Genomic DNA, 70,277 nt, shown 5'->3' on the forward strand with positions numbered 1-70,277 from the left:
GCGTCTAAACTTTGATTTCTGACTGTGCTCCTTTGACCCTGGTGTGTAAGCACCTGAGACAACCAGTTTTGGGGTACAGGCCCAAAGAGGGAGGGAACAGTTCTGTTATCTTCTATGGAGTTTGCGCCATGGTACTTCCCCACTGCCGGGTACTTGGGCTCCATTCCATGGCCAGTAAAGAGATTGAAGAACTTCCTTTACCCAAAGGAGCTGCTGTGTAACACTGTCCTAGGCTGGAAGGCAGTGGAGACTTAGACTAGTTTCCCTGTGAAATTCTTCAATACTAGTAAGACTGAAAACTTCTAGAATTTTCAAAGGGATTCAGAGAACATTTGGAGGAAGGAAGGGGGCCGAAGAGGGGGATGGGCATGGGAAGGAAAAGCCTACTGCAGACTGTGGGCTAAGACAGGACATGGTGGCAGGTCTCGACACAGCTCAGCCCACTGTAGAAAACAGGCATCAGACCAATCTAACAGTGTCTCAAAGGAATGCACGCCCAGAGGTGAAGCAAGGGAAAGTCAAGGTTCCCCCCAAATATTTTATTTAAATATTAAATTAAAAAAACATACATCAACTAATCATTTGGCATACGTTTCTCACACTAACATGAGAAATGAAACAATTCCATCAGAGTAAAAAAAAAAAGAAAACAACAACAACAACAAAAAACCCATTATATACATCTGAGATCACGTAGTGTCTTTAAATAGGCAATTCTGTTACAGTCCAGGACTGTGAAGGATCTACAAAACACACCACACACACCAAAAAACAAGAACTTAAAACCATGACGTGACTGTCCCCTGGAGAGGGGTCGGCAGCGACTCGAAGACACAAAAACTGCCAGAAAGTAAAGTGCTTGTCGCTTCTGACACAGCAGTGCCCAGGCCTTTGATCTGTGGTATCCAGAACGGAACTGTGGGAGACCAGGGCTGGCTGCCCAGGTTGCTGGGTGCTTCCCCAATCCACACATCTGGTGAGTTGGCAGGAGGGACACTTTTTGGCTTGTTCTATGGAGGGCACCAGTTCTGACCCAGAAGGATGGCCTTTCTTTCACCTGTCTTTGAGAGTAAGTGGTACAAGATGGGCCACAGGGCCGACAGGGAAGACCACGCTGTGACATCAGGTTGCGTGCAGCCTCTTCCTGGCCTCAGGTAACTCGGTCAATCTTTGGCTTTTAAAAAGTGCCTCCTTCCCTCTCCCTCAACGACCTCAGATTAATACTGCGGTGGTGAGATTGCCATAGCGGAAGTCACCTGGGAGGCAGAGGGACAGATGCCTGATGCAGGGTGAGGAAGAAGGGGTGACATCCCTGGCTCCTTCCAGAAGCTTTTGGGTGGCAGAACTGTGCCTGGGTCTTCCTGCCGAGGTAGACCAGCACTGGTCAGGCAGGGTCACCCCTTCCCTGACATCTCTACCCTGTGCTGGAGGTGGGCAGCCTGCAACCCCTTCAACACAAACGTGGTGCAGATGGGGACACTTCTTAATGTGACCAAGGGAGGTTTAAGCCAGGAACACAAAAGTGTATACAAAATAGAAAAAATAAGTAGTGTCTGTCTCCTATTTATATACATATACAGTATTTGCTTAAAAAAGAAACTTTACAAACACTGACCTATACTTCTCATCTTCCTGGAAAGCAAGCCAGACAGAGCCCAGGCCCGGGTGCCAGGGTTTTAACAGGAAAGGTCCCAGACCAAGGGCAGGCGGTCATAACCAAGATGCCCGCTGACTGCCTGGGCCCCTCTGGTCACAGCCCCTTGGTATTGCACAATTTCCCCGTCAGGTGTTCTTGTTGGACCCTGATAACGAAATGTGTAAAAACCTGGTAATTAGCAGCGGAGTCGAGATACACGGCAGGAAGGAACTTGTTGGCTTCCTTGCGGTGTGAGGGGTTCTGGGCCAAGTGACCGTGGGACAAAGTGCCCACCCGCGGGTCCTCACCCCTTCCAGTCCTTTGTGGTTTCCTCTACTAGGCCTAGCAAACTGACTCGAGCGGCTACAACACTCAAGCAAAAACACGACAAGGTCGTCCTCTGGCCGACAGGGAAATCCCGACAGTGCACTCGGTCTTCCCCTAGGCCGGTTCTGGCTGTTTGCAAACCCACACGGAGAGCAGCAAGTTCACAGTTTTGTTAAAGCGTGAGCATTTCAGAAGTGGAGAGCTGTGAACCCAAACCCAGAACAACGCCAACCAACACACAGACAGGTGCCACACCGGGCGCTGCTCCCTACAGGGACGTCCGCACTCATCGCCTGACGATGAGCTGGGAACAGGAGTGTAGGTCCCTGAGCAGTGTGGCCCCTCGCTTCTCCTTCACCCCAGCCGCACGGGCCTCTTCCCTCAACCCACTTCCCCTCCCATCCACCCGCCCATATGACACACCCTCAATTATTATTTCTTCAGAAAGTTTCAGTCCCTACTCATTGAGGTCACTCAGTGCAAGGAAAAAAAAAAATCCTAAAAAGCCCATACACCAAACATATTGCTTGTTTCACTTCTAGAAAGTTCTTGGCTTTGAGTCTGAAACCACCTTCACATACTCTGAAATTATTGCTTGGAAGAGTCAATGGGCCATGGGGGGCTGTGGCAACGCCACCCTCACTGTACCAAGACAAATGTCCCCCGCTGGCCAGAGGTCAGGTCCTCCATCTCACAGTCCCCCTGTGGCAGCCCAGAAGGGTCACAGCTCGGAGCCAGCCTGGTGAGGCACTGTGGGAGAGGCCCCGTGGGCAGAGCCACTGGGCCAGCACTGATGTGCAGGTGGGTATCCAGGAGCTGCGCAGCCGAGGCCACTGGGGACATGCCGGCCTGGAGGAGGGGTGCCGGCAGCAGCGGGATCCCGGACATGAGGAGGCCGTCACAGGGAGTGAGCATGCATGGGACAGGGGATGGCTGGGGGCCCGGCTGGCAGCCAGATGAGGTGACCGAGTGGTGCTGTAACTGGAGCAGCCTGAGGAACAGACAGATGGGAAGGAAAGAGGTTACTCTGTTGGCTCTGCCCAGAAACACTCAGGTTTCCACACTGCCCAGGTGGGTCCCACCCACCTCAGGGCTGCTCTTGGTAGACAATGTCTCACAGAGCTCTGTGTGTGACATGACACATGCCTGAACCATCCTGCCCTAAGTCTTAGCTGTTGTGGCAACTCAGAGATGCCAGCTCAACAGGGCAGTCTTGGTCACCAATGCCCTCCACCCACAAAGGGTTATTACTAAACCTGCCCGCTGCCCCTCCTGGCTCTATCCTTGACAAGGTGTCAGGCTGCAGAGACCTCATTAAGGAACCACATGATGGGGGACGTCTTGGCACACAGGAAGTGGGGGTGCTTGTTTCACGGGTCCCTAAGAGGGAAGAGCACAGCCATGGTACGGCAGGCCTACCTCTGCTGCTGCAGCACCTCTTCAAGCAGGCTCCTGCCTTCCCGACTGCTGGCCGTGCAGCCTTGCAGGCCTGAGCTTGGAGCTGGGGTGTGGAAGGTACTCATGCCTCCCCGGGGAGCTCGGATAGAGGACTGACACACCTGGCGTGCCAACCCTTTGATCTTGTTCAGCCCCAGGAATCCCTTGGTCCTCGCGTTTTTCCTCAGCTGCTGCCGAAAGGCCTTCAGCCCTGTAGAAACAAGAGCAGAGGTTAGCAGGTCTGCCTTAGATTATGGCCAATGGCCTTCAGCCTGCTGGAGTTTCCGTGCCCCGAGGAGGGCCCTGAGGAGGAGGGAAGGAAAGCCTAACTGGGCAGCAGCTCCCTATGGGGCGTGGCAGCTGCCAGCTCCTGAGCCAAACATCCACTCGTCCCCCCATGACCAGTCTGTTTTCCGGGGCAGAACTATAGTCCTCCCCAATGGGACAGGTGTGTCTGGATATGCTACAGAGAAGGGGACGTGCAATGCATTGGGCTCTGGGGGCTCCCTGGATTATCACAAACATAGGGGACTTCACAGGTAACCCTGACCCTGAGAGGCATGGAAAAACCAAAACAGCTATGGAGCTGCCTTTGTCAGGGTCTTTCCTTGACCCTGGTCTGTCAGACAGGAGTTGTTGCCCCTTGCTCTCAGGGTCAGGTCTGAGTCCACCCTGTAACCTAAGCTGCCCAGAGTTGGGGTGGTACGTTCAGCCTGCCTGAGGAGCACTAACGACACTGGCAAGGCTGGGGGTAAGACACAGCTTCCATCAAGGACAGAGATGGCCTGCAGGACAGTAGCAGAGGCATGAGGGCGGACACAGCGGGGACTTTACCTTGAGTAAGTGAGGTATCTGATGCTCTCCGTCCCTCCTGGAAGCTGACAGGAAGTAGGACAGCTGGGCCCAGACCAGCCTGAGCCTGAAGTACAGGGGTAGCTGAATGCGAGCCCAGGAAAGGCGAGGCCAATCTGACTGGAGAGCTGGTGCCCAGCAGCCCTGGGATGGCCAAGCCACTGCCGAGCCCCGCAGGACCTTCACTTGCAGAGAAGGGGAGGCAGCTATCAGAGCTGGTTCCTTCCGAGGGACTCGCTGTGGCAGAGGAGGACACGATTATGCCTGTGGGAAGATGAGATGGTTGAAAAGGAGACCGCACACCCTAAAGTCACAGCCTGAGGGACAGGGTACAGGGCCTGTTAGTGAGTGAGGCTGTGGTATGGTATTCTCCATCCTGACTCTCATCTAGGCCACCAGAGCCCAAAGGCCCTGGCTGTGGGCCCATAGGTGCCCGGGCAGATGGCAGACTAACAGTGACACTCAGACCCCAGGACAGGAAGAAGCCCAAGGCCAAACACCTGCCCTCTAGTGCCTGGGACAGCCAAGGGGTGTCCCACTCTGAGATAAGTGCAGGCATGCCCAAGTACGAACCATGGGTCGCTAAAACCTAATTGGAGGAGGGTGCCAGGAAAAGGACCCGCTTCAAGTGAGTGAGTTCAGCATGGTTTTGACCCTCACCCCGGATACTAGGATTTGAGGGGCACTTACAAGGAGGGTTGAGCGGGGAGAAATGGGTGGAGACTTCAGCCAGTGTATGCCTCCGGCCAGTGCTGCCAGGCAGGGGTTCCTGGACCTCTTGCTCCTCCTCTAGGCCGGGACCCGGCCTGGCCTCCTCGCAGATAGCTGTGTCCAGTAGGCTGCTGGGGGAGACGGGACGGTGCCGGAACCCTCCGCTGCAGTTGGTATCCACAGGGAAGAACAAGGGCTGCAAGGAGGGAGAGAAGCCGGTAACTTCTAGGGCTCTAAGAATGGGTATGGGGGCGGGGGCAGGAGAGCACAGCCACCAGGAAAGAGCAGACCAGTACTCACATACCTGAAGGGAGCTGTGGAGATCACAGTCCATCTCGGCCTGCAGGACAGACTGAGCCAAGGCCTGGGGCTGTGGGCACAGCAGAGAGGGCCGGAAAGGATCACACGGGAGAATTTCTTGAGGCACCTGAGAGGAGGGAGGGGTTTTAAGAAAGTGATTCCAGGGTCAACTCTCAGTGGCGGTGAGCTGGTTTTACAGATGCAATTGACAGAAGTCAGATGCTGGCTGATTGGGCCTGGGGCTCAGGATTCTGGGCTGTCATCTACGAGGCCACTGCACATGCTGGTGGCCAGGAAGAGGTGCTAGGAACAAGAGTCTGCTGGCCAGAACCCTGGCCCAGAGGGGAGTCGTCATAACCACCCCTCAATCCCCAAAGCCCCTCCTTTTCCTATAATCTGCAACTAGGGTTGCAATGAGGTCCAGGGGACTTCCCAGAGTCAGTGCATTGTCAAGCAAGGGATTCCGAGCTCTGACAACTCAAAGCAAAGGGACAAGGGCAGGGCTCTGAGAAGGAGGTCATCCTTACCTCCAGACTGCTGAGGTCCGAGCTTCGAAGCCGGGGCTGTCTGGTGGGTGCGGGGCTGGGCCGGGAGGAGGGCTGGGTGCTTCGGTGCTCCTTGAGGCGCTCGAGCAGGAGGTAGTAAATGGCGGCGAAGTGGTTGTAGCTGCTGTTCTGCAGAGACTGGGGAGCAAGGACAGAGGGGTCAGCGTGAGGCTCTGGCTGTACTGGCCAGTAGCTTCCCTGTGAGATCATTCCCAAGCCTATCCCTAGAGAAGGGGACAAGCTGATCCTGCCGCCATTCCAGGGTGGGAGGCGCGGGCAGGGCAATGTGCTCACCTCCACTGTCCTCTGCCGGTCAATGCCAAGGGCCTGCATGATGCCCAGCACCTGCTCATTGTAGTCACCCAGGTTGGAGGTGTAGCCCTGCATGGAGTAGGTGGGGTCATCCTGCTGTAGGAGGGTGGGGTCAGCCTGCATCCACCGGTGCTGGCGGATCTGGGCAATGGTGATGCGCTTGGCAGGATCAACGACCAGCATGCGTCGGATGAGCGTCTCACAGTCTGTGGAGGTGAAGGACTCATATTGAGGACAGGAGGCTGAGCCCGGGGGCTCATTCCCATTTCCACAGATGAGTTCATCACGACTGCAGAAATCCACCAGTCATTGTAGCCCCCTCCCCACCCCCACTCCCCGCTACAGAAGAGTTCTACTAAACTGGGGGCCAGACCCAGGGAAGACATTTTTAAATGTACCCTGTAGAAAACCATTTAGACTCTCCCTCCTATTGTGGCACACATGAGGTTAGAAATCTTTGTAAAACAGAAAGTCCTGCGTATGTGAGAGAGGCTGGCATCCTGAGGCCTGACAGTGGGGGGCCTGCAGAGATGAGGCAGGGTGCATGGGGAGCTTCCTGCACAGGCTGTAAGTAGGGCACTGGGAAAGCACCTGTGGGTTGAGTTTCTCTTGCAGCTTGATCACCTGGACCTGAGTCCTAACTTGACAGCAGACTTGCTAGACCACTGAGCGTATACTGCCAAGACCCACCCACCACCTCTTCCCTAAAGCCACCACCCAGCTTACCCAAGACTCCCTGGAAGACCAACTCTATGCCCACCCACCTTGAGACATGAAGAAGGGGATGCGGAACCGGCCCTCCAGCACCCGCTGTCTCAGCGTCGGCAGGTTGGGTCCATCAAAAGGGAGGGAGCCACAGACGAGGACATACAGCACCACACCGAGGCTCTGTGAACAACCAGACAGCCGTGTTGGTGCCCTGCTTGCCAGCTCCAGGGATGTGGTAGCAGGCAGCAGAGTCCAAAAAGGCTCCTACCCAGATGTCCAGCTGGGGGCCTTCATACTCCTTTCCCTCAAAGACTTCGGGTGCTGCATAGGGGGGGCTCCCACACCACGTGGACAGGGGCTCTCCCGGCTTGTAGAAATTCCCAAATCCAAAATCTGTGAGGCAGAAGAACAGGCACTACATCAGTCTGGGACCGGCAAGTGTGATGGCTGCAGGGTGCCCTGGAAGCAGAGACCCCACAGGGCCTCCCTCGCCACGCAGTCTTGCCTGCCAGCTTGATGTCCATGTTGCCGTCCAGCAGCAGGTTCTCCGTCTTGAGGTCCCGGTGGACTATGTGATGGTTATGGCAATACTCCACTGCTGACAGAATCTGCCAGAACTTCTTCCTAGCCTCGTTCTCGCTCAGGTGCCCATTCGAAGTCAGATAATCTGAGGAACAACAAAACCAAGTTACACCCCAAGATGCCAAGTCTGCCGCTACCTGGGGCAGGGCAAGGAAGCACTGAGCAGCACTGAGAAGCCGCGGAGATACAAGCATACGAGGGAAGGGAGCCTTCACCTAATGCTAAAATGAATGCAGCTCACCGAACATCTCTCCATTCTTTGCAAACTCTGTGACGATGTAAAGCATGTCCTTCGTCTCCATAACCTGAAACAACAACAACAAAAGGAAAACTTAAGCAGGGCAAAAGGGTCGCATGGAAGCCATGATGGATGCACCCGAACCCCAAGCAACCTTTGACTTCTCCAAGAAACCGCCTCCATCATTGAAGGAAAGAGGGAGGAATGATAAGCCCCTCTGCCCTGCCATCTCCTGGTACCTCTGTACAGGGCAAACATTTGCCTTGCTTGCCTCCTGGGAGCTGGGGAGGCCACTGGTGGCAGAAGCCCACGGGCACCCTTTCAGAAGCCCTATGGACAGCTGCTCATTCAAGCAAAAAAAAAAAAAAAAAAAAAAAGCAAACTGAGTGACCAATACAAATATCCCGCCCCCACTTGCTTTATTGACACGACATTAAGCTTAAGAACATGGCCTTGCCAGATAAGCTACAGGGGATCGCTCTTTGTACAGCACACTGCTCGGCATGTGTCAACAGTAACGGTCAATGTCAACATACACCTTCAGAGTTCATTCACTGACTTTATGCTACTGAAAAGAATTAAAATCATAACTAAGCAACAAGGTAAGACTCAAATTTTTGGCTCTGAAACGAATAAAAAACACCCATGCAAGTGGTATGGTTTCAATATTTCAGAGGAGCCAAGTATGGTGGATTACACCTGGAATCCCAGCACTCTGGAGGCAGAGCCAGGACTGCCCATAGCTCAAGGCCAGCCTGGGCTACACAGCAAGTTCCAGGCCAGTCCGTCTACAGAGAGAAACTGTCTCAATACAAATAAATAATTAATAAAAAAAAACATTTCAGGGAGGGGAAGAGAATGTACTTTGATAGGAAGAAGGATTTCTTTGGGTTTAAGACATACTGTTATTCCTTTTAAAGAAGCTTTTTGTCATAGATTTACCAAGAAAAGTATTATTAAAAACCACAGCAATTCAGCTAAAAAATTAACTGTCATCTCCCTCCACACAGCCCTGCCTGTCCCTTTTCTTAACGGAAGAAAAGGGGATGGAAAACAAACATCTTTTAAACTTTTAAAGCCCTAAATAAACCAAGTGCAGTGGCAGACATCAGTAATCCTGGCACTCAGAAGACTAAGGCAATCAAGAAAGAGAGCACTGGGTCAGCGAGGACTACATGATAAGACCCTATCTCAACAAATGAAACCAATCAAACTCTCCCCACCCCCACCAAAAGGAGAGAAGGAGAGGCCTGGGCCAGCTGAAGGAACACTAGACATCAGTATCAAGACCAGAGGACCTACTGGCTTCCCCAGCCCACCCAATCCTGAAAGCTGAGTCACTGAAGACAGGATCGAAAATATCCACTCTGGCATCCATCGCCTGGACAACATTTCCTCAGTGCTACGGCTTTGACCTGGTCGGCAAGTCGAAGGCAGGGAGGAGAGGAGGGTGCTGGGAGCAGCACAGGTTACCCTCTCCAGGCAGGAGGACGAGAGCGGTCTGCTCTGAAGGTCGGGGAGGCCCTCGTCCCAGCCCCCTCTCCCAACACTGGCTGCAGAGGAAACTTTACCTTCAAGCACAACTTAAAGACGGAGATTGAAATAAAGCGTGACCCCTGAGCGCACAGCCCTGGGCTCTGTGCGTAGAGACACCGAGGGAACTGTCACCACAGGCCAAACACAAGCTCCAATGACTTGTCTACCGCTGTGCTGAGAAGGACGGCCAGGGGTAATTGAAATTACAGCTCTGTCCTCTACTGCACGGCACACACAGCTTTTCCGACTACACACTCATGTCCCCTGTAGTCACCTCAGGCTCACGAGGATTCTGGGAGTCACTGACTGGACTTGCACAGCAGCACAAGCACATGCAACACTCACAAGGCCTGGCTCCTCTACACCTAGACCCTTTGCTCACGGCAGCAGAAGTGGCCGTTTGTTCACCAGGGAAGATGTGAGGGAAGATTATCAGGAAATAACCAAGAGACAAATAGGTGAGGCACAGTCCCAGCCGGCATTATCTGGCAAGCTCCCAGAGCTGAAGTGTCTCCCCGCCTTCTCTCCACACTGTGGGTAACAACGGGAGGCAAGGGCTTGCTGCCTGCCGTCACAAAGACACAGCACGGAAAAGCGGAGGGAACAGCTGCTTTTTTAACATTTAGTAATCATCTGCAAAGGCAGAACTTTCGAGTTTCACTCAAGTTTGTCCTTCTGCCCTAAGCCTGACGGTACATGAGGCTATTCTCACAGTGACAGGGCTTCATCAACAGACCTCCACACGTCCAAAGCTGGAACGAGTCACAATACTAGATAAAACTCCAACAGGGCAAATCAAGAGACTAAGCGTCAATAAAGCCGAACAGCCTAACTGAAGGTCAAGCTATTTACTTTGTACTCCCTGGTTCCCATACGGCTGGCAGCAGAAACCCTGGGCCACCTTCGGGGACCACAGGCTCAGGGTGTGGCACGGGAGAAGTAGTGGACATGACCACGGAGCAGCGAGGCTCAGACGGCTCACCTGGTAGAGCTTGATGATATGCGGGTGGTTGAGGAGCTTCATGAGCTGGACCTCCCGGTAGATCTTCTCCAGATTGCTAGAATCTAACCGTGTCTTGTCAATTATTTTTATTGCAACCTACAGAGTTTTAAAAAGAAAAGGGGGTATTTCTGTTTAGAAAGAAACCTTCAACTAACCTCATTTGCACTTTTTTTTGCAACATGAGTTTATCAAACATTTGATGTCTTCAAAAGGTCACAAGAAGTTGGGAGAAAAGTAGTCACTAGCATTATTCAAAAAGCCCTTGTATTTGCCATCTAGCTTTTACTGGAGCCACTCATTACTGGTTGATTTTCTTTATTCTTTTTTTTTTTTGCGGGGGTGGGGTGGGGGTTGTTGGTCATTATCTTTGCTGCTCCCTAGTAATTGTACAAATTATGCAGAAGCATAATACAAAGCTTTTTTTTTCCTTCACCAGACTAAACACTGTCATCGTTTACAATTGTGACAATCAACTCTGCAGGATTGAATCAGCACAGGGGTCCACCCCCTGGCTGGATCCACCCCCTGGTTTAGTCTCCCCCAACACGCGCACGCACCTGCGTTTTGGTGACTCGGTGCCGCGCCAGCTTAACCACCGCAAAATTGCCTTTGCCCAGGGTCCGTTCCACGTCGTAAAAGCCCACCCGGAGGGGCTTCTGTTGGCCCTGGCCAGTGCCCGAGGGGACCGCGCTGAACTCCGACATGATCACCATGGCTTCGGGCCGCACCTGCGGGTCAGTGAGAAGTGCGTTCAGCTCCGACTGACGCCGGTCAGACCCCGAAGCGCCCCCACCCCCAGCGCGCGCCTCCACGACGCGGCCACCGAAACTGTGTACGCCAGGCCACCACGCGTGCGTCCTCGACCCCGTGTTCCTCCAGTCCGCAGCCCCCGAGCCCGCGGCCCCACTAGTGAGTTCCCCGATCCTGGATCCTAGCTCGCACCCCACTCGCTCATTCCTTGACCCCCGTGTTCCCCAGCTAAAGTCCCCACGAACGGACCCCTCTACACCAAATCCCCCGAGTCCGAGCTCTGGGATCCCGGGTTCCCAGTCGCGCGCCCTCGATACCAGGTTCCCTCCACACGAACCCCCCACGCACGCGCCCCAAGACCCCCGGTCCTGGACGGGCGCGCGCGCCAGCAGTCCACCCGCGGTCGACCACGTAAGCCCCAGGATCCCCCGGGTCCCGGACTTGTATCGCGCGCCCGTCCACCCGCGCCCGCGCACGGCTCCCCAGGACAGGCTTCTAAACCTGGTGCTCGCGGACCCGCCTCCCGGCGCCGACCCGCAACAATGGGGAGCCCGCGGGGCTGGAGTCCAGCCCGCGACCCTAAGCGCGCACCTGCGAGCCAGGGGGTGCCCGAACCCGCGCTACCACTCACCTCTGCCGCCCTCTGTGCGCCCGACCCGGGACGCCGCCCGTTCGACTGCTCGCTCTGCTCCGGCGCCTGCCTTTCGCGCCGCCGCCGCCAACGCTGCTGCTGCCGCCGCCCGGGCCGCGCCGCATGTCAGCGCCCCGCCGCCGCCGGCCGCACGCGGCAACGCCCCGCCCCGCCCCGCCCCGCGTAGGCCCCGCCCCACCCCGCCCCCCGCGGCCGGCACAGCCCATTGACGTCGCTTTGACGCCAGAGCGACGCGCGGCCCAGTGCCGGTAGAGGGGGAGCGGAGATCGGGCGGTTGCCAAGAGACTGGAGGCTCTGACGCGCGCGCCGGTGAGGCCGTCGCCATGGCGACCGCGGGCGGTGACGTCAGGGTCCGGGCTCCGCAGCCTCCTGAGACTACCGGCGCCCCCTGCCGGGTGCGGGACACACTGCTGTGACCCCACCGGCCAGGAGGCCGAGCCTGCTTGGGGACCAGCTCGCGGGCGGGGAGTGGGGAGGGGGGCCCTCGTGATGGGTACGATGCCTTGGGGCCCCCTTCGGACGCAGCAGGGTGGAATAGACCGCGGGATTTTCGGCATGGGGCTCTGGAGCTGGTGGCCCTGGACTGATCACTCCCCTGTGCGCGGGCACGCGATGGTGCAGCCAGCAGCGACTGCCCCTTGACCCTCATCTCATTCTAGAGAGGGCCGGCCAGCTGCAGAAATGCTTTAGAAAACGTTAGGAAATTTAGAAATCCCAGTTACTTTTGTAACAGAAATAAAAAAAAAATCTCAAAAGTATTCAGCAAAAGTTGGAAAGTTAAAGCAAGAAAATGTGTCTCATGGTCCTGAAGCCTCCCGCTTCAAGGGCCCCCTCGAAGGCTAGCCCACCGCCTTGGTCCTGCAGTGTCCTGGGGACAGCAGAATAGGAGGGATACTTAAGACACAGGCAACGGAAGGACCCAGCCCCTGCCACCCGCCACCCCACTCAGGGCTGATAGGTGGGGCCTTTGGAGGTCTGGGCACTTTGCCCACTCCCTTAGCGGCTAATGCTGCTTGCCAGTTGGCCCACCCTGTTTGTCCCTAAGCTGCTTCCAGAAAGCAGATAGGACACAGGGCTGCTGGGACCTTGGGACTGACCCTGAGAGTGCCTGCCGGAAGCAGGGCCCATTAAAGAGGAGATGGAGTGTGGAAAGAGGGGAAATGGCAAGTGTGTGACTCCCTTTGTTTGTGTTCCTGCTGCGCTGTGTCCCTTCACACATCATCAGAAAGGTAGATGTGTTCTAAAACAGGGGACAGACGATTCTCCAAGGCTAGGAGGACGGCAGCTTAAGGCTAAAACTTCTGCGTCTCCCCTTCCAGATGGCTGTGTGTGTGTGTGTGTGTGTGTGTGTGTGTGTGTGTGTGTGTGTGAGAGAGAGAGAGAGAGAGAGAGAGAGAGAGAGAGAGAGAGAGAGAGAGAACTTCACAGATCAGCTCCTGAGCAGGAATTAATCAAAATTGTTTCAGAACTAGGATCTCAAGGGAGGCAGAGTTCATCGGCAGATGAGGGGGGTGTAGGCTGGCCCGAGAAAGGCAAAAGGGGGCGGGGCCATGTGCCACTGTTGCCACACCTCTCAACCGCACCAGGATTTCACCACTCCCTGCCTTGCCTGTCTGGGGCCAGTATATTTTGAAGGGCATTCAAGAACACTAGCCACCTCAGAGTTGCTTTCGTCTTCCAGAGTGCTTCCTTGGTTTGTCCCAGGTTCTCAAGTCAAGAATTTGGGGGAGTGGTTTTAGCCCCTCCCATTTGAGCTGCTTACCACTGCTTCCCGAGGGGTCCCAAATTCTTGCCCCTTCCTAGGAGAGCTACACGGAGGGTAAGAAACCGTGTAAGAAAACACCTTGTTCTTGCCTCAGGGGCCCTAATCCCTGCGCAGTTTGTCCACCCACTAGCCTCCGTCTAGCCAGAATCTTTCGAAAGGTCTGAGGTGTTTGCAAACACGTCGTCAGTGTTAGGTCCCAAAGCAACTCAGGACAAATGGCTAACTGAGGTGTCTATTAGCATATCAAAGCTGACGCGGGTCACTAAGCGTCAGCTTCACGGGTGTCTATTACAGTCCCGACTCCTCCCAGCCCTTCTCACCTGCTCCCTACCCTGAACCTCTCCAGCCCCTGAACTCCACTCTCTTGGTTCTTCCCTTGGCCCTCATTCTCTTGGTCCCTCCCACCCCCATCCCTCTTTCAGTTCTCTTAGTCTTCTTTTGTCTCCATCTCTCTTTTCTTTCTCTCTTGCTCTCCCCTCTCTATTTCCTCCCATTGCCTGCTCTATTCTGCTGGCCATCTTCATTCAGTCTGGACCCTTCCAGATGCCTCTGGCTGTTCTCTCCTGCATTGCTACAACACAAACCTTCTCTTCCACCACACCTAGGAGCGGTCAGGCCCTCATCTTCAATCAGCACCAAAGAAAAACTTGGGGTCCAGTCCAAGGGGCGGCTGCTGCCCCAGAGGCAAACCTGGATCCAGGCGTACTCCCCGACCCCCGTAACTCTGTCAGTGATCCCTGGGCAGAACTGCTTCCACTGCCATTTTCTGTCAGGTTCTGTGGTATGCTTTGGCACTTGAGGAGGAAGAGAACACCTGGCATGTGCTTCTCCAGATATGAGCAAATGACTCAGGGATTCCTCACCTAGAGCTGGGGAGGGAGCCCAGGGCTGTGCCTTGCTCTGCCAGTGAGGCACCTTCTTGAAATAGCACTGACTGGCAAATGGGAACTACTCTTTTTTTTTTTTTTTTCCATTTGGAAGTCTCACATCTGTCCTGGAGCTGTGATGGTCCCAGAGATTGGTTTTGTTGTTCGGACTATGAGACTGGAAGCCCTGTCTGCTGATCCGGGGTCCTTCAGTGTTCATGACTGCGCTGGCCGTGGCACGGTCCTACCCTAACATGAGCAGAGCCTGAAGTTCTACAGCACCTCTGAGACTAAATGGGAACAGGCTGGCTACTCTGAGCTGTGAAGACCTCCCTTGAAGAGAGGGGTGCTTTCCTATTTCGCCAAGAGTTGGACAAGTCACCCTTCTTTCTTGGGCCACCCCTCTTATTACCCAAGGGCTTCTTTGCCCCTCTGGCCGAGACCCTCTCTACTTCAGGGTTTTTGGTTTGGTTTGGTTTTGTGCTACTGCCAGATGGCTTCTGAAGCAGTCAAGAAAAGTGGGTTATCCCAGCCTGGTCACTTACGTTGGTTTGTTTGACCCTACCATACCTCCAAACTTTGACATGTTGTGCACTGAGGCAGGAGTCACAGCCCAGGTTTAGGATCAGCAGAGAGAAAGCCTAAGACCCAGTAACCCCCAGTGATGGGCCAGTAGCTCAGTGAACAGGTCCAAGCGATGCTGCCTGGCCTTGACTTTGGCAACACCTCACCTGCACAGAGGCTCCATGATTGCCCTGGATGCTATTGCTGTTGGAATATACCTGGGCAGAGACTCCGGCTTCTCCAGACAGTGCCCAGATCAGCAAGCAAGGGACGCTTAACAGGATCACCAAACAGCAAAGCAAGCTAGACCCCTCCGCTCCCAATGGTGAGAGGAGAAGGTTCCGGGGACACTGGAACAAGAGTGGAAGGTGTCTGGGCTTCTGGAGAGGTAACCCCCATACAAAGCAGTCAGAAGCATCCATGCACCTACCAATAGGAATGGGTTTATTCATGACCGACTGGCCTTAATTCCAGAGCCCTAGGCTTCCTGTTTGTAGTGAGAAATGTAATGAATTAATTTTTCAACTTGTGGATCTTTTAAAAAATTTTTTACTACATCTTTAGATTAGCACATAAAGTAAGATTTCACCGTAAGACTTTAAGACACTGTCTTGTTTGTTCTCTTCCCTTCTCTCTTCTCCGCCACTTCCTCCCCGGATCCTTTCAGTTCACTTGTCTACCCTCCTCCCCCAAGTCTCAGGTATTCTCCTTACCCTCCAGCCTTCCCAGAAGACCTCATTTCCCTGCTCTAGATTGAAGACCTGTGCCCCCTAGATACACACACAGAGAAATTAAAATCTAGATGCACACATGAGCGATGATGTGCTATTTGTCTTTCTGGGTATGGATACCTACGTTAATTTCCAGTTCTGTTCATTTTGCTGAAAGTGTCATGAATCCATTCTTTTTTACAGCTGAATGACATTCCTTTGTGTATACGGACCACATTTCCCTTCTCCATTCATCCATTGATGGACAGCCAGGTTGCTTCCTCTTCCTAGCTGTTGTGAACAGTGAACTGGAAACATGGACGTACAAAATGTCTGTGTTGTGTTGACTTGGAACGGTATGGCTGGGTCATACTGTAGGTCTGTCTTAGGATTGTTGTTGTTTGTTTGTTTGTTTGTTTGTTTGTTTTGAAAATCTCCTGGGTTGGTTGGTCTTTGCCAACTTGACATAGACTAAAGTCACTTGGGAAGAGGGGACCTTAACTAGGACCATCCCTCCATCAGATCGCCTATAGGCATTTTCTTGACAGATGATGGAGGTGGGAGGAGCCAGCCCACTGTGGGTGGTACAACCCCTGGGAAGGCAGACCCAGGAGGTAAAAGGAAGCCAGAGAAGCCTCCTTAGCCTTTGCCTTATGTTCTGCCCTGACTTCCCTTACAGTGAACTGTGAACTAAACTAAAACAAACCCCTTCCTCCCTAAGATGCTTTTGGTCAAAGTGTTTATAACAGCAATGGAAAACACTTTCATAATAAATTTCATAGTGGATACAGAGTTTTTTAGTCTTAAACAAAGGTTATTTTTTTATTTTTATCTTTGGGAACTCAGAGCCTTACACGTCTAGACAGGTGAGCTACCACTGAGCCACATCGCCAGCCCCATGCGAAATCACGGGTACATGTATCTCATGGTCTTGCTTGGTGGTCAAGCAAATCCATTCCAGACGTGAGGACTATGAGGCCTTTGGGTGTCTGTGCCCCTAACATCTGCTGCAGTTGTGTGAGAGAGTCGAAGATGGAGCACAAGATGAGATCAGTGTCCCTGGGGGTCAGCAAGGGTCAAAAGAGGAACATCAGAACCTAGTGTGTGTGGGTGTGGGTGTCTTGTTAAGAGCTGTAATAGTGACCTCTGCTTGGGATTGGTTACCTGCCAGGGCAAAGCATGTCTAGTGGGAATCTCCGCATCCCACAGGGGGAAGGGAACTGTGCCCATAGATTTCCGCTCTCTGCTGTTTGATACGAGGTACCTAGCAACTGGGGAGTGTCAGTCTGGTTTCTGTTGTTATAACCAAATGCCTGAGACTGGAAAGCATCATCGCTGCATGCTTCCTTGGTCGCTGAGGCTGGTTTACGCTGTATATGACTGATGTCTCTGAAGGCTGGGATGCCCAAGAGCAGGATGCTGGCTTCCCTCCAGGGCCTTCTTCCTGCATCATAATGTAACTTGATGCAGGCAGCAGGTGTGCCAACTCAGACCTCTGCAATCTTCCTCTTCCTATAAAGCCACTAAGGCGTCCAGGGAGCCCCTCCTTTGTGAGTTCATCTCAACCCAGTTACCTCTCAGAAACACCAGTGCCACAAACCATTGGCATATAAATTTGAAGAATAAATTGCCAACAGGTGAACTGGGGGGGGGGGGCCTACACATTCAGCCAGCATAGGGAACAAAATTCTGACTCTTCCTGCACGGCAGAGCCTGGGAGGCTCCACCCTCTACAGATATGGAGAGAGCAGCCTTGCCCCCCCCCCCCCCGAACATGGCCCGGAGCCAGCCTAGCACTTTTACTCTGGGCTCTCTGCAGGGTTGCCCAGGACACTGTGACTCCGGTGACAGATGTTCAGTGGCGACTCTCATCGCCTCAGGGGCCACCGGCTTTGCACACAGCAGTCTGCTGGTTTCGCTTCTTTTCCTTTTGTCATCTGGAAACTACATACAAGTTTCTATAATCTGTAAGAGCTGTGCCAGGTGCTGTGGCTATGAACGTGAGTGAGCATGCTCCAGACTGCCAGGAAATGGTGACAGACAGGAAGATACCCTGCCAAGATCAAGGTGAGAAGGGACAGGTTAACCCAAGTATGAATTCCCCCAGGGTGTCTAGTATCAGATGGTCCCCCCAAAGACTTGTGAGGCACCTGCTGCACACCAACACTGTTGGATGTTGGGAGCACTGAGGTCGGATGCCATAGACACCTTCTCTCTAGGCCATTGGTTCTAACACAGACAATTGGAGGGTTGGAGAGATAACCAGGGTTTGAGCACTGGCTGCTCTTTTTGAGGGTCTTGGCATCAACTCCCAGCACCTGACATGCAGGGCACACTCATCCATAACTCCAGTTCCAGGGAATCCAGCACCTCTTCTGACCTCTGCACACATGAGGTACCGACACACACACACACACAAAACACACATACGTAAACAATGTATTTTTAACTATTAAAAAAAAGGATGGGCAGTTGAGACAGGAAACAATATGCAAGTCACTTGCGGAGGACGATGATGCGGGACAGTGAAGCAGAGGCTGTGGTGGGAAGAGTGGACTTGGGTGAGCTCTGCCTGTGTGGGCATTGACATGGGCCTGAGGGTGCAGGCAGGAGGCAGCCATTTGCCTCTTCTCTGTGGATTCTGAGCTGGACGTAGTGAGGTCAGGGTGGAAAATCTGGTGGCGACCTTCAGTGTGGCCAAGTGTCTGTTTGCAATATGCTGCCTAAATGTTTGTGTGTGGCTTCTCCAGAGGTGCTTGAGGGTAGGTGTGGCACTTCGGGTTTACCCAGCCTAGGGGCATTGCTGCCAACGATGCTGGGGACAGAAAAACAAAGAAACTGGGAGTGCAAACTGGGAAGGTGGCAAAGAGGGAGGGGGCCCGGGGGGCTAGAGGTCCAGTGACTTAGAGGTAAAAGCAATTCCCTGCCTCTTCTCACAGCTCACCTTGGGGGAGGGGAGGACCCGCTGATCTAGAAGTAAGGCCCTTCCCCCAGAGGTTTGAGGAGGGATAGTCAGATACCTAAGGGCCAGGAGTCTGACTTCCCCCTTGGCTTCTGGATGGGTCTCTACCAATTTCAGCTGCTCAAGGTGGGGAACCGATGATGGCTTCCCTAAAGCTGCTAGTCTTTCCTGTGAAATTCCAGCAGTCCCTTCTCATGCCCAAGGGGTGTTCTAAGACCTTCTTTGTCCTGAAACCAAGCCAAGTGCAGAGTCGCAGATATGCTGTGTACACAGCTGTGGTTCCATTTCCCCCACAGGTGTGTGTTGGTTACTTTCCTTGTGGCTGTCACAAAAATCCCCGACAAAAGCAAGGAAGGAAGGGTTGATTATAGCTGTCAGCTTAAGGCTAGTTCAGCATGGTGGCATGGCAAGGGGGCTCTAGCCACAGTGGCAGAAGCAGGAGACAGCTGGTTACACTGTATCCAGTTGGAAGGAGAGAGAGAGAGAGAGAGAGAGAGAGAGAGAGAGAGAGAGAGAAATATTGTTACTTGGCTAGCTTCCTCCCTCTTCCCTTTGGATTCAGTCTTGGACCCCAGTCCATGGAATGGTACTGCCATATTCAGAGTGGGTCTTCCTTCCTCAGTTAAATCTCTCTGAACATGCCTTCAGCCAACTCCAGAAGTGTGTCTCCTAGGTGACTCCAGATCTCACCAAGCCAACAGCCAAGATTAACCTTCACGATATGCATACAGACATACAAGCTCTCCTGTAATAACAGTATACCATGTAATCACATTCTCTGCATATATATATTCTCTGCATATACATGCCTAGGATGAGGCCTATAAATTAGTCATAGTAAGTGATTAATATCAACACCTCATACTACAGGAGAGCAACATTAAAAACAAACTGAGCCATGTGATCTAGCTCCTCCCAAATATGACTGGGCTGTGCTTACCTTTCTTACAAGGGTGACAGACAATGAATGACCCTGGGCCTCTGGTCTGAGACGAAATGAAGTGAGTGACACAGATATTGTCACCATGTGGGATTTGGCATGGGGCCCCTGAACACACACAGTGGAATTCTGAGACAGTCCCTTTGAAACTCAGTAAGCTAAGTGGGTGGGTGTTGTATACGCTGAGGCTACACCGGACATGATTTGTGACATCTTGGGCGAGATGGAGCAAGGTGGCCTGAGGTTTCACCTTGGTGCTCAGGTATTGTGCAATGACTTATTTCTAGGATATTTCCATGTGGCATTTCCAGACCAAGGCTGACCACAGGTCACAGACATTGTGAAAGGGAAATGGGGTGGAGTGGGGAGGATGGGAAATGTGCAACAGAAAACCGGAAAATGCAGAAATACATAAAGGCAAAATCAGGCACAGGAGATGCTGCTGGTGTCCCATGTTCCCCTCATGCCATTAATGCCACCGTACCACCCCTTCCACGTGGGGCTCCTGCCTGCCTTTCCCAGTGGCCCATAGAGAAAGCACCTTGCCTTGCTAGTAAACACCATCAAAATTTTGGTTTCCACATGGCTCCTAAAACTGCACTGTGGGAAGGTGAAGTGCTCCCTGTGCAGGGGCTAGGCTGACCCCTTCCCCCTTATCATGCTGCAGAACAATATAGCGGCATAGACTCGTGCTCTGGGGGAACCCTGTCAGCTTCCATCGCTCCTCGACTACTCGGACACCTCCCCCTAGTCTTAGGAGGCTGCTTAAGAAGGTGGCTCTGAGAGTCGGGGAAAACATTGAAAATGGATGTGGGTTAGGACTCTCAGGAGAAGGGAGGCCCTGGAGGCCAAAGGCATGAGCACCACCGAAAGAAGTCCAGGGCTGGCTAGAGGCTGGGAGTCACTTATTGTCACCACAGCCAGGTTATGGAACATGTGGAGGCCTGTCCTTAGGTTGCCAAGGCGATACACAGGCTCCTGCATCTGAGGAAGGCTGTGAGGTTTGACAGGCATTTTTTTTTCTTGGCCAGCAGAAGGGCATTCATTTTCTTTGACCTGGTTTCCATGGCGTCAGGAATTGCTGCTGTTTGTTTAAAGGAGAGATGTATCAACTTGTGTCAGGAGATGGCGAGAACAGTGTTGGGTCAGCTGGTAAAAATGGCCTACTCTGTCGTCACAACACACACACTCTAAAGACCCTGCACGGGGACCTCATGACAGCCAGGAGCCATGCAAACATGTGTAACAGTGAGGGACAGAGCCAGGGGCCTCAGCATATACTGTCAGGCTGTCATTGCCTCCGTGGTCTAGAGAAGCCACAGAAATCACAGGAAAAGGATACGTATGGAGGAAACACACATTGCCTGTGGTGCAAGGCTCTGTGCTAGAGCTTAGATCAAGAAGCCTGGATTCACCCCCAAGTGCCACGGACCCTTTGTTGAAGTCCAAGCCCAAGTGCCCATCTGTGGACACGTGGAGAAGCAAGATACTCCACACAACAGAACACGATGCTGCTTATTAAGGAAGGGAATCCTGGCATACCTGCAACATGGCTGGAGAGAGAAGGCACCATGCTCGGTGTGACAAGTCGGTCCCAAGAGGACAGTGTGATTCCACTCACACACGGTCCCTAAAGCAGCTGTTTCATAAACACAGAGAGAGGAGTGGCGAGGGCTGCGGTGAGAAAGGGGAAGGGAGCCGGAGCAGTTGGGAGGGCGGGGAGCTCTGGAATGGATATAATGCAGCCGAACTGTGTACACAAACTGGGTAAAGGTGCCCAGATGTGGTGGTGCGATACCTTTAACCTGGTGCACAGGAGGCAGAGGTAGGAGGACCATGAGTTTGAGGCGCCAGTTACACAGCTAGACCCTGTCTCCAAGAACAAAAACGGCCAAGTGGAACAATGTACACTTTATGTGTTTCACCAAAATGTAAAAAGCTTCTAACGTCCAAGAGTTCAGAAGGAATGCAAACTACCCAAACCTCCCGGAAGTCCCTGTCCTGCCCTCAAACTCCAGAGGCCACAGGGGTGCAGAGGCCAGCCAGGTTCCCTGAGGTGAGGCCCCACCCTGCATTAAGTCTGCCCTGCAGGCTTCAGGTGGAGAGGCCAGGGCAGGGATGTGGGACGCGGTGTGGGCTGGGAATGCTCAGCAGCAGTGCTTGGGCTTGGAGGAGGTCGGCAGCTATGGACCAGCCATCTCCTACTCCGCTCTTGTTTATCATTACGTGTGCAACGCCAGCACATAAGACATAACACAGGAACATACGACACTCATGCTGTGCAGACTGACTCCAAAGCACCCTGCACTCCAGGCTTCTCTCGGGTATTCACAGGGTGAGAGTGGACAGAAGGAAAAATCTTTCCCGTGAATGTTGCATGTGCCACTTGGACTGTGACCAGAACTCCGCGGCTCACTCTGTGGTGTTTCTGAAGATGGAGAACCTCAGGGACTAATAAACCCCAACTCATAAACCAGAAATTCTGCTCATGAGATTGGGGTTCTGGAAACCTGGAGCACCCCAATATCAACTCCCTCCCCACTGCACACAGTAGGTGCAGGCTAGGAACCTGAAGAAACGTTCTCCTCAGCTAAGAAGTAGACTCTGTGGAGTACAGGGGCTGCTGGGTGAGACACAGTGTCCTGTCCTAGCCAGGATGTGACCTTCAAAGGCCTCTGGTGTGTACTGCATCAAATCCGCACAGAAGAGCCGGAATGACCAAATCGGCCATGGAGGGGGGGGGGGGTCATGATATGGGGCAGGCTAATGTGAATAAGCAGGAGCCTGTCGACCCAAGTTGGGCTAAATGGCTGTGTCTTAGTTGATGGCAGCTATGGTGGCCTGGTTGGCCACATTGCACCCAGTAAATCTACACAGCATTAGGGTGGGAGTTTGGGACCCTTGAAGTCTCATACAAGACCATAGGCAGCCAGGCCAGGCCAGTGGAGACAGCTGGGCACTGAGAATCAGAACTATAAGAGGACCTGGCAACATCTGGAACTTCTCTGGGTATGGCCCGCAATGAGAGGCCAGCATCTATTACCACAGGGCAGAGGTGGTCCTGGGGGGCTGAGGCACCTGGCAGGACAGGAAGCCCACAGGCTAAGCTGCCCATTCCTTCCAGATAGGCTCCAAGGCTTTGCCAGGCCCTACCCACCCACCCACTCATGCTGGCAGAGAGGGTGGGGACAGTGAGTCATCAGGCCAGCCCTACCCCACAGCAGGTGACCCGGTCATAACCACCACAGCCTCCATCAGGGAGAATCTCAGAACAGGGGAGCCATCTGAATTGAGGGGCTCAGGAAGGTCTCAGAGAGCCTGCCACTCAATTCTTATCGAGGGTTGGTGTCAGAAGGCTGGTGACATTCCCCTAGACAGTGGTGCTGCTCCTCCAGAAAGGGACCACAACCCGAGTGAGGACAGCCAACCTGAGCTTCTCTCCAGACCGTTGCTGACTGCTACGTGGCCTGGGACAAGTCACCCCACCTTGTCAGGTCTAGATGCTGTCCTGTGCAATCGCCCTTTCCGTAGCATTTCACAAGGGAAAGATGAAGCTCATGGCCCAGGCTGGGAGTGGAAACACCTGGACCATGGAGAAAAGGCACAGCTCACCAGAGCCTGGGATGCAGCCACACCCCAGAGGGTTCACAAAGTCCCCGGTATTTATTTTGCTTCCCAGATGTCACTTAGAAACACCAGACCCATAATGAGACCTTTGCTACCAAATTTAAATTGCTTTATGGCTTCAAATGTTCAGGGAGTTTGCCAGGCTTGGGGTAGGCAGGGTTAGCACGGCTCAGTATCTTCCATGTTAGTTTCAAAGATCAGTGTGCGTTCTCCAGTATGGAGAATTGAAACTTCCCAAATGGTGAAATGGGGTCTGCACCCCGGATGTGGTGATGTAGCACCTGCAGTCCCAACTCCCCCAAGGCAGGGGACTTGCCTGAGCCCACAGATGCAGAGCCAGCCTGAGGAAGATAGTGAAACTCCATCTCAAACGAGAAACGGAATAAATAATCATGAGAAATATATGTAAGAAATAAAAGACATTAAGGGCAATCCATGTTTTACTGTCCTGTTGATATTCACATGTGGTAAGCACAATACATTTCTATATTATACAAATACATATTTTTACAGCTTTCAAAAAGAAATTTAGATGGTGCCTTATGTGAAGAATTTAAAACTTTCATTAAACCTTGGTTTGTTTCTATGTATTTGTGTGAGTGTGAGCACACACTTGTGGGGAGCGGGGGGGGGGGGCTTGGAGGCCACAGCAAGCATGTGGAGGTCAGAGGACAGCTTGCGGGAGAGTTGGTTCTCTCCTTCCATTATTCCGGTCCCGGGGATTAAACTCAGGTTGTCAGGCTTGCAGTAAGCACCTTTACCTGCTGAGCCACCTCTCTGCCCGGCAAGTAGTTTTCTATCATCTGTTTTCAGAAAGACAACTCTTTGTGTCGTGTGTTGAGAGCATGGCATCTAATATTTCACTGTGCCTCGCATCTATTCAACACCCTCCCGCATCCAGACAGTGTTGCATGCACACCTTCTGCAAGTGTGCCACGTGCCTTTTGCAGCATGCTGAACTCCTGTGTGACTCTTTCCTTTGGATGGGGTTGCCTCGCAGCTGGCATTCTCTAGACCTTCCGCTGTGCCAGCACTTAAGAATTGGGATTCAAAGAAGCCTGTAAACTCCAGATGTTAAAATGGTATCTGCATTCACCTCCTGGGGCCGAGATAAAGTGTTGCCAGCATTGGACTGTGTTCCCTCGGGAGGATGGGTGAGGAGAGGCAACTCTGCACCTATGCAGCACACACCTCCTCAACTCCAGGGCGGGTCCAGGGTGGGTCTGCAGTCCTCAGAAGGACCTGTCCGTGATCCCTTGGATCCCTCCACGACCTCTGCCCCACAGAGGCTTCTCTGCCCCGCTGGCCCCTTTCTTCTTATGAGGACCCTGGTCAGTTTGGATTTAGGACACTCCACTGCTCCAGTATGACCTCATCTTGACCAAGAACACCGCAACAGCTCTGTTTTCACACCAGGGACTTACGACATCAATAGGGAGATGCAGTTTGGCCTGAATGGCACCCATTTGAACTTGCTGGTGTCCAGTGATGGGAGTTCATGCCACTGGCTGAGAGATCACACTGTGACTGGGTGTTCACGCCACTGGCTGAGAGTTCACACTATGACTGGGTGTTCACACTACTGGCTGAGAGTTCACACTTGTGACTGGAGGTTCATACCACTGGCTAGGAGTTCACACCAGTGACTGGGGGTTCATACCAGTGACTGAGAGTTCACACTGGCAGCTGGGAGTTCACACCACTGGCTGAGAGTTCACACTGGTGATGGGGGTTCATACCAGTGACTAAGAGTTCACACTGGCGACTGGGAGTTCACACCACTGGCTGAGAGTTCACACTGGTGACAGGGGTTCACAGCATTGGCTGCATGTTAAATCTGAAGGATCGGTTCTCATTTTTCAACTTTCTCTTTCTGGATGCCATCCAAGACCTCTCGTTGAAATGATGCAGCCCAACCTGTTTAACCTAAACTTGAGAATTGGTGGTTAACACAGGCAGGTGCAAAGGGCGAGACAGACTGAGCCATGTGGGGTCCTGACACCATGCTGTCCTACTGGCCTCCTTCTTTCCCCCAGTGCCTCAGCTCGGCTTCCTCGGCTGGTGTGGCCTTGGTTGCCATTCTCCTTCCCTCTGTAGCCGTGTTCGTGCTTTCACTGTGTTCCCCACAAAGCATGCCTGGAAACCTGATCCCACAGCTGAGAGTGGGGAGGTGTCCCATGATGAGCTCTCCCACACAGCTGGATCAAGGTTATTAGCAAGAGGGGTTCCTTGTGAGACAATGGCTGGATTCTGCCTGCCATCATGGGCTGGCACAGAGGTAGACCCTCACCGGGCGTCTGTCTCTGCCTTGGACTTCCCGGCCTCTTGCACAGGAGAGGATGTGTCTGCCCCCTGGAGATGCCTTGCTTTGTGCTTCCTGGGGTCTGTGACAACAGAATACAGTGGTTTCAGAGACAGGCTACCTTCTTCCAGCTTTCGGGGTCACAGCAAGATGTCGACTCCCATAGCTCCTGTCTGTCTCAGGGATGCCTCTCATCAGCCAGGGAAAGTTGCACTTACACTCTGGGAGTGGGGTATCAGTCAGCCACCCAAACCCCAGAAACAGCGGGAAAGAGCTGGCTCCTGGAAGCTAATACCAAACAAAGGAGCCAGACTTTTTTGGTGGACGCAAATCAAGAGATGCCCAAGGTAAAAAAATGCTTTTTCTATTTATTCAGATTGCTCTTTCAATATTAAGGGTTTTGGGCCTTTACGTCTTCCTTATCTATATTTTTTTCTTAGTTTGCCTTCGTGGGTTTTGTTCCCCCCGAGGCCCGAGGCTGTCTCTGAGTCTCAATGTGACCGTGGTAGCCTTGCTCAGAAGCTTCATTGCACAACCAGAGTTCGTCAGCAGCCATGTTCTCAGGGTATGAACAATGCCACTGAAGGAAGGAGAACACACAGCTAGTGGTCAGCAAGTAGCTGGCATTGAGACACGTACCGTCATTCACACAGACGTCACAGGTGAATGTTAGAGCCAAGAAGCCATGGCTGCCCCCGCTGAAGGTCAGTGGGGGTGGTAAGAGCCTCTGTGTGCGGAAAGAGCAGACACCAAGGGCCGCTCCACCCAGTACACAAGTCCTCACTCAATCTTAAGAGGCGATAAGAAATGTAACTTTGATCTGGTTAGCCTTTTGATCGAGCTGTGAATTAAAGGCAAACAGGTGGTGCTCCTCACCCGGAGGCTGGCACTGCCCTGCGTGGGAGGAACCAGGTGGAACCAGGAAGGGACGAGAAGTCTGGATGGCACAGTGTACCCTCCAGTTGCAGGACTCTGTTGGCACCTGGCTATTCCCCTTTTTATGATTTAAATTCAAGAGTCACAGGAGAGGAAGAGAAGGGAGAGGAGAAGAGGAGGCAAGCAGATGGGTCTGTCAGTGAAGGCCCTTGAAGGTCTTGCTCCTCACTGCATAGCTTTGCATGGCTGGGGGAACAACGGGGAAGTATCCCCAGGGAAAGTACCCTATTCGTGTGGAACCGTGTCCCCCAACCTGCAGGGAGACCCCCATGAGGGCCCAGCTGACTCTGGCTATGGGGGCTGACCTGTCCACCTACAGACACTACCCAGGAAGGAAAGATGTCACAATGACGGACAGCAATCCCTTGGAGGTGACTTAGTCTCGGGTGGGAACAGCCAAGACATGAACAACAGAGAGAGACAAGTTAGAGGTGGGGGGGGCATGGACTACAGGACACCATTGCAGCCTGGAGGACTCAGTACCCGAGTCCCCTGTGCTGCAGAAATAATGGAGGGAAGGGAAGACAGAAGAGGGTGGGGGAGGGAGGGAAGGGAAGCTAACCTGGCATCGCTCAATGTCACAGTGACACGGGTGTACTACGCACGTTCATGCTGTGTCCATAGCTTAAGTAGAAGCTGGAAGCCAGCGGAGGGAGGCTTCCAAGAGCCGCTTCACTAAGGCGAGCAACCTGCCCTCCCAGGTTCCCGTGTCTCCTCTGAGGGAGACTGGGACAACCTGGCTTCCCACATGGCTCTCCTGCAGAGGTGCACACCCCTAGATGGGCAAGACAAAGCTCAGACACTCAGTAAGCGTTTGCCGGCTCACTATTTGCCAGCCTCGGTGCCCCCTCCTTCATGTTATTAGTAGTCTCTCAGCCCCACCCCCACCCTGCTACTCTCTCTGTCCAGGTAAGGCCACCCCATGCCCTGTAGGGGGAGGGGACCTGATGAAACAGGTCATACCAAAGCCACCACACCACAAATGCTGTAATGGAGTAATGGGAGCGAGAAAGAGGCTCAGCTGGATGTCATGGGCTAGGGTGAGGGCTGGAGGCTGGGACACTGAGGACACTTAGCCCCAGTAAGATAAAGCAGAGTATATTCAGTTGGCATGACTTCCCCAAGTCCTCCCTGTTTCCAGCAGCCTGCCCAAGGGAAGTCAGAGCTAGATGGGACGTAGAAGTCCTCACCAACACCGGGAGACTCCTTTTATGGAGAAACCTTGGATCCTCAGTTTATATAAAGCCCTGTATAAGCCCAGGCACAATCAGGTGCTTCCTGGGGGGGTCTCTGGGGAGGTTGGTCCACAATGATGTTGCTGCTGGCTTCAGTACCCAGAGTGCAGCACAATGGGCTTACAAGACCACTGTCTAATAGATGGTGGGTTAGTACATAATCACCGCACAGATGAACCTCTGTGCACGCTGTGTTTCCTTTTTTTGTGTGCACATGTGAATATGCATGTGCTTGCTCGTGTATACACACGTGTACGTTTATATGTACACAGGATTGTGTGTGTCCTTTGTGATCCTATGTCAGCGGCCACGAATGTGTATTTGCCGTGTGTATACCTGTGCTTGCAAGCACCCATGCCCACATCCATGCATTTATGCATGTAGTGTACTGAGCGTCGGATTCTGCCTGTGCTCATGCCTGCTCCTTTTATTTACCCTGGAGCCTGGCGAGAGCGCCCAACTGCTGGGGTGGAGAGGTCAGGGTGAGTCAGCCTAATTGGAAACGAACAGGAAAGCGTGAGGTCATCATGTTGGACGAGACACCGCTGCATGGAGGGCGAGGGTCAGCGCTGCGTACTTCAGCTCCATATCAGAATAGCGTCCGGAAAGTGACTGCGATAGAGGTTCCCACCCTGAGACACTCGTAAAGGAGAGCTCCAGAGAACCAGGTCAAACGTCCCTCCTCCTTAATGACCCGTCCTCGTGGCAAAGCATGACGCTCTAGCTACTGTTTTGGCCGAGGGAGGGTGACACACACACACACACACACACACACACACACACACACACACACACGCACACACACACACACACACCCGACGTCGACCAGGAAGTTTCTCTCTGTTTCCAGCCTGCTCCATGCTTTGTGTCTGCCTTCTGCTCCGGTTGCCCCATCAGCCCTGGGCAGTCTGCTCAGCTCAGATCCCGGGCAGCGCAGAGGGGCCCAGGTGTGGTTAATGAGGTGAAATACAATGGTGTTTATTTGGTCTGTGCCCATTCGTCTCTGATTGACAGCAATCTGTACTCAGCCCATCTGAGACCCCCAAGAGCAAAGGTCAGCCAACAGGAGTAGGAGCTGGCCATGGCTGCCTGGCATCACCGTAGGGCTATGCTCTACCTGGGGCCCCAGAGGGCAGACACTGTTGCACACAGCACTCGGCTGTTCTCAAAGCTTATCTGTCCTTCGATCTCCACAGCCCCATTGGGGATCGATTGGATTCCTGAGATGGGCTCTAAAAACAACTTCCTTTATTCATATCCAGGCTCAGGCCTGCCCTTGGGTAGGGGGAACCCATGCTAAGCCAAGTTCTCTGTGGACAAAGCAGGCAGGGCAGAGCAAAGTGGGGGTTGCAGGGCCGTACACCTGGCCTACTGGTTTGTGGCCTGCTTGAACCCCAAGGGCATGGGCGGGGAGCTGGGATGAGTAGTGGTCTCCCCTCTACCCTGTTGACACATCCAGACAGCAAAATCCAGAAGGAAGGGCCGACCCAAAGACCGAGTGTACAAGTGAGGCAGAGACAGACAGTCCACCCCTTTGTCCACCAAGTCCCTTATCACAGGACTTGGTGCCAACACTGTCAAAACACTCTTGTTTGTCTGTTTCTTTTCCAGAGCTGAGCTCATTGACCCCACCTGAAGGTGGAAATAATGTTAGCTAGAATGAAGGGCATTTTATCATTGCTAGAGTTGTGGAATGTCCTAGAACTCAGATCAGTAACTGAGCCATTCCTGGTTGCTGAAAGTAGTTCTTCTCTGCCTCCAGAGGCCTCGAGATGGGGCTATGTGTGGGGTGCCCTTTTAACCCCAGAAGTAGCACTATCTATCTGTATCTCTGCCCAGCCAAGCAGAGAATGCTGGGAAAATCCCATCAGCAGCTGCATCTCCTCCAGCGTGACCACTGGGGTTTCCTGGGGAACCCACCTGAGGAAGTCTGATCTGTTGAGGTCTAAATTGAAACAACATGCAAGTTATTGAGAAGTTACGTAGTGGTTGCCAAGAAGACTCCCTTCCAGCGTGGTCTCACATTTTCTCCTGTGTACCATAAGTCACTTCAGCTGGGGTCCAGCGGCATACAGGCTCCAGATGGGGCAGTCATGACTTCTAAGGAACTCTGCCTCCCAAGGGGACAATCAGATGGCTTGCCCCAGTGGATGCCTCGAGGGACCAGTGATGGGCTGCCTCACATACAAAGCCACCAATTTTAGTTATATGCTCTTGCCTGGTCTGCGCTGCCGTTGGTATCACTGTCAGCCAGGAACTTGCAGGGCCTCCTGGGGCAGAACACATTAGGCAGAAAGCAATGCAAATTCCACAGAAAGTGAGGGGACAGATGTCCCAGCATTGTTAGGGGCCAGGCTCTGGGAACTCGCTATTACCTCACTGAGATGTCAAACGAGTTTGCTAGCACAGCAGAACAAATGGCCACAAAGCCAGGTAGTGGGTGGGCCGGTAATCCCAGCCTACCCACCCACTCATGAAGGAACCCGTGGGAATTCAGAAGCCTTTGCAATGCAGGCTACAGACCCCACCTGCCTCCAGCCAATCCACCGGAAAGGGAGGGAGGGAAAGAACTCTTCAGAGACTAACACCACGGGAGTCTCGTGCCAATGTCCTGAGGTTGAAGGCTCCTCCTACCAGGTTCACTGTCTCCTGGATCCTGAAGCTGGAAGTCCAAGGCCAAGCTGTGGCAGGGCTGGGTCTCCTGAGGCAGCTCTCTTTTACCCGAAAATGAATCCTCACTGGTCTTTCCTCTGTGTGTCATGAAGACGCAGTCCTGATGGCTCCGGTCCACACTTAAGGCTTTGTTTGGTCTTAAGTACCCCTGTGAGGACTCCATCTCCAAATGATGCTCCTGTTTGGTCTTGAACAGATGGATTTGTGTGGACTCATATGCGACAGCCCATGAAATTTCTCCTTCTGTGGCTCTGTGATCAGGCTGTGTCCAGCTGTGGGCAAGAATTAGCATTTCCACTGAACTGCACAGGCCAGAGCTCCTGAGCTCCCAGAATATGCTGATTGGGGACCATTTTGCCCCTCCTGTCCCTTCTGCTTTGCCCCTCAGGGTCCAATTTGGGATAGGCAGTGTGGGCTCTGGCTTTTCTGGGTCCGATGTGGCCTGGGCTTGCAGTGTAGGTAGACAGTGGCCCTGAAGGTGGCTAGGAGCTGTTAGACACCTGAAGTTAGGAGAAGTTAGGGGCAGTTAGACACTATGACAAGGCTCTGCTTTTCCTGTGCTCACCAGCTCTGGTGATCCGGAGATATCAGCAAGGCTCTAACCAGGGTCACCCTAGGCCTGTCGGCTGCCAGGGCACAGTCAACTGTGTGTGTTCAACTTCATGTCAAATTAACATAAAATACAGTTGGTGGCCCCTGCCAGCCAACAGAAACTTTGTATCCCTCCTCTCTGCATCAAATAACTTTCCCAAAAGAACAAAGTCCACGAAGGCCAGTTTGGGTGGCACCACAGATGGGCGGGTACCGAATAAGCACCCCCCCCCCCCCAGCCAAACAATAAAAACAGAAGAGGCAGGCAGGCCAGATAGCCACGTAAGATCCCTGGGTTGTAGCCACAGCAGTTATACTGAACTCTTTTTTTGAAAGCTGTACTCTGCAAAATGTCTTTGGGGGAAAAATCAATTTGAATGAGCCAGCATGTCCACAGAAGACAGTGGAAGGACCAGCCACATTAGATTAGGGGTGGAAAGCCATGGCTAGAGTTCAGATAGGCAAAAGGGCATTCCCTGGAACAGTGTCAGCTTGGCCCCCACAGCAGCTTCTCGGGCCAGAGGCTAGGTGCCCTTGGCTTCCCAAACTCTTCTCTCTCTGTCTGGTCCTTCTGCAAGGGGGCCTTCATGAAGGGTGCAAGGCAAGATGGGAGGGTCTGTTGCATTTCCAGAAGGTTCTTTCTGGAGTCATGTGTGAACCTAGGAATTTCTCTGGCTTGTTTGGCTTCCTCCATTGAAATTTGCAGTTGGGGCCCCTGTTGGCAAGGCCTGGCGGATCCTGCAATCTGATCATTTCTTTCACTGTGCAGTGATTCCAGCCTTCCCAGTAAAGCTAGAACCAGGCTGGTTCCCAGTGTTCTTTCTGATATGTACCCTGTTCCTGCCTGGTGGAGGCAACGCTCCAGGGCCCTCATCTCCCTCCCAGCTCCCCACTCCTCGGAGCCTCTGGTGCTGCAGCACCCACAGCAGCTGGTATTTACTCACGCCTCCTGCCCAGCCCCAGCTCTCAATCTCCACAGTTCTCTCTGACTAACGTCTGCTGTCCTTTCTACTTCACAGGGGGGAGGAAATGAAGGTTCAGAGAAGACCAAGAATGCTTCTCAGCTGAAGGAGGCGTCGCTAGGATTTGCACCCACGCTGTTGCACCTCGTCCCAAACTTCCGCTTGGCCATCTGTCTTCCAGAAACCCTCTGACAGCACATCGGGCAGATGCCTTGGGGTGTTCCTCAGAGACCTGTGTGGAAGTCCAAACACTGCTGGTGCCCCAGAGAGAGGCGCCTGAGGGAGTTCCTCTGTTCTGTCCCTGGGGAAGCCTGTGGGGACTCCAGGCTGGGGCTGTGCCCTGGCTGCGGGCGTGTGACTGGCATCCTCACACCTGGGGCAATCCAGCCCCCTTTGACTCCCACCATGCCTAGTTCCAGGCCTGGAGAAAGACAAGAGGGAGGCTGGTGGCTGGGCCATCTTTTAAGGGGAGGCCAGTGGAAACAGGGAGACCCCTTGACAACCAAGATGCTGTTCTGGGAGTGTACGTAAGCACTGGGGATCACCCAATACCACCCTTTGTGGATGGTACCCACCATGCCCTCCAAGTCCTCAGTGGATCAGTCCCGAGATTCACTACTTCCCACTCAAGATCCTCTGAAGACACTTAGAGGGTGAGAATTAATCACACAGGCTCAAGGGTCATATGGGGCAATAGGTGCCCGTGAGAACCAGGCCAGATGGGATATGGGATGCTAATACAGGTGAGAGATACCGCACCAACTACTGACCATTATGACATTATAACCCATCATGGCTATTCCAATCACTCTAGTCTTCCAGTCCTGGAGACGAGCAACTTACAACTTCTTTATCTTAATCCCTGACAGGGGCCCTACTGTCCCCGGAGAAACAGTCAGATGCAATTTAAGTCAATTCCTAGAGACATCCAAGAGTTTCCCTACAGGGTGTCTTTCAGCTACTACCTGGCCAACCACAGTTCTTAGCCCTCAAGTCATCCAGACCACCATTTCTTGCACTTGTCACACACCACACGTGACAGTTCACACTCTCTTGCCGGCCTGACCTCAGCTGCTTGCTTGTCTGGCCTCACCATAGAAACTACACTTGCCCCCTGCCCACCTTTCTTTCCCTGGCTCCCTCTACTTCCTGGCTGACTCCTGGCTATCCTGTGTGGCTTCCCTTGGGGATGGCTTCTCTTAGAGTCTAACAAGCTCCTTTATTGGAAACAGTCATGTCCCTGGTGTGTTGGCTTTGCCACCCACTACTCCATGATGATAAAGCTATGTTTTACCTGACCTGTAGCTCACATGAGAGACTGAGGCAGAAGGACTGTGAGCTATGTAACAAGACCCTGTCTGAGAGAGAGAGAGAGAGAGAGAGAGAGAGAGAGAGAGAGAGAGAGAAAATGAGAGAGAGAAAGAGTCAATGAAAGAGACAGAGATAATGAAAGAGAGACAATGAGAGAGACAATAAAAGAGAGAGAGAGAGAGAGAGAGAGAGAGAGAGAGAGAGAGAGAATAAAAGCCGAGAAAACAGGGTCTAGAAACTTCTGCCCCAGAAGCAACTCAGTGGTCATGTTTGGGAACAAAATCTTGCAATCCCTGGCCCAGGCAGACATGGGGGTGCCTGTGGCTAGGGCAAACCTTACCCACAGGAACTCCACCGACCTTGTCCCCCACCTCCTCATGTGTTCCTCTCACCACAGCCCTAGGCAGTGGTGCAAGCCCCACAGTTCTCCAGAAATCCACTGAGGTGACCACAGAGGGGCTCCGGGTATGATGCAGGGCTTTTCTCAAGTGTAATTTGAACTACTTTCAGTCTGATCCACTGTCTAAGGTAAGTGGCTGAAAGCTGGCTGCGGACTTGGTGAGACAGGCTCACAACCTAAGCCAGCAGCCAGCAGAGGTCTATCAGGACCTTTCCCACGCTACCGACCTTCACAGGACTCCACTTCCACATTCTTTGGATGGTAAGGGTCCTGTCCACTAATCCCACTACCTTCTCTGCTCAGCTAGCAATAGCATAGAGCCTGGCTGGCTACAGGCACCCTCACCTGTCACCCTGCCCACCTTCTCCACCCCCAGCCCACACTGACTTGGCTGCATTAATCCTACAGCCAGCCCTCTCCCTGAGTCTCTTTGCAGTTCACATCCCCCCACCCCCACCCCCACACCTTCCATGACCTTGTTGTCTAAGCTGTTCTAACCCGTGGTCAGTCCCCTTTGTCACAGAGACAAACGCTGCTTCCACGAGTCCCCTGGTCTGTCCTTCGTCTAAAAGGACAATCCTGTCTTCTCTCCATGTACTGCCTAGTTGGAGTGCAGGGATCACTTTCCGGAATGTGGGGGACAAAGAGAAGCAGGTCTAAGGAGGCTTGAGACTCCTGCCCCTGGGTGATAGGTAACTTCATAAGCCTGGGCTCTGAGGACCCAGATGGAAGGCTATCTATAGAAGGCGTGAGGCTGCCCATCAAGAGTACATACCCTAGCATGACCTATTCTCTCTTTGAGGGCCCTGGGGTGGACTCCGGGGCCAGTGCCTGTGGGTGGGACTGTTCTGCAGATGTCACCTGGCTGCTGTTAGTGGCATATTTGGCTGTCGATTCTGGGGCTTAGGGACTGTGGCTAGAGGTTCTGACCATTCCAGGTCTTTTTCTATAGGATGATGTCAACTGTCCCACCGAGCTCCACCCCATGACAACAGGATGTCAAATCCTGGTGACTCCACTCGGTACCACCAGTTTCCTTGACTTTAACGTGAGTGCCGTAGAGTCAGAGACTGCCCTCGGCTCCAGTGACACAGGAGGAATTTGCTAAGGAATTTTCCCCCCCTGGAACTTTCCGTGGCTGTTGGACAGCTGGCCTGGGGAGCAGAGTTACCCCAGTACCACAACAACAAAGAATCGAGCTTCAGTGGAGGCTGCTCCCCTCCCTACCACCCTCACAGGGGCTGGGCTCTCACTGTAACCCTGTCCCCGGGGACACATGTGGGCTGATGAGCCCTGGCCCTGCACCGAGTGGGTGGGTGACACCTGAGTGGCCAGGAATAGGCGGGGCCTTTGAGAATAGAGAAAGGTCCCTGAGAATATGACTGTCATTATTAGCTTCACCCTGTGGAAAGAGGGTTTCAGATGTCCCAGACAGGTGGAAAAGCAGTCTGCAGTCTTCAGGATTTTTTTGTATGGCTAAGTGTCTAAGTTGCCACCATCCGGGGGACTCAAGAAGCAAGAGTGTGTTCTCTGTTGTCCTGGAGGCTAGGGAGCAAGACCATCTGCCTCTAACAGCTCCAGGGAGGGTCCCTCCTGTCACTCCAGCCTTCTTGTCACATGCTGCCTTCCTTCTTCATGTGAGACTGTCAATCTAACGTCCCTCTTCTTATAAGGACATGATCATTAGATAGGACCACCCTATTCCAGCGTGACCTCATCTGAAGCAACACTTCCAAAAGACCCTATTTCCTAATGAAAATGAGGTTCGGGGCTGACCTGGACTTTTAGGGAACGTTACTTAATAAAATGTGTGGGTTTGTTTATTTATTTATTAAGACAGGACCTACTTATATAGTACACAATAACATCAACCTTAGAATACTCCTGCCTTCCCCTCCCAGGTGCTGGGATTGTGGGTCACCATGCCCACTACAGTATATATTCTAAGAAAACCAAATTCTCAGCATGATGCACCCGGAGCCCTGGCTATGTGCCCGGCCCTGGATTCCAGTTCTTGAGGTCCACTCAGAGTCACACTGGGTAAGCCAGCCCCTCCCCAGCACTGCCATCTCTGGAACCTCAGAGAAACGCTAGCCACAGAAGGCTTTGGGCACTGATCCTTCCCCAGGTCCAAGGCAGACTTTACAGAAAAAACAGGGTCACGAGCAGCAGATATCCCTGGTAGGATCCTGTGTAGCAGCGCCAAGTGTGGCCAGGGACTCAGGAGACCAGCGGCGGATGGATGTGCCATCAAGAGAGCAGTGGGAACGCCAGCCTCTGGTCTCTGTCTTTTCTCACTTTCATCTTTCCAGTTGTCCTTTCAGGTATGGGGAGGGTCTTTGCCATCAGTAGAGAGGCGCATGGCATCACCAGCATCATCCGTGCTGACCCTACAAATGCTGTGTCCCACCCTGGTGCGGGAGAGGCTGCAGAGCATGGGTGCACCCTACCTCATAAGTCTGCAGTTTATAGGGTGCAACCAGGATACTCAAGAGATATAGAAATGACCCAAAGGACTCACCAATGGGGCCAATGCTATTCAGACTAAGGAAGAAGTAGGGATGGCCCTGTGTGAGCCTCAATCAGAGGGTCACTCACACACCAGGACGTACGCGCAACAGTTTCCTCACCATCTTAGGTTCAGTGTGAAAGGTGAATTGTGGATAATCAAATAGCAGTGAGAAAGAGCCACGTGGGCGATGCGCTGAGTGAGAAACGCTAGCCACAGAAGGTTTTGGGCTTCACGCTGCCGCCTCACTCAACCCAAACCCCTACCCCTCAGGGCAGGGATGGCATTATTCGGTGATGTTGTCTGAATGTGTAGCGTGCCTGAAGTCTTATAGTCCTAGGTATCATGGACAGTGGGGCACAGTCCAGGTGCTGATGAGGAGGTAGGCTGGAAAGGGAGTGGAGGGCCCCAGAAGGTCCTCTGAGACCCTGGGGACACTTCTGCTTGGGGCAGGAAAAAGCCCCCCTTGCAAGATGCTAATGAGATCTGGGAGTCATCTGGAGGGCTGGGGACAGGGCACCCCTGAGTGATGTAAGACAGGGCTGCTCCAGAGTTCATAAGAAGGTGCTGGGGTCAGGGGTGGAGGGTCTATCTCCAGACATTCCTCCGACTCAGTGAGCATACCAGTCTTCAACAGTACCCATCTCCACAGAGATGCCCCAGAGACACTGTGGTGAGGAAGCTTTGTTAACCAATCATCTTTAAGAAGTGGAATCTAGTTAAGGTGTGGCTACCTGGAGCCCAGGAACTAAAACTGGGACGTACCAGGTGATTGCTCTCTCTGGGTGATTCCCACGGGACACAGTGGAACTTGGACTTCCCATTCTTGTGGGAGTGGTGAGTTTCCCCTTATAATAAGTAAAAATATAATTGTTTACCTTTAAGCTGGCCTGGCTATTTCCCGATTTGAGTTAACTTATATACAGTGCGCAGCCGCTGACAGTGGCCCCACTGCAAACCCTTCCGCGAGCAAGCCACAGGGCCTTTTCTACACACTAGCTACCGAGGCAGCACCACAAGCCCTGGCCTGGGCACACTGACAAGCACATGGTCATGGCACCAGGCTTATCATTCACACGCGGTTTGGGGTCTGGAAGGTTTTCTATTTGAGGACTCTGGAGTGTAGGCACCATAAATGGTCAAACACTGTCTGATCGCACAGCCTCAGTATCAGCTGTGTCCCATTGCCTGCAACATTCCATTGTCCCCAGAGACCCCAAGGAAGACAGCCTCCCTCCCGCCTAGCCTGGGCTGTACTTTGGAGTTGCCTTCTCCTACAAGAACACTCTGCTTTAGCCTGTAGCCATGTCTGGATTTGTTTTTAAACCACCCTTGGCCAAATAAATGAAGCCTCTTGCACCTAAAAACCAGCTTGTTCCTGACAAAGCCTTCCTTCAGGTGAAGGAAAGGCAAGGACAGTTTAACTCAAGGGCTACAGATGCAGCAGGTGGCTCCACAGAGCTGCACCCTCCCTTGTTCCTACTCACCCAGGACAGTCCTGTCTTCAGGGTTGGCCTTGGTGTCACTGTCCCAGCACCCATCTATCTCAAAGGGTCCTGCTTTGAGGGACAGATCACCAAGTTCCAGCCTTGAGCTAGCAGGTAGCACCTTCAGGGAGACCTAACAGTCAGGTGTCTGTACCCAGCAGGGAGGCCCCATGTGTGGCCAGGACACAGGGGAACCTTGTGCTTAAGGATGAGAAGCAAGTCCTTTGTGGAAGCCTGGGACCCAGTGTTCAGGAAAACCCTTACCTGACATATAGAAGCCTGGGAGAGGAAAGGCTCAGGCCATGGGCCAGTCAGGGCAGAGTGTAGACCTTCTACATCCCTCCTCCCCATCCCTCCTCCCCACCCCTCCTCCAGCCTCCAGCCCCAAGCCCAGCCCCTCCCCCACCTCCTCCAACCCTGGCCCTGTCTCACACCCTACTTGCTGGGCCGACCTTCAGAGTGAAGATAACTGTTTAAATATTAAACTATCCTTAGAATGCTTGGACTTTCATTAAGATCCTGAATCAAAGAAGAAGGAGAAAGGCCAAAAAAAAAAAAAAAAAAAAAAAGGTAAAGATTTCTGAAGTCTTGAAACACTGAATTATTGATGTTTGTGTTCCTGAGATCCATGGGCTGAACAGAAGCCTCCACCTCCTTGGCCTCCCGGCCCTGCAGCAGAGGCCTGGCTCTTCCTTCCCACAACTCAAGGCATGTCTGTGTAGCGGGGCAGTCCGCTGGCCTGTGCATGAAAGGACCATCGAGCTTGCCGGTGCTTGGAGTCCTGGTGTGCACTCACAGACTGAGAAGCCCTAAGAGCCTCAACTCCACCATTTGATTATGAGCAAGTGATGCCAAGGACTGGAGGCCAAGACAGGGGGTGGGGACAAGGAGAAGGCCCCAACCAACCCTTCCACAACTCTACAGCCTCATCAGCTGCCCTGCCTTCAGGTGTCAGGTGAGGGCTTTGCCTCCAGAAGGTTCTGGGTCAGCCTCTGTCCATCATGGAACCCCTTTAACAGTGATTCTACTGTGGGGATCATGACCACTCCAGACCGGTGTGAGCATGGCCTCTGTTCCCCCAGTATCCAGGAAACACCAGCCAAAGCCAAATAACCACACCCTGGCAAGGAGAGCAAGGAGGTCAAGGAGGCTAACTCTTCCATCTGCTGAGAGTTTGGGTAGGAGCCCAAACTGGAGAATAACCCCTATTACCACTTGCACCTGTGCTCCCGTGGAACTCTCTGGAAAAGAAGGCACTTAATTTGCAACCATTTGCCATCAAGGAGGTGGAACTTGCCCTCCCAGCACCTGGGAAATCCCCACCCCACCACTAACAAGACCATATGTGCATGCACACACACACATTCACACTCATAACACACTCGTAAGCACACACACACTCATAACACACATCTGTCTAAGACATAGCCTCATTTACCTTTAGAACACTTCTAACATGCATTCAGTTGGCATGCGTGCATTACACACACTCATGAGCACACTCATATAACACACAAGTGTACATGACACCCAGTGCACACGCCTGTAGCACATTCCTGCGCAGCTGGACTTATGCTGCTTTCTATGAAGGTGAAGGGAGTTTATTTTCTTTGGTTATCCTGGTAAGGCCTCATGTAAAACAGGGTCAGACAAGACTGGCAAATGTCCAAGGGAGGGGTTCTCTCTGTTGCATGTCCTAGGAAGCTGAGGGTAGGAGGAGCTAAGACCCTGGAGGAGATGAGACCTGGAGGATCTGAGGCTGTGGAGGAGCTGAGGCCTTGGAGGAGCTGAGACCCTAGAGGAGCTGAGACCTTAGAGGAGCTGAGACCCAAGAGGAGCTGAGACCTGGAGGAGCTGAGGCCATGGAGAAGCTGAGACCCTAGAGGAGCTGAGGACCCTGGAGGAGCTAAGACCCTGGAGGAGCTGAGGCCCTAGAGGAGCTGAGGACCCTGGAGGAGCTGAGACCCTGGAAGAGCTGAGGCCTTGCTTCCTTTCCACACCTGTCTATACTGAGACATCTCCTTTGGGTCCTTGCAATCCTAGGAGTCACAGGGGTCCAGCCTTGTGCTCTCCAATGGAGTCAAGAAAGCCAAGGAGAAAACAAGACTGGCTATCCACACTCAAATGTTTGAGACTAGAACTCCAGAGGGGCTGAGACACTGACACACCCATAAATGTCTTTAGGATTCCCCACACTGTCATTTGAAAAGAACCAGGCAGGCTGTGCACTATGAGACTGTAACCACAGGCCACTCTGGAAAAGGCAGACCACTCAGACAGTAAACTGCCGGTGGTTGTCTGGGACGCAGGGCAGGGGAGGGCGCTGGGGAGAAATGGGTGGAGCGGGGAAGAGCAGGGAAGCTACTCTGCAAGACACTGTCATTTGGGACACATGCTGCTATACATGTCTCTAAATGTTACAATATCCAACCCATCAGTGTGTTGCCCGCCCTCCCTAGAACAAGATGCCAGTCATAGGGAGTCCACGTGGGGAGGGGGAGGGGCGATATGAGTCTCTTTGTGCCTGTGAAACTAAAACTGCTCTAAGAAAATAAAGTCTTTCCATTCCCAACACAACAAAAAGAAAATAGGAAGAAGAGGGGGAGGAGGAAGGGGAGTAGGAGGGAGAAGAGGAAGGAGAAGAGGAGGGGGAGGAGGGGGAAGGAGAGGGGGAGGAGGGATAGGAAGAGGAGGAAAACAGCAATAATCATCACCAATCCAAGCAGCTGACCATTCCCGCCCCCCAACAACTGGAACTCTATGAGGTGTGGGCAGCTTTGGGGAGTCCTGTCCTGTGTCCCCCTGCAGATGTGAGAGTTGTCTTTTCAGTACAGTCTGGGTACACAGCCATGCTCTGGGCTCTCAGGATGACCCTGTAACCTGACCAGCTCCTGGCTTCATCTGGAGGGACCCCTGGGGCCTCCTCGCCTCCCCGACTCCAGGCTGCGCCCGCCGGGGGCAGCCAGCCAGCTGGGGCCTGTCTCCAATTGCCTTGACAAATCACCACTTAGCCTGGAGGTGCCAGGACATGATTCACTTGGAGCGCTGATGACTCAGGCCCCCCTGGCCAGCCCTCCCATCATGCTGTGGCTCTGGCATCCTTTGCGGATGCCACCGCAGGGTACTGCCAGCTGGCTAAGCCCGTAAGATCTATGGTTGAGGTGCTGTAGCCACTCCATCTGCCCACCAGAGCTCCTGCCCAGCAGCCAGTCCTAGGTGGCAAAGGCCATGGCCCGTGGATGGAGGCAATGCTGTGTTCAGCAGCCATGTCCGTCATCACAGCCTGAGGCACCTGTAGAGCGAGTGAGCAATGGTGAGCTGCTCCCTCTATAGCAGTAACCGCGGCAACAACAAAATCACTCCAGATCACGTCCAAGCCTCCTTGTTCTTAGTAACTCATTTCTAAGCAGACACAGACGACAGACAGACAAACACACACACACACTCACACGCACGCACACATATACCCCTAAACCCATTTCTCCCAGAATTCATTTCACCAGCTTTTCTCAGCCAGCCTTGAAGAGAATAGGATTTATAGGAAAGGACCAAACAGCCAGGTCCTCCATGTGCCAAGTTAGTGGGGAGCTGGTGCATTTTTGGGTATCGAGAGAAGGAAACTCAGGGGCCTCTCAGGACATCAGGCCCACTTCCTCCCGGATTACTGGTGGGAAGGGTGTCACAGTCATTACTGTTCCTCTTGGATTCGTTGACATGAACTTGCTAGTTGCCCCTTGCAGACAGGCTTGACCTGTGGCTGGAAGGTCCTACCATGGTCCTGTTGCTGATGGTGGGGCCAGCTGAGGAGCTGCCAAGGTCTTGCCCTCACTTCATGCCTTGATGTCCTCCCAACTAGCCATCTGAAAATTCGCCAGTGACACAGGACACAGTAGGCTGCATGTAACCCTAGAAGCCACGCCCCCCCAAAGACCAGCCTTCTATGAGTCTGTTTCCATTGGGGGTCCTACACTCCAGAAGCAGGGACACCTCTTCTAGTAGGCAGAACTGAACTCGTATATTGGCCATTAAACTAAAAAGGGGCTGGGGAGATTGCTCAGTGGTTAGAGCACTTGCTGCTCAACTACAAAGACTAGAGTTCAAATTCCAGCACCCACTTTGGGGAGCTCAAAAACACCCGTTGCCACTTCAGCTCCGAGGGACACCCTTTTCTGGCTCTCTCTCTCTCTCTCTCTCTCTCTCTCTCACACACACACACACACACACGTGCATGCCTTCACACAGACACATACATACAGAGACACATGCACACATAAAGAAAGTCTTTAAAATAAGCAAATAATTAACCAAGTGTGTATGCATGGGTGTAAATTTTTAATCCCAGCACTCAGTAGACAGAATTAGGAGGATCTTTGTGAGTTTGAGGCCAGCCTGGTCTTCAGAGTGAGTTCCAGGATAGCCAGGACTACAAAGAGAGACCCTGTCTCCCAAACAAATAAACAATTAATAAAATACTGACCCAGAAATTGCCCCCAAAGGCAACTACACTGGCCAACAGGAAGAAAATGCTAACTTCCACAGTGATGGTGCTGGATCCTCACAGGGAGCCATACTTCCAAAGTGATCAGATGTGATTTGTTCCTAATGGAATAACAATCACCTGTCAGGGCATCTCACTATCATCCTTAATCATCATCTCTATCACCACGGCTATCATCACCATCAGGACCATTACAATCTCTACAATCACCACCACAATCACCGTCATTCTACCATCAATCTTGGTCACACTGGAATACAATTAAGCTTCTGGATTAATCCAACTTGGGGAACAGAAGAACACAGGAGACAACATGGCAGGGGTGAAGTCAGTGTCCGGAGTGTAGGAGGCTCTAAGAGACTAAGACCAGGTTTCTTCAATGGTGCCTGATAGATGAAGAAAGAGGAGAAGAAAGTGGGGGGGGGGGCGCGGCGGGGAGAGTTGAGGATGGGGCGAGAGGGGATGGGAGGGCTGAGAACCGGTGAGGTGGAGAAGCTCAAAGGAAACCGCAGAGTTCTATCTGTGGACTTTGTATGCAAACAAACCAACCTGAAAAAGACAGTAGACACTCAAGGACTTTCAGCAGTGACTACCAGATCATATCAGAGATGTGTTACTGTATTAGGGGTGAGAGGAACACTAGGATTGTGTCCTTTAAAAGAGCCCTTATGCTGTAGGGCATTTTCCTGGTGAAACAGGGTCAGAGGTTGCTTTTAAAGCTCTCAGGATCTTTTGGGGAGAGGGGTATGGCGGCACTAGAGATAGATCCACTGAGACGGGCTGAGATGCTGCTTTCTCTAATGTTCTCATGTCTGAAAAAAAAATGTATCGGGAAAGGCTGCAAATACGTGGCCAGAAATGTGAATTATGAGGAGCGAACCTGAACAGCGCAACACAGATCAACTCTGCTTTCACGAAAGTAGAGCTGAGGTTCAGAAGGGAGGTGAGAAGCCTATACTTGAGGAATGTGTTGGGGTAGCAGGAAAAGCTGCTTTAACATTTCTTAGATTCTAATTGTGGCTTCTGAGAATGCACAAGATGTCTTTACATTGCAGCCCATGTAATACTTTGGTGCATGTGTTCCTGCAGCAAGCATTAACAATAAGTACACAGACACATAGTAAGACAGGGTTCTTCACACTGGATTGCTGAAGGATGGATGAGATGGAGGCTGAGAAGTTGGCTTAGTCTGTAAAGTATTTGTCTTACAAGCTCAAAGAACTAAATTCGGTCTCTAGAGAACCCGGATTTAAAAAGCTGGGCATTGCTGGGATTGCCTTTAATCCCAGCAGGGACAGAGGCAGGTGGATCTCTGTGAGTTCAAAGCCAGCCTGGTCTACAAAGTGAGTTTCAAGACAGCTGGGCTGTTACCCAGAGAAACCCTGTCTCAAACAAACAAACAAACAAACAAACAAACAAACAAAAAAGCTGGACATTGGGAAGGCAGAGACGGAAGGGCCTCTGGGGCACTCTGAACAGCTAGCCTACCCTACTTGGTGCATTCCAGGCCAGTGAGAGCTACTGCCTCAATACAATGGTGACTGGTGACTGGTGCCTAGGGAGCAACACCCAGGGTTGTCCTGTGCTCCCCCCCCCCACCTGGAGCATGTCACAAAGCTTGGGACCACCCTTCTCAAGAACTCCCAAACTCCCACTGCAAAGTATCACTGCCCTTGCCAGCCTGAAGTCACAGTGCCTGGGCCACAAAACAGGCAGATAGCTGAGCCACACTTCATCATCATCTGATGTCCTCACAAAAGTGGCATCTTCCTGGGTGCTGCTCACTTGGCATGGCTCCCCTGACAGAGCAGAAACACCAGGGTTATACTGTGACTCACCTTGTGGGTGCCATCAGCAGATGGAACTGGGGTCTAATGTCCTTTAACCGTCTGGCCAAGCAAAGCCAGGAAGGTGTTAGTCTCCACCCACAGCGACTCAACACAGCAGTTATCCACAGCAAGGGCCTGTCCCAGCTGGTGCCCGCTAGTGGTATTCCCCAATGCAGCCCTTGCGAGGTGCACACATCTCCCCACCCCCCACCCCCCCCCTCGCTCTGGCGGGCTTGTCAGTCATGACGACAGGTAGTGGTTGGTCGGGACTGTCTAGACACACAGGAGAGCATTCCTAGGCTGCTCCTACCTGCCTGGCAGGTGTCTGACTGCTTCTTCTAGCGTGAGTTCTTGGATGGCTCTGACACGGTGCTGGGTGCGGAGGAAAAGAGGGCGCACGGAGCTGCATTTTATTAACTGTGGGTTCATGAGTAACGTCTCCCCCATACTGGCTGGGGATTGCCACCACGTTACAGGGCTTTAATCTTGTTTGATTTAGTTTATCTCAGGCAAGAGCACACTCAGTCTGGAAGAAAAGGCTCCTAGCTGCGCTGGTGCTGACGTCAGAGCAGAAGCTGTAGGGTCTCTGCTTTGAGGATGGCTGGGTAGCTTGGCAATGCCATGGCCACCCAGTGAAGGGACCCCCCCCCAACTCCTGGGTTGTTGATCCTGAGGAGCAAGGTCTAGGTCAGGCAGAGCTGGACACACCCCTTGGTTTCCACCCCGGCTGAAATCTCCTTCCAGCTGCCAGGTCTGCTCCCACAGCAGAACCAAGGCGGCCAACACACACACTTCAGGGCCTCAGAACATTCCAGAGTACTGGGCACAGCAGGCCTGATTGCTCAAGGCCAGAATACACGCTGACCGCATACTGACCTCAGCACAGCTCCCTTGAAGGCACTTGGTCACATTTATTAGCTAAACCCTTCACAACTAAAAACTTTGAGGACTCCAAGTGTACTTTTTCTTCTTTCTCAAAACACATCCTAGGGCCCAACTCCAGGAGTCTCTGCCTCTGGGAATCCCCTTGCCTACACCTGACACTAGAAAGGGGGCAGAAAAGCTACTGAGTATGACCAGAAAGCACACTGGGTCCAGAACACACGTGGCACTTGAGTGTGTGGGATACAGTCTTCCTGTGAGCCTTGCTGCTGGCCTTCTGTCAGGAGGATTCCATGTGGTTTAGACCAACACCACACAGTGACCATATCCCACGGGGCCACAGACACAGACAACCCCTTATGTGGCCTTCCCTCTCCTACTATAAGAACAGGTCCTCCTCACCTCGCTGCCACGGCTGCATCCACCCTCCCTTCCCTCACCTCACTGCCACGGCTGCATCCACCCTCCCTTCCCTCGCCTCACTGCCACGGCTGCATCCACCCTCCCTTCCCTCACCTCACTGCCACGGCTGCATCCACCCTCCCTTCCCTCACCTCGCTGCCATGGCTGCATCCACTCTTCCACCTCCTTGCAAATGTTAAGGTTAGCTGAAGGGCCACTGCCACAGCTGCTGTCCACTCTGGCCCTCCTTCCGAATGGTGGCCTTTGAACAGATCTGTGAGTTTACATGGCTCCAAATAAAGCCTGTGTTGATTCTCGCCACAGTGTGATAATCAGCTTCAGAAAGCATCACCACCTGACAACAACTGCTTTGTTTCCATGGTGAGAGGAACATCTTCAACAATCCCAAGACCTCAGTCAGTTGTCCTGGGACAAACTGCATGGGAACCCACTAACACTGCTCTGCTCAGAGCCAATGCCTGCGCGCCAGAAAGCCACCTAGGAATAACATTGCTGAGCAGGAGACAGGCAGAGACCCCTTATCAGGAGCTTTATGTAAGCATCTTGGAGTAGTTGGGAGGGGGCGACATGAGCCTGTTACAAGATGTGGTTCATTCTATGAACTCTACACACGATGTGGGCAGGTCATGTGTGCGTTCTAGAAGTGGTCCTGCCTCTCTCTCTCTCCTTTTTTTTTTTTTTTTTTTGACTCACATGCCCAGGGCCCTGGATTCCAGTCTTGTCACCATGAGAAAATAAAATAAAATAGGAGAAACATTAAACCATGTCAGTATGTAAAAAAAAAAAAAAAAGCCAGGTACCATATGCTTCTCACTACATGACATCCTGGGAATAGCTAAAGAGAGGTCAGCACAGGGTGGTGAGTGCTGTCACCTTGGCAGAATCTAGAACCACAGGGGAGATCATGGGAGATGGGCTCTGGGCACACTTATGGGAGACTGTCTTGATTATGTTGATTGGGAAGTCTGGGGGTCACCACTCCCTGGTTGGGATCGTGGGCTGGGTAAACAGAGAAAGGGTGGCAGCAATGCTCCTCACTGTGTACTCACTGTGGATGTCACATGACATTTGCTTCAAGCTCCGGCTACCTCAACCTCCCTAACGTGGTGGACTGTGTACCCTGGACTGTGAGCCAGAATAAATCCTTTCTCCCTCAACTTTTCTTTTTCTCGGGGTATTTTTATCACATGAATGGGAAAAGAAACCATGATGAAGTGGTTGTCAGGTTAGGGAAGAAGTCGTGATGAAGTGGTTGTCAGGGTTAGGGAAGGAGCCATGATGTGGTGGTCATCAGGGTTAGGGAAGGAGCCATGATGAGATGGTTCTTAGGGTTAGGGAAGGAGCCATGATGAGATGGTCGTCAGGGTTAGGGAAGGAGCCATGATCTGGTGGTCGTCAGGGTTAGGGAAGGAGCCATGATGAGATGGTCGTCAGGGGTAGGGAAGGAGCCATGATCTGGTGGTCGTCAGGGTTAGGGAAGGAGCCATGATGAGATGGTCGTCAGGGTTAGGGAAGGAGCCATGATGAAGTGGTTGTCAGGGTTAGGGAAGGAGCCATGATGTGGTGGTCGTCAGGGTTAGGGAAGGAGGGAAACGTGGGCAAAGCGTGGATGACAGTGAGGTGCTACAGCGATGTCACATCTTTGTCTAGACCCACAGATGTAAATACCCAGAGTGCCAAAGCTACTGAACTCAGCTCCTAACCATCATTAGTCAAGGTTCATGAGTGGGACAAAAGCCCCTCCTAAAACAAAACTCATTGGGACCATGAGCAGAGCGCATGAGGATTCTCTCGCCTTCTTCCTAGTCTTTCTATAAACCTAACTATATCCTTACAGTTCTGCTGACTTAAAGATAAGCCAGGAACAAAGTAAACATGCACAGAAAAAATTAAATAAAAGCATTAAAGACAAAACGTGGAGGTCAGAAGATAGTGGTCATCTTTAATGAACAAAGCCTCAAAGACTGTGACTCTAGATGTCCATGGCCAGAGGAAACCCCTCGGGGACAAAATCAAGTGAGGAGATTCTCATACAAAAGAACCCAAAGAGACCTCACTACCAGAGACTTTCCAAAGACACACCAAAGGACACTCCCAGACCGAATGGAAATTACCTCAGAGTATCTGAGACCTTTAGGGACGAAGGAAGAGAAACAGGAGTCGTGGTATGCCCATGTCTCTGGGGACACTTTGATGCTGGGTGTTAAAAAGTCTTTAAAACATGCACATCTAGAGAAACAGTACCCCCTGCCAATGAGGCTTTCAGTGTTTGCAGACATGGCGGCCACTTTCTCATTCGTAACAGGGTATGCAAGAAATAACTTAACGGAGGAAAGGTCTGTTTCAGTCCAAGGCCTCAGAGATTTCCGCCCACGGTGTCAGTTGGCTCAGTGGCTCCCAAGCCTGTCCAGGGGAGGCAGGACATCATGGTGAGGTGCAGTGGTGGAGAGAGAGATCACCTCACGGCAGACAGGAAAGAGAGTGAATAACGGACCCAGGACAAGGTAGAACCTTCCAGGGGACCCCCCTAGTGACCTACTTACTGGCCCCCTCCCAATGATGCCACCAAATTATAAATCTATGGATAGATCCACCCATTGGTCAGTTGAAGCTCTCATGATCCATTTACCTTCTAGAAGTTCATTGCTGCCAAATGAGTGATTTTTGAGAACACTTCATATTCAAGGTACTCATCATCCCAGCACCCAAGGGTTCAGTCTCATCCTACAGTGAAGCACGCATTTGGTCTATCTCCTCAGCCTTGCCCGATGAATTCTCTCTCCTGGGCCAATTATGCTTACCGCCTTGACTTCCCCCAGTAGATAAACCATGTTCCTAACATCCATAACTCCCTGGAGCTTCCACCACAGCACAGATGCCGTTCTTACAGCTCCAAGCATCAAACTCTCTCAGAGATCCCAACCCTCACAGGGACTCTGTGCCACACACAGGTCCTACAAGGCCTTCCTTTGAAGTAAATGGAAGTTTCTGTGACCCCACAACTCCTTGTGTTCTGATTGCTTGTAAAACCAGCACCAGTGGATAACACCAAGTTCTGCCATTAACACGAGCAATAGCTAGGCCCCCTTGGACTCGTGATCCAATTGCTTCCCTATGGCCCATCAGCCAGAAGCCAAGCCTTCAACACAAGCCTTGGCCGGAGCGAGTGGAGACATGACATTTCATATCTAGACCACAACAGTTACACACACGCCAACTCTGACAGGTCTGAGTGTGTTTTTTTTATCCTTACTTAAAGAGACACTGAGATGACCACAAAGCTCAAGGTTGGTTGGTGCATTGCAATCTCTGAGAAACCACTAAAACGACGAAAGACAAAGGCAGTGACTTAGGCAAAGGCCATTAGGGAACATGAGGAAATATTTAAACAAGGGAACAAGAAAAAAAAAGCGAAGCAAACAGTCAAATAACGGACCTGAGTCCACTGGGCAGTCATTACATAAGGGCTGAGTGGTGGAAACCCCAGACAAGAAGCTCAGAATGTTGGGAAAAGTTATTGCCAAAACATTCAAGGACTGACCAATGGATGGGCATCAATACATAGAGAATAAGATGCATAAGATCCCGGGCAGGCAGAGCCTGGCAAGAGGAGACAGAGCAAGTGGCATGCCCAGCTGGTGGGGCACATTACAGCATCTGAGCCTGTGGTCCAGGAGCAGGATTCAGGTCCCCAGGAAACAGGAAGGGGCTACTTGAGAACAAATAGGTCTGCTAGTCACACTACAGGGGCGTGTTGTTGTTGTTGCTGTTGTTTTGTTTTTTTTGAGACAGGGTTTCTCTGTTGCTTTGTAGCCTGTCCTGGAACTAGCTCTGTAGACCAGGCTGGCCTCGAACTCACAGGGATCCACCTGCCTCTGCCTCCTGAGTGCTGGGATTACATAAAGGCTCCCTCTCACTTTACTTGGTCAAGACTGGTACCCTAGAGTCCCATACCTGTCCATGGTGCCCGAAATAAGGGGTGCCTTTTGGAGTCTGCTCAACTGGCCCCTGAGTTCCCCTGAGTACTCCTGCTTTTCTTTTTCTTTTTTTTTCTTTTCTTTTCTTTTTTTTTTTTATTTCCGGGACTTCTGAGAGCATTCCTCAGATAGCACCTGTGGGAGATAACCATTTCCAGGCTCCCAGGCAGCCACAGAAGGGGGAGAGTGGGAGGCTCCTCTGCTGGGGTCTTGTGTCTGTGTGCCTGCACACCTCCCTGGGAACAGCTACTCCAAGGCCGCCTGGTGAGCGGGCTAGGTGAGCTGAAAGGGTCTAGGACCTTTGGACACCACTCCAGCTAAGATTCTACCCTGAGAGGAACTTACAGCACCAGGCCTGTGCCTCACCTTCACCAGGACCCCAGAGAAAGGGTGGGACAAACGGACAAACCTGTGTCTAGAAGTTGGGCTTAGAGGGACAGCTGCTTTGAGGCACTCGTTAAGGCTGAGAGCAGTCCTATCAGAACACAAAACATCCCTCCTCAGGATCCCAGTCTCTCCCTGTATAGGAGAGTGGCTGGACAGGTTGATGTCTGGCGCCCAATAAACCAGCCAAAGGAATCCATGAGAATGAAGCCTTGGGGCAGGGGTGAGGGTGTCTGAAGGTAACAAAAGGCTAGGAACAGATACACTAAGTCTCTAGGTTTACACAGATTGTGAGCCCTCTTCTTAACCATTTGATCTCCACACACTCCCGTCATCGCTACCTCAGAGGCCCACACGTGTTGGAGACCGCGGACCACCAGACCCTGAATTTCTTGTAAACAACTTGCTTTCCTGTGCCCAGAGCAGCCTGCAGCTGCTCTGAGCACGAGACCCTGATGGCAGGCTAGTGGGTCTGCTGCTGAAAGATCCCGAGAGCTGGGGCGTGGCCAAGCCCTATATAAGCTGCCCCTAAGCACAATAAAGGGGGCATTCTTGGCATTCTTGTCTCAAGGATGTCCCGTGCCCCCGCCCCTATCCCCGTCTACCTCTCTGTCTGTGTGTTTTTAAATGTTCAGCCTAGTTCCCATAGTGCCTAGCAAGTAGAGTGTGTGTAGTCTGACATGCATGCCCCCAGATCCAATCCCCACCAGGCAGGGGTGGCAGCCTCCGCCTCTGCTAGGGCCACATCCCCAGCCAGCTCCGTCCTGAGAAGCACTTGTCTAGTTCCAGAGTTACTCATAGGAACAGCTAGGACACCCCAGGTAGGGGGACCTTCTCACGCCAAAGACACCCCCAAAACTCATTTGGGGGGCCCAAGACCCTCAAAGTGTGAGTTTCTTTGAAAAAGGGATCTCTGCGAGTGGGTGAGATTTTGTCAAGGTTTTTCATATTGGAATCTCTGGCATCAAAAGTCTAAGGACAAGTTCTTAGAAGAAAAAGGCCGAGAGAGGCAAAGACTCAAGGAGGACCTGGAGCCCGGTCACTGTGATGCTTTATGTAGCCTGATGTCCCTTTATGGCCATCAAGTCAGTAGGAGGGGCCAGAAAGGCCAGGGGGCAGCTTGCCTTCTCAGTGAACTGTAGGACAAGATTTTCCCAGTCTTTTGGGCCTGGTATGAGGTGGGACAGCAACATGGAAGCAGAGAACACAGCAGTGGGGTACAGCAAATCCCAGCAGCTCAGACCCTCAGCCCAAGTACACACCATGCCCTACCTGTCCCCAGCCTGCAGGCTGCACCTAACGTCAGTCGCCGGCATCCATCTCTTCATTTGTGTACCTGTCTAACCACTTTCTCTCCCAGTGCTTGCCCTGTCCCTTTCTTGGCAGTGACCGTGCAGTCCTTAGCAGTGGGTCACCACTTTCCGGAATGTGTTTGTCCATCTAGGCTTCCTGCCCCATGCGGGGTTGTTTTGACTTGCATGGGGCTTTCCGCCTTTGCCCTGGTTATATAAGGAGCTTTATGTAACAACCAGATTAGCAGAGCCGGGGAGGGTATGGTAGGAGAAGTCAGGGCCGGCCACAACCACACCACCTTTCCAGGTGTTGTTTAAAGTCTCCAGTGCTTGGCTGACTGGGTGCCAGGAGGACAGACTCCCCTACCATGCTCCACCTCCCCTGCCTTATGCCCATAGTCTTTGGAGTCAAAGGTAACTAGTGGCCAGTCCAAGAAGAAGGTTGTCCCTTTCCTCTCTGAATGACAACGGCCACAGGTACCCAGAGACTCATGGGTAAAAGGACAGCTGACAGACAGTTGGAGCGCAAACAGCGCTTAATTGCTAGGGCAGATCCCCTACCCCCTGAAACAGACCTGGGGTGGGGTTCAAGATTATGCAGAGAAGACCCCTGTCCCTGCCCCTGCCCCCCAGAAAGGAAGTAGGGAAGGACAGAACCAGGTAACCATCAGAGCCTCAGAGACACTAAATAGACAGACACACTTCAGGTTTGATCTATGTGGGGACAGGAGAGAAATTGGGCCACTTCTCCAATCGCCATCTGTCAGAAGCTCCAAGGGATGCTCACAAGCAGTGTGTCTGCCTTACCCGAGAGGCCCACGTGTATGTCCCCAATGGTGAAAACCAAGGGGCCCAGAGTGCCTGCCCTCAGGTAGGGGACAGAGGGTAAGGCTGGCTGCTCACGCCCAAGGCCAGGGTCAACTGCTATAGACGGGGAAACGTGGCAGGAGGCAGGGTGAGAGAACCATGCCCAGCTTCTCTGGACTCCTCCCTACGGTAGCCATTGCAGAGTGGTCCTGGAAGCTGCAGAGCCTGCCGAGAAGGGCAGGGAGAGAATGCCCGTGGCTCACAGTCCTCACATGTGGAGTCTGAGCACACGCAGGACAGGTCCAGGCCTCCAGTTAGCAGGCTCTGCCGGGCACAGCAGCCTAGACATCTGTGCTGGAGGGCTAGACCTCAGCTTGGCCAAGGCTTCCAAGGGACCCCCAGGAAGAGCTTTTCATATCCCCATGGTTCACTGGCCTGTCTCTGTCTCATAAGGTCGGGACATCGCGAGTACAGCCGCAGGACCAGGCCAGCCAAGTATCCGTGTCCCAGGCGGCCAGGCTCTGACGTGTTCCTCTGGGTTTGGAGTCAAGGCCTGTGTTTGTTCCCTCTCACCAGGAAGCCAGGGCTTTCCTTCCTGAAGCTAGGGAGGCCACGTTCCTTTTCACTCCCCAAAGAGGAAGCCTTCCCTGTCCTCCGGTCAGATATGCCGAGCGCTGACTTCACAGCCCGAGATGAATGCACGGGAAACGTTCTTCCCTAAGAACCCCAGGAGCCGATAAGAGGCAGAAGGAAGCCTCCACAGGCCCCACAGGCCCCTCAGGAAGCACAGCCACGTCACCCTCTCCAGCAGGGAGGCAGCCTCTGCCTAGCATCGGCCCACCTGACCTGGCATCTGCCCAGTCCCCGGGCCCTTAGAAGTTTCTTTGTTGGCCTCCTCAGGCTCCTGAGCACATTTGTGAATTTATAAGGGTCCGAGAGTCCCCAGAGATCAGAACCACTGTCCCTTCCCCCACAAGTACACACTTAGGTAGTCTCTCAGTGTGACCCCCGAGGCCCTGACATGTGGCCTTTGGTCCCTGGCTGGACAGAATCCCAGCAGTAATGACATTGGAGCTGGTGGACATGAACTCACCAGCAAGCAGAAGGATCGGGAGGAAGGGACACAGGCCAGAACACAACGTGGGAAGGCTGCGGGGCATCCTGAGGACAAATGTCCTGTGGGGCAGGCGTCACTGGGTTCAGGATGGCAGCCACTGAGGCTACAGTGATGCCATACAGAGTTAAGGGAGGTGGAGGAACAGCGGTAGGCATTCTTACGGGGGCCTGAGTCACGTACACTGCTCATATTCTCCTGAAAGGGGTCTCCCAACAGCTCACCATCGTGTCCACAGTGGGGACAGTTCTAAAATGAAGTAGACGGCAGTGGGGGAGCAGGGAGGGGACTGGCTTGGTGGATAAAGTCATGTTATGTAAGTATGAGAACCAGAGTCCATAGCTCTAGAACCCATGTAAAAGCTGGACATGAATGTGTGGTGGCCACCTGTAAATTCTAGCACTCAGGAGGCACGGGGGGGCGGGGTGTATATACCCAGAACAAGAGAGGTAGAGCAGCTGACGGGCGAGCTCTGGGTTCAATGAGAGTTCCTGCCTCTGTATAGAAAGTGGAGAGACTGAGGAAGTTACCCACTGACGTTATCTTCGGACTCCATCCCCACATTCATACACTCATATATTCAAACATACATGCAACACCACTAATGTGGTATGCCCCTCTGTATGCTGTGAATATGTTTTATTCTCATTGGTTAATAAAGAAGCTGGTTTACCCAATAGTCAAGCAGAAAAGAAGTCAGGAAGGAAGAAGGCAGAATCGGGGAGATGCCAGGAACAGCTAGAGAAGCAAGATGTGATAGTAACAAGCCAAGAGCTTTGCGGTAAATATGGAATAATAGAAACGGGTTAATTTAAGTTAAGTAAGTAAGAACTAGTTAATAATAATAAGCTTGAGCTAACAGGCAAACAGTCTGTAATTAATATTAAGCCTCAGAGTGGTTATTCAGGAACTGGCAGGCAGGAGAGAAACCTCCAGTTACACACCACATACACACATTCCCCCCAAAGCTCTTAGGTAAAAATCTCATGGTGCACCTAAAAAAGCTGGCTTCAGTGATCACAGCACTGTGGTGGCATTGAAGGGGACAATAATTTGTCACCTGTATCTGGGATTCTAGATGTCTGGCCCTGTAGTGGAGAGAGGAGAAGCAGCCACAGCTCTGCATCTACCTACAACGGGCTATCCTCTGCTTAGGAAAGGTCTAGGGCCCTTGTGCTCAGAGAAAGCCAGGCAAGCTGATCTACACAGAGCTGAGAACACAGGTTTGCTGTTGAAAACCATCTTCACCGCAGCCCCTGCCATGGGCCAGAGTCAGAGCACCTGCTGTTGTGTGAATTCATTCCACCAATAGCTTTGGGGCACCGACTTTAAGGCATGGCTTCTTGTCTGCAGATGTGATCTCTTAAAAGGAGAGAGACAGAGGTCCCGAGCTTTCTTGGGTTGTGAAGACTGGGTGAGGCACCATGAAACTGTGTGGCTAGCTCCTTGGTACCAGCTTCATGAGTCTGTTTTCCCCATAGCACCCCTTAATAAATAAATAAATAATAATAAATATATATAAATTTATATATCTAATTATATATATATATATCTTTGTGGAGCACGTTACAACCCTTGGCTAAGTAAAGGTCCCTGTTGGATGTCTGCTACCAAGCCAGAAGGAAGGCCAGTGCCACAATCCCGAAGTCTGCCCCGGTGGCATTACCTACCCAGAATCTGCCATGGCCATCCTTCCAGAGCAGTTTTCCTCTCATGAAGGACGCCACAGAAACAAGGAAGGGCCGGCAGATTGGTATCAGCATGGCCCAGAACAGAGATGACATGAGGACTTGCAGAGGGGCATGGACAGGCCAGCGTGGTGGGGGACATGGGTTATGTTTACACTGACAGCAGAAGGAGCAGCTGAGGCAAGGTAGTTCTCCGAGTCCTCTTGCCCAATCTTCAGGGCTCCACAGTAGGAGCTGGTAAAAGGAGGTAAACTGAGGGCCAAACGGAGTAGAAAGGAGGCTGGGGCCAAAGGGCTCAAAGTGGCAGCTGACCAACCACCCCTCTCTGTCTGAACAGGCTCAGGCACCCAGGAGGTCCTGCCCTGGACAGTAGATGGCTTCTTCCATGACCTCACGAGGTGCTGAGCTATGGGTTCTCTAACCCCACGGATGTGGGCTCCATCCTCGTGATCTTGTCCTGCCCCATCTTCCACCACCCTCAACTTGGGGTGAGATTTTATTTAAAATAAATGAATTTGGGGTACAGAGGCATTCAGGTCGTAGCTCTGTTTCTACCGATGCCTGCGGCAAAGCGCGTGTCCCCAGCCTGATGATTCACAGGGACAGAATAGGATTTAGACCCTGGAAGGAAGCTCAGTTCACAAGTCCGGCTTAGCTCTTCAAATCCCATAGGCCAACTGGGAGCAGGTGCTGTTCACCAAAACAGCCAGCGGCAACAGGTGCCCCCAGTAAACCCGAAACCCAACATAACTCGGTGCCTGTCTGGCATTCGGTGCCCTTGGCTGAATCCATCTCTGCACCTGCCTCTGGCACATGCAGAGCCCATTCTGGTCCTGTCCTCTGGGGTGGCTGCCCTACGCTCCCCCCCCCCCCCCCCCCGCAGCCTCTTCCTGGACGTGCCTCCAGACCTGGGCATGGACCTTAGAATTGGCAAAACCAACATGGCTTTTCAGAGCGCCCTGACCTTATCCAGGCTAGGCACTGCCAAGCTGGTCCTGGCTCCTGCAGCTTCTGCCAGATGAACCCTTTCACCCCTGGGCATTCCACAGGCAACACCAATGCAACACCAGGTGATTCCTCTGCCTCCTCTTCTCTCCTGTTCTCCTCCCATCTGCTCCTCACCTCCTTGAAACCTGTGTACCAGGGTGAGCCATCTGGTTCTCCAGCCCAGGAAAGCATCACCAGGGCTGCACACCAAAGCCACGGGGGAAGGAGGGTCACACTCAAGTGTGGTACATGGCAGACCTGAGGACAGGACTGTTCTCTGCCTGCCTTCCCCGTCTCTGTGGGCTTCAGACCCTCCCCCTGTATACAGGGCAGTTCACAGGGGCTCCTGTGCATGAAGCCACATTGTCGGGAGAGCTGCATGTCGTCACCAAGGACACCTTGGCGTGCACTAAATCAAGGAGCAAAAGCACAGCCAGGGAGGGCAGGCATGGCTTCTAGGAAGGGCCCAGGGCTCAGACATAAGAACTAGATGTCACAAGGGCTCAGGGACCCTGAGGTACCCATTGGCCCAGAGGCCCTTCTTCAGGGAATGCGCTCCAGGTTCCTCAAGCACAGCCTATCCTGAACCCTGAACATCTCCTCTGTAGGATCTTTGTCACTGGATTCCTTTCAGGTGGGACTTAGAGCCTCCCAACCCTTACCTGTCCAGGGTGAAGCTGACAGACACCATGCCCCACTGTGTCCTGGCTTACAGCTTTCATGTTACCTTATGACGTTCCTTTCTGCTGGTGACAGATGACCAGATTCAGCACTTCCTCCACAGGACACCCAGAATGAGACCAGAGTGTCCCTATAAACACTGGCACCTAGTCATTCAGGACAGCATTCTACCCACGTTTTACTTTCAAAATTCTTCATGTGTGCAGCAATGACTAAACAGTTACTCAATATATACCCACTCCTGAGATACACCACTCAGTTCACTCATCACGTGTCATCCGCAACTCCATCCATCCATTTACCCATCCATCCCTCTACTCATCCGTGTAGCCCTCATCCTTCCATCCATCCATCCCTCTACCCATCTGTGTATCCCTCATCCATCCATCCATCCCTCTACCCATCTGCGTATCCCTCATCTATCCATCCATCCATCCATCCATCCCTCTACCCATCTGTGTATCCCTCATCCATCCATCCCTGTACCCACCCATCCTCTACCCATCCATCTGTGTATCCCTCTCCATCCCTCTACCCATCCATCCTCTACCCATCCATCTGTGTATCCCTCATCCATCCATCCATCCATCCATCCATCTGTCCATCCATCCATCTCTCTTTTCATCAACCACCCGACCTGATGCATTCCAAAGTAAATAACTGCAGTGTTACTAAGAGATAAACAGAACAGCGATGTCCACTGGTAGGAGAGATGGGATTAACTACCACGTGCTCTTGCATAGGACATCATGATCTACCTCCAAAACGCACTTTCAATTAAAGCCACCAGGTCCCGATATCTACCAAAGAGAGAGGAAAGTATAGCCACTTAAAGACTAGCTCAAGAATGCCCCAGGAAGGTGAAGCAGCCTCATTTATAATGGCCAGAAACCATGAGTACCTGAATGGCCACTGACTGCTGAATAGAGAAACACCATTGGCTAGCCCACACAATGGTGATGCTAACCACACAGGACTGAAGCAGTGACCCCTGCACAGGGCGGACAAGCCCCCAGGATGCACCACTCAGACATGGAGGTGACAGTCCCATGAATATTCAGAGCAGAGTCTTAGGAGTCCGAAGCAGCTCCGGTGGTTGCCAGGGGCAGGGCAGGAATGGGGATAACTGCAGACAGCACAGGGGATCACTGGGAGGATGACTGTCCTAAAGTAGGTTAGGTGGGGCTTTCGTGACTCAAGTCTGTTTATAAAACTCATCAAGCAATCCACTGAAAACAGGTGACTTTTATGGCATATAAATTCTAGCTCAGTAAAGTCACTTAAAGACAAAACCAAGGCCCAAGGAGATGGCTTGGTGGGTAAGGAGCTTGCATGAAGACCTGAGTTCTGATCCCCAACACCTACGAAAAAGCCTGGCACGGTAGCCAAAGCCACAAGCCGCAGGCCTAGGTGCAGACCCTGAAAACACACATAAGCACACACACACACACACACACACACACACACACACACAAAAGTGAATAGTACACCAAGAGGAATCCAGATGGAAGGGCAAACAGGCTTCAAAGTATTTACCTAGGCTGTGGTTGGCAGCCACAGACACTCCTTCCTCAATATAATTTCTGTACTCAAAGAAGAAAAACTTAAACAAATAAATAAACAAAAAGGCAGCCAAGCAGGGCAGCCGCACCCAGCGTCCTGGCTGTGGTGGGAACATTCTGTCTTGGAGCCCCCATGGGTCTCTGTTTGTGCAGGGAGAGCTGTCTGACGCCATTGCCCATAGCTGGCATCTCTGCCCTGGAGCCTCAGCACTATGGGCCCAACCCTCCCACTGTGGGCTGTGACCTTGGGGGCATATCCGAGGGCATTGTGCTGGTAAGCTGACAGAAGTGCAGTACCAGGCTAGGCTGCATCCTTCACCCTCATAAAGATGTCACTGTGCCCCAGCCCCAGAGTAGCAAGGACCTGGGAGAATCCCCCACCCCGCAACACCCGGCCTCCTATCCACAAGGATTCCTCATCTTGCCTGCTGCCTGCTCTCCTTTCAGTAGAGAGAGACCAAGTCCCGACCTCATGCCACAGGGCCCAAGGGAAACTTGAATGGGAAGATTAATGGATTGATGACACGGTGGGGGAAGTGAGGATGAATGGGGATGTTGGGAGCATCCTTTGTCTTTCTGGTGCTTGGTCTACTGGGCTTCATGCAGGAATAAAGGGGGGTGTGGACACAGCTGCCTGGGCTGGTTACTGGCTTGATTATCACTAAATCATCTCAGCTATGATCACTGCGGGGTGAGCAGCTCTTCTGAACCTCTCCAGCGTCTGGAACAGCCTGGACCGGCAGAAACACCCACAAACGTAATTAGCTCAGGAAGCCGCGCTGCGTCACACTCACACGGTTCTGAAGCTCTGGCGTTTGCTGCGCCTCCTTCAGTCCCACGCCTCTTCTTAAGCCTTCCTGCCTGGCTGCCTGTCTTGAGGTGTCCCTGGGGCTCAGGTGATGTGCACTGACACTCTCTTGAAGTCCCAGAAGTCCTTAATGATTCAAATTGAAAATATCTTTTCAGACAGAGAGATGGCTGGCATTTGAGTGATCTGCCTATGGACTGGATTGATTCAAATTAAATTTGACCTAAGGAGGCCTCCTTAGGGGCACCTGGGTCAGAATATGCAGCCTAGTGCAGTCAGCTAAACCCCGTGGTGGTCCTACAACAAAAGCTCGCCCCAGCCCAGGCCAGCTGCTCGCCCAATCAATCACAAGTGGAGGCTGGGCTCAAGCCAGTCCTACAGCTCCTGCACGCCGCTATCCCTGTGCCTCCATCCTTCCCTATTCCCACAGCATGTTGCCTGCCAGAGCAGGAAACCTTTCTATTCTGAGAGCTACCTGGGCTAGAATCAGAGGAGCCAAACCCACCTGCTCTCCTTTTGTCTTTGGGAACTGATTTTTAGCTTTCTTTTCTTTCTTTCTATTTTCATTTGTTTGTTTTTGTTTTTAGAGACAGGGTTTCTCTGTAGCTTTGGAGCCTGTCCTGGAACTAGCTCTTGTAGACTAGGCTGACCTCGAACTCACAGAGATCTGCCTGCTTCTGCCTCCCAAGTGCTAGGATTAAAGGCGTGCGCCACCACTGCCTGGCTCTTTCTTGTACATGTGTGTGCTGTGTGCACACATATGTGCTCAAGTGCAAGAGGCCAAAGGAAGTCTTTGGACATCTGCACTGTAATTCTCTGCCTTACTCCTTTGAGACAGGCTCTCTTACAGACCCTGGAACTAGGGCAGAAAACAGCTCTAGAGAATTATCTAGAGAGTTATCAGCCCCCTTCTGGAAGTGATCACGATATTGGGATTATTTTAGAAGGAATTGCCATCAAAAGATGCTTCTGCCCAGTGGTCATGGAAATGAAGGAAATGTGAGTGTAGTGGGGATGGGATGCCATTGGGTTATAGAGGAGAGGCCATAGGTCCTTGGCCAGTGTTAGAGGTTGCTGGGGAGGTGGGCACAGTGCTGTTGCAATATGCTTGTATATGATAATGTAAGACTATTTTCTAATAAAGCCTTAAAGATCGGGGCTGGAGAGATGGCTCAGTCTGTAGAGCCCTTCACCGTGCAAGAGTAAAGAGTTGACTCTGAACCCCAGCACCCAAGCTAAAAGCCATGCACACTGTAACCCCAGTGCTGGGGTGGGGCAGAGATGGAGACAGTTTCTGAAGGGATGCTATCTGAAGGGAAAGCACAGGGCTAGGATTTCTATTGTTGCAAAGAGATATAGTGACCATGGCAACTCTTACAAAGGAAAATATTTAATTGAGATAGTGGCTTACAGTTTCAGAGGTTCAGTTCATTGTCATCATGGCAGGGAGCATGGCAATGCCTACATCTTGATCAGAAGGCAACAGGAAGTGGACTGTAACATTAGGTGGTATCTTGAGCAAAGGAAATCTCAAAGGCCACCCCCACAGTGACACACTTCCTCCAACAAGGCCACACCTACTCCAATAAAGCCACACCTCCTGATAGTGCCACTCCCTATGAGCTTATGGGGGCCAACTGTAACACCTGTGCCTGCGTTACTCTTGGTATAGTTCGTGTGCCACTGTACCATACGCAAGCCAGGCAAGGGCCTGGAGACTGAAAGAACACACAAGAGACCTGGGTCATTCGAAAGGAGATCAGCCTAACGCAGCCATTTATTCAAATTTAGGGAAAACCTTAAATACCTAGCTGCTGCACAATGGAATACGCCCCCAAGCAGGTGGGAAATTACCATGCCTAAAGTGGAGTCAATAATGCCCTATAGCTAATCACCAGGGGGGCAGAGGGAGCACTGGAACAAACAGGAAAGGCTGGCTGGCCAGAGACTATCCTCAAAATGAACCCCAGGAGCAGGGGTAGACCCTTGGGCCCTACAGCCAATAAGACTCAAATTGCCATAGATGCCCAGAGGTAAAAGCAGAAGGACAGATGTTAGAGGTCAGTTCTGAATACACAGTGTTTGTTTGTTCCATTTATGAAGCTGGGTAGAAGGTACGCTGGGATAGCCAGGAAGGGGCATGTGGATGTCCCGGATGCTCCCGCCTGATAGACTTGGACTCTCTGGACCAGAGGGGTTCGGAGTGAGTGGAGGAGGAACACAGGAGGCTGCAGTGCAGACTGCTTGGCCAGGTGCAGAGAGCAGGTCAAAACTGAGGAGCATGAAGCTGATGGCCCTGGGGGTGGAGGGCCCAAGAATGGCCATCAGGAGGGACTCACACCCACTGATCGTTAAAGGCCACCGAGAGGACATACTGGGCCCTAGTGTCTCCTCCGAGGTTTGGAGGGGGCTGGCATCAGGGTCCCCTGGCAAGTGCAAAGGAGGGAGAAGAATAGCTGAGGGACAGTGAACCCGAACTGGAATGGCCCAAGCACCCTAAGCCAGGGACAGGAAAGGGAAGACTCAGAGCAGAGGCAGAGGCAACAGCCAGGAACAGAGGTCAAGAAAGAGGGCATGATGGAGGGACGGGGAGGTCATGGCTTAGGATGGAGGATTACAGGGGAACCCCTGACAGGGTCAATGCCACACACAACAGGACAGCTGAGGGCCTGGGTGACCCATGGAAAGCACAGGGCAGCAGGCTTCAGTTTCATGGCCTGTTTCCCTAGGGTGGTCCATGGTGGCCTCCCCTGGCCCTTTCGGAAGCCAGAATTTAAACCAACTTTTGCATTTAACTGGAACATCCTTGAGTTGACCCCTAAACAGATGGCAGCAATTGTCTTGAGCCTCTTGCCAATCTCTGGGGTCCTCATAAGACTCCTCCGGCCTTGGGATCCTGGCCCACTGTTGGCCAGAGGCTGACCGAGGGGGCCTGGCCTGTGGACTGGCCCAGAGAGGGAAGGGTTTTGAGAACAGGCTTTGAGGAGAAGCCATGAGCAAAACTGCCCCCAAGCACTTGGTGGCACTGGCTGGCTGGCTGTGTCAGGGCTTGTATGTCGTTCCGTCCCTCTTTGCAAAATGGTGAGAGAATGGTTTGTTTCCTAGTCTCTGAGCATGCTGAGGGACAGGTGTGTGTTTCACCTCAGTGATTCAGCCGCCTATGGCCACTGGGGGCTGGTTAGGTTCATGCTAAGCTGTCTGGGGGGACTGGTGCAGAGGATAAAGGCATGACTGCCCAGCTATTTGAGGGATGTCCGGCGTGGGCGACTCCACCCAGATGTCAACACTGCGCCCTGAGTTGCCCTGACAGGTGCCCTGAAGTGGAAACGTGGGTGCGAAGAGCCTCTCAGAGCTGAGCTGCCTTTAAAGGTGGGGAGGGGTGAAGGGCACAGGCCACTGGGGTCCATGGGGAGGGGCAGGAAGGGCAGGGGATGCTGTAAATTCTAGGAGGGGACTTGGCTCTGAATCCTTTAACACATTCCAGACTCAAAATGAGAACCAGGAGCGGGGCACGCTGACAAGATGTGGTCTCATCAGGTCTGAGCCCTGAGGCACCGAATAATTGGTGTTCTTGAAATGGTTCCCTGAAGTGTTATGGACACACTTTATATCCAGATGCTTGAGCAGCTACCCCTGCCATCCACAACCTGCCCCTGGGTATACAGGGCCACCATAAGGCAGGAGACAGGTCCCTGTGGTCCTCCATCGCTCGCAGATGCTCTCTGCCCGGGACCCCAGGATGGTCCTCTGTGGTGGACAGTGCACCCCTTCCAGCCAAAGGTGACAGAGAAGGCAGGGAACCGGGTTGGTGGCCTGAGTTCTCGGCAGACACAGGACACATCCTCCTGCTCTCCAGGCCACCGCCCCTCCATGGGCTTCAGGTTCCCACCATACAGGAAGGGACAGCGCCGCACTGTGGAGGGGTGCCCATACCAGCAGCTGGATTAGAGTCCGGCCAGATAGTACCCCACCTCCACCCCTCCCCGGAGGAGAGTCCGATGAGACTGGGTTCTCTGTGGGATAAGGGAGGTCAGATACTGAGAAGCAGGGAAATCGCCCAGCAGCTTAAATATGTCCCTAGTTTTGTTGGCTGCTGAACACAAGAAACACATCTACAAATACCCTTGCTATGAGGTTAGTGGCTCCAAGTCCAGCTAATTCCTCTGTCTTGTGTATAGCAGGTACTTGCAGTGGCTATGCTGCCCAATGGGCAGTCAGGACCCTACCTTACCCCACAGAAGCCTCAAGGCAGTCCTGAATGTGTGCTCACTGCACAAATGTGTCACACACGTACATGTGTTTCCTGCAGTCAGGGGTCACACATACTCACGCGCGTGCACCCACCCAGCACATCAGCGTCTGTGTACTTTAATCACACACCGCATCACTGCCGTACACACCATGCAAACACATCAGCTGTAAAGCAGAGCAGCTTATTCCAGGCGGGAGACTCCAGGACCCCAGTGAATGGAATGATGCTTCAGGACACAGCATACAAACACCAGCTGCATGTCTATACATCCGCAGTGAGCAAGCTGAAAGCCGGCTAAGGAATAATTACATATGTGATTGTATCAAAATGAGTAAAATGCTTAGGAATTCAGGAGGAGGTGGAACATTTACACTAAAAACTACAAAATGTTGATTAAGGAAATTCAAGATGTGGAAAAAGACATCACTTTACATTCATGCCTTGGAAGATTTTCAAGACAGCATCTTTCTGTGTAGCCCAGGCTGGCCTCAAACCTGTAATCCCCCTGCCTCAGCCTCCAAACACTGGGATTATAGGCATTAATTAGAAGTCTTAACACTGTTCAGGCATTGATGCTATCCAAAGCAATACACAGGTTCAATGCAATACTTACTAAAAAGTTCAATGGCACTGTTTAAAGAATGAAGAACCTATCCTAAAATTCATATGGAATTTTACAAAATGGGCTATGAACTAGAATAACCTCCCCCAAAAAACCATGAAAGACATATGACTGACCAATAGACACAGGAAAATACGTTCAGCAGCACTAATCAGCAATGAAGTGAAAACCAAGGTCATGAGAAACTACCTCACCCCACAGGGTGGGTGCTATCCAAGACACAGAAGGCAAGGGGCACTGGTAGGGGTGTAAACACCTTCTGCGGTGGAAAAGAGATCACACAGAGCCTGGCGACTCTACTTCTGGCTCTGTACCCTAAATGCATCCATTCTTCCAAACCCAGAATGTGTTACTCACAGCAGCCAAAAGGTGGAGGCTACCCAAGGGGTCACCATCACATGAACGAGAAACCCTGGTGTGGCAGATCCACAGAACAGAGTACTAATCAGCCTTAGGAAGGAACGAAAGGCTGCCACACAGGCAGTAACGATGGACCCAGATGACACTGTGCTAAGTGAATGAGCCAATTCTAATAGGACAAGCGTGCGTGGACCTGCTCAGATGAGTGAGGAGAGCTGTGGAATTGAGGTGTTGGGGGCTGGGAGTAGCTGCGAGTTAGTGGCTAATGGGACAGAGTCTCAGCTTTGACAGTTGTGGCGGTAGATGGTGGTGGAGGCTTTCCAGTGTAGACAGCATAACTGAGCTGTGCAAACTCGTAAAGATGGGGAGCTTTGTCAAACCATTTCACCATGATTTTAAAAGGCCATCCCACAGAGGCACAAAGTAAAGAAAGATGGTCGCTGGAAGAGGTGCGGCTTGGCCCACAGTCCGAAGCAGGGCTAGTCACCTCTCTGGGATGCAGACCCTTGGAGCACATGCCCTGGAGACACCACCTCAGCCAGGCTTCTCTAGCAGGGGAGACACTTCCTGACTCATAGGTGCTTCTGGGACCTCTTGGAGTCCCAGTCCCTGGCATCAAAGAAGTATGAAAAGTTACCCAGGCAGAGACAGCCAGGTACCGTGGAACCTTCTGGAACATGGTGTGGACAGCTCCAGCTCAGGCTGACCTCCTCTACATACCACTAGCTCCTCAGACACCAGAACAGGAGGAGTCAGTGGAAACCCAGCTCAGAACTCCCTGGGCCAGGAGCCGCTGAGGGCTGAGAGACCACTGTTGGGGAGTCACCATGAAGCTAGTGGGTTCGGCACTGCAATGTTAGCATCTGCTGCTGCCACGGGGTCCCTGCTCTCAGGTACACTGAGCATTGAGGCCATTGATATCCCGGCAGGTGTGTATGGACGCCAGAGGGTAAAGTTACCACAAATGCAGAGACACCAATTTTAAAATTGATACAGTTTAAGGGCACGCATGGTTGTGACAGAAGAGTGTTCTACATCTTCACAGGGCTGAAGAAGCAGGAACTGGGGAAAGATGGGATCTGAGGTACTGGGTACCGTAGGTTGCTTTTCCTGGTCAGAACTCGACCAGGGGAAACTTCTCTGGCAAGCCAGTGACACCTGCCTGGCTGTCCCCTCCGCTTCCTGATTACTCAGGTAAGACAGCAGCCTAGCTTCCGTCCAGTGAGGAGGAACTTGAGTGTGGGGCTCTTTCTTGAGTTTTAGCCTGGTCTTCTAAAGCCCTGTGCAGGAGACTAGGACAAACCCTGCCTTCCGAAATGCTTTATCTGACATACGAAAAGCCTTCTGGGAATGCAAACACTTTCTACCAAGAGAGACATGACCAAAAGGCCTCTGGATTGAAAGACAAAGTCCTTGGGGTCAGGGTGAGTGTTAGGTTCAAATCTGAAGCTGATGAGAAGGACTGAAACCCTTTCCAAGAGCCAAAAAATAATACCTGTGACAAGCATCCAAACCACTGTTGAGGGCCGGGAAGGGCGGCGTTGAGTTTAGAAGTCTGTCTTTGGCAGTCACTTGCTCCTGATGATTGCTGGGCTCGAGGACAGCACTGGACATGGCCAGGAGGGGCAGAGGAGGTGAGGTGTGTACACAGCAGCTGTGGCAGAAAGCCATAGACCTGCTGACATAGGGACAGTATGTGGGTCAGGTGGCTGTACCTCCTCCCCACCCACTGAGCCACAGGAATGTTCTGTTGACCCAGGGCACTGGCACCCTCCCCTGATCCTCAGCAGCCTGCTACAGGCATAGCCAAAAGCAGGAGAGAGCGTCTCATATGCCTCCCTGCCCTCCTCACCTTCTAAGACTCCAGAGTCCATGAAGCATCCAGCAGTCTCCCCCAAATGGGCAGCTCTCAAGATGGAGGGCTGAGTGGGACTGGAACGGGGTCTGGATGCATCAGCTCCTCAGCAATAGCTTTCCAAATTTCTCAAAATAAAATAAAAATAAGAGGAAGACAGGTTGGGAATAAGGAACGCTTCTGGGAACCCAGAAGAGAATGGGAGTGAGCTGGGCTGAGGATTCTGATGGTGATGGTGTTGGGAGTGGGCTGGGTGAGGGTTCTGATGGTGATGGTGTTGGGCGTGGGCTGGGTGAGGGTTCTGATGGTGATGGTGTTGGGCGTGGGCTGGGTGAGGGTTCTGATGGTGATGGTGTTGGGAGTGGGCTGGGTGAGGGTTCTGATGGTGATGGTGTTGGGCGTGGGCTGGGTGAGGGTTCTGATGGTGATGGTGTTGGGCGTGGGCTGGGTGAGGGTTCTGATGGTGATGGTGTTGGGAGTGGGCTGGGTGAGGGTTCTGATGGTGATGGTGTTGGGCGTGGGCTGGGTGAGGGTTCTGATGGTGATGGTGTTGGGCGTGGGCTGGGTGAGGGTTCTGATGGTGATGGTGTTGGGAGTGGGCTGGGTGAGGGTTCTGATGGTGATGGTGTTGGGCGTGGGCTGGGTGAGGGTTCTGATGGTGATGGTGTTGGGCGTGGGCTGGGTGAGGGTTCTGATGGTGATGGTGTTGGGAGTGGGCTGGGTGAGGGTTCTGATGGTGATGGTGTTGGGCGTGGGCTGGGTGAGGGTTCTGATGGTGATGGTGTTGGGCGTGGGCTGGGTGAGGGTTCTGATGGTGATGGTGTTGGGAGTGGGCTGGGTGAGGGTTCTGATGGTGATGGTGTTGGGAGTGGGCTGGGTGAGGGTTCTGATGGTGATGGTGTTGGGCGGGGGCTGGGTGAGGGTTCTGATGGTGATGGTGTTGGGCGTGGGCTGGGTGAGGGTTCTGATGGTGATGGTGTTGGGAGTGGGCTGGGTGAGGGTTCTGATGGTGATGGTGTTGGGAGTGGGCTGGGTGAGGGTTCTGATGGTGATGGTGTTGGGCGTGGGCTGGGTGAGGGTTCTGATGGTGACAGTATTGGGCGTGGGCTGGGTGAGGGTTCTGATGGTGATGGTGTTGGGAGTGGGCTGGGCTGGGGGTTCTGATGGTGATGGTGTTGGGAGTGAGTTGGACTGAGGGTTCTGATGGTGACGGTGTTGGGCATGGGCTGGGTGAGGGTTCTGATGGTGATGGTGTTGGGAGTGGGCTGGGTGAGGGTTCTGATGGTGACGGTATTGGGAGTGGGCTGAGGGTTCTGATGGTGTGGAGCTGTTGTGAAGGGCTCAGTAGAGCATGAACTTACTAGGAACCTGCAAGGGTACATCAGCATTTCCACAGCAATCAAGGAAAGTGAGACACACAGGGCTCTCCACATGGAGCAACAGGATACTGGAAACGTGCAACTATTTGCATGCATATGTGCTATGTCCGGCACATAGAAAGCTCTGTCTGGGCGAGAACACCCACTACAGTAAACAAATCTAAGCTCTCTGACATACAGTTGCCCATTTTCCCACTAACCAAACCCAGTTCTGGTGGATTTCGACGTCAGTCTCAGCTAGCCATGTTATCTGCTCCTATAGTGGGGAGGGCCTCCTGTCCTTTCTCCTTATTCAGCAACACACTGGGGAACAGTGTGGCTGTCCCTGGCCCTAGATCAGAGCTTTCAAGGGCGAGCTGGATCACCCACCCCAGCTCATTAACTCACATTCTTCACCCTTCCCTTAGTGTCCCAGACCTTCCAGGCATGGAACTTGGGACCAAGATCCTTTCAAAGAGCAGGAAATTCTTAGCCTAAGGTGGAGCTTCCCTGCTGTTCCCAAAGCCGATGGCCAGCCTGACATGTGCATCATGGAGGAGGGCAGAGCCAGCTCACCCCTATGGTCTGCACACAGCCAGACAGAATGAGAGTTCTTTTTTTAAAATTGATTTTATTGAGCTATACATTTTTCTCAGTTACCCTTTTTTCCTCTCCCCTCCCCTTTAACCCTCTCCCATGGTCCCCATGCTCCCAATTTACTCAGAAGATCTTGTCTTTTTCTACTTCTCATGTAGATTAGATCCATGTATGTCTTTAGGGTCCTCATTGTTGTCTAGATTCTCTGGGATTGTGAATTGTAGGCTGATTTTTCTTTGTTTTATGTTCAAAAGCCACTTATGACTGAATACATATTATATTTGTCTTTTTGGGTCTGGGTTACCTCATCAATATGATATTTTCTAGCTCCATCCATTTGTCTGCAAATTTCAAGACATCATCATTTTTTTCTGCTGTGTAGTACTCCATTGTGTAAATGTATCACATTTTCCTTATCCATTCTTTGGTCAAGGGGCATTTAGGTTGTTTCCAGGTTCTGGCTATGACAAACAATGCTGCTATGAACATAGCTGAGCACATGTCCTTGTGGTATGATTGAGCATCCTTTGGATATATACCCAAAAGTGGTATTACTGGGTCTTGAGGAAGGGTGTTTCCTAATTTTCTGAGAAATCACCACACTGACATCCAAAGGGGCTGTACCAGTTTGCACTCCCACCAGCAATGCAGGAGTGCTTCCTTTTCCCCACAACCTCTCCAGCATAAGTTGTCATCAACTTATGTTTTTGATCTTGGCCATTCTTACAGGTGTAAGATGGAATCTCAGAGTTGTTTTGATTTGCATTTCTCTAATGGTTAAGGATGTTGAGCATTTCCTTAAGTGTCTTTCAGCCATTTTAGATTCCTCTGTTGAGAGTTCTCTGTTTAGGTCTGTACCATTTTTTTATTGGATTATTTGTTCTTTTGATGACCAATTTATTAAGTTCTTTGTATATTTCGGAGACCGGCCCTCTGTCTGATGTGGGGTTGGTGAAGAACTTTTCTCATTCTGTAACTTGCCATTTTGTCTTGTTGACTGTGTCCTTTGCTTTACAGAAGCTTCTCAGTTTCAGGAGGTCCCATTTATTAATTGTTTCTCTCAGTGTCTGTGCTACTGGGGTTATACTTAGGAAGAAATCTCCTGTGCCAATGCATTTAAGTGTACTTCCTACTTTCTCTTCCATAAGGTTCAGTGTTGAGGTCTTTGATCCATTTGGACTTGAGTTTTGTGCATGGTGATAGATATGGGTCTATTTTCATTCTAGAAGTGAGCATTCTGCTGAAGCCAATGCTGCTCCTGACCTGGGGCCTGTGTAGATGTTAAGCAACGGTAGATACACAGGACAACTCAGAGGATGCTGGGCACAGATTTGTAAAGGCCTTCAGGTGGCATCTGGCCCCAGGACTGTCTACCTGTAGCTTCCAGAATATGTATCCAGCTGTTCTGTCTGCCATGCTAGTCCTGAGACTTCACACCCACCTTTAGTTGATGGCAGACTTAGTCTATCTGACATTTGCACCAGGCAAAGTCCCTGGACTTCTGTGCCACCCAGAAGGTGCCCTCAGAGATGCCCTTGCCACAGAATTGAACTCACTTCACCTCATGGCAGGCCCTCTTTCTGAAGGGCAAAGCCTCAGAAAGGATGAAAAGTCCTTAGACATGCCACAGCGAAGTGGCAGCCAATCCCAGTTCCCATTCATGGCTGCACAGACAGACGAAGATGCCTCCACCCTGCCATGCACAGGTTAGGGGAGCCTCCCTCCCTTAAGGCCTCCTTGGCCCAGAGGATGGAGATGTGGGGAGGAGGGAAGGGAGAGAGGAGAGGCTGTGGAGAATGACTATCCACACTTCTTTATGAAATGTTAGGCCATGCTTATGTTGGAGCAGGTTTTTCACATACATGTAATTTTCCAGACACAGTGAGCCAGGGCCTCTGCATACTGGTGGAGGAAGGAGGCTCTGTTCTTTCCTGTGAACTCCTCAGGAGCAGAAGCCCCCCAAGATCCTCACTTAAGGAGGCCTTGCTGCTCCATCCTCCAGATGCAGCAATGGAGACTCCAGTCATGGTTGGCTCCCAAGTGCTCCAGAGACGGAAGTCTACCTCACCAAGACCATGGGTGATGCAGTGTGCTGAGACCACGTAGAAGGCTGCACTCAGTCTGCACACTGTAGACCACGCGGAAGGCCTTAGTACACTCAGTCTGCACACTGTAGCCTCCTAGGCTCACCTGGCCGGGGGATGAAGGGGTCCAGATGACAAAGCAACATGCTGCTTGCTGCCTGTGAGCACAGCCAGCTGCACGATAAAGTACAGACAAACGCTTACAGAGCTGGAGGCTAAAGTCTGGGCCAGCAGGCTGGCTGGCTCCTCCTGGGGCTCAGGGAGTCTGCCCCAGGCCTTTGCCCAGATGCTGGGGATTTGATGTTGACCTCATGCAATCAGGCGGCTCACAGGGGAGTTTCTCAGCTCTCCACCTTTGTCTTCACGTGACAATGGTCTCCACATGTATAAGTCTCTGTCCAAATCTCCAGCCCTTGCTCTCTGCTTCTGTCTCTGTCTGTGTGTGTGCACACACATTGTTCATGTATGCAAATGAGGGCTCATGTGTGCCACAGCATGTGTGGAAGCCAGAGGAGGCATTTGATATCTGGTCACCCTTCTATCTAATCTGGGACAGGGTCTCTGTGCTGTGTTAACCAGGCTAGCTAACGCCAAGCTTCTGAAGTCTCTACCTCCCATTCCTGGCAGGTATATTGGGATTACAGATGCTATCACACTGTGTCCCAGTTTACATGGGTTCTGGGGATACAAACTACTCAGGCAACAAGTACTTTACCCACTGAGTCATCTCCTCAACTCCCCCTAGCTTCCCTCTTTAAAAGCACACTGGTCATGCTGGCTTCAGGCCC

The 70,277-nt window shown here is 52.3% G+C and overlaps 2 protein-coding genes and 1 long non-coding RNA gene across 3 annotated transcripts; 1 reads left to right on the top strand and 2 right to left on the bottom strand.

The window, feature by feature from the left end:
• Positions 1-503: 503 nt before the first annotated feature.
• Positions 504-11,725, bottom strand: Sik1 (salt inducible kinase 1). The gene is made up of 14 exons (XM_050141575.1): positions 11,569-11,725; positions 10,745-10,915; positions 10,167-10,283; positions 7,652-7,715; positions 7,334-7,495; positions 7,097-7,221; positions 6,885-7,008; positions 6,103-6,326; positions 5,791-5,946; positions 5,268-5,390; positions 4,943-5,159; positions 4,235-4,516; positions 3,383-3,611; positions 504-2,954 (listed from the first exon to the last, which is right to left on the bottom strand). Exons 2-14 carry the CDS (start codon positions 10,898-10,900, stop codon positions 2,603-2,605), a joined length of 2,331 nt encoding a protein of 776 aa, XP_049997532.1. The 5' UTR covers positions 10,901-10,915; positions 11,569-11,725; the 3' UTR covers positions 504-2,602.
• Positions 10,899-12,005, top strand: LOC126500173 (basic salivary proline-rich protein 2-like). Its single transcript, XM_050139873.1, has 4 exons — positions 10,899-10,921; positions 10,963-11,096; positions 11,166-11,751; positions 11,816-12,005. The coding sequence occupies exons 1-4, from the start codon at positions 10,899-10,901 to the stop codon at positions 12,003-12,005; spliced, it is 933 nt and encodes a 310-aa protein (XP_049995830.1).
• A 16,722-nt stretch (positions 12,006-28,727) lies between these two features.
• LOC126501172 (uncharacterized) lies at positions 28,728-50,813 on the bottom strand. Its single transcript, XR_007591558.1, has 2 exons — positions 50,695-50,813; positions 28,728-30,669 (listed from the first exon to the last, which is right to left on the bottom strand). It is a non-coding gene; the product is annotated as an uncharacterized lncRNA (long non-coding RNA).
• Positions 50,814-70,277: the final 19,464 nt, after the last annotated feature.

The sequence above is a fragment of the Alexandromys fortis genome, unplaced genomic scaffold, assembly GCF_014885135.2.
Source record: "Alexandromys fortis isolate MF-2015 unplaced genomic scaffold, M_Fortis_MF-2015_v1.1 scaffold_9, whole genome shotgun sequence".
In the NCBI taxonomy this organism is placed as follows: Eukaryota; Metazoa; Chordata; class Mammalia; order Rodentia; family Cricetidae; genus Alexandromys; species Alexandromys fortis.

Bases quoted from the DNA above. Each gene is read 5' to 3' on its own strand.
- LOC126500173 (XM_050139873.1), top strand. From the start codon at position 10,899: ATGGCTTCGGGCCGCACCTGCGG. The intron at 10,922-10,962 runs GTCAGTGAGAAG...GACGCCGGTCAG, and splicing joins GCTTCGGGCCGCACCTGCGG to ACCCCGAAGCGCCCCCACCC. The intron at 11,752-11,815 runs GTAGGCCCCGCC...CTTTGACGCCAG, and splicing joins CCCGCCCCGCCCCGCCCCGC to AGCGACGCGCGGCCCAGTGC.
- Sik1 (XM_050141575.1), bottom strand. From the start codon at position 10,900: ATGGTGATCATGTCGGAGTTCAGCGCGGTCCCCTCGGGCACTGGCCAG. The intron at 7,496-7,651 runs GTGAGCTGCATT...GTTGTTCCTCAG, and splicing joins AAAGAATGGAGAGATGTTCG to ATTATCTGACTTCGAATGGG. The intron at 5,391-5,790 runs GTAAGGATGACC...CCCTCCTCTCAG, and splicing joins CGGACCTCAGCAGTCTGGAG to GTGCCTCAAGAAATTCTCCC.